The sequence below is a fragment of the Hemiscyllium ocellatum genome, chromosome 5 (assembly GCF_020745735.1).
Source record: "Hemiscyllium ocellatum isolate sHemOce1 chromosome 5, sHemOce1.pat.X.cur, whole genome shotgun sequence".
NCBI classification, from domain to species: Eukaryota; Metazoa; Chordata; class Chondrichthyes; order Orectolobiformes; family Hemiscylliidae; genus Hemiscyllium; species Hemiscyllium ocellatum.
In genome coordinates, this window is record NC_083405.1 from 118,798,685 (window position 1) to 118,870,773 (window position 72,089).

The window sequence follows — 72,089 nt, forward strand, 5'->3', positions numbered from 1 at the left end:
TTTGCAATATATGTAAATGATTTGTAGGAGAACGTGTGAGGTCTGATTACTAAGTTTGTGCACAACAGCAAGATTGGGAGAGCTGCGAATAATAAGAAGGATTGCCAAAAGATACAGCAGAATAAAGGTAGGCTGGAGACATGAGTGATGAAATAGCAAATGGAAGTTAATCAAGACAAATCTCAGGTGATGCATTTTGAAAGGTCTAATGCAGGAGGCAAGTATACATTAAATGGCAGAACCCTTAATGGCATCAACATATAGAGGAATTCAGGTGTACAAATCCACAGTTCCCTGAAAATGACAACACCACTGGTTAAGGTGGTCGAGAAGTCACATGGCATGCTTACCTTCATCGGTCAATACATAGAGTGTAAAAATTGGCAAGCCATGTTGCAGCTATATCAAACTTTATTATGGCAACATTTTGGAATGTTTACAGTTCTGGTTACCACACTACCAGAAGGCTGTAAAGGTTTTGGAGAGAGTACAGAAATGTTTTTTCAGGATGCTGCCTGGTTTGGAGGGTATTAGCTCTGAGGAGAGATTGGATAAACTTGGCTTGAGGCTGAGGGGTTGACCTGATCGAATTGTACAAAGTTATGAGATCCATGTCAATTACTATGGTACATAGGTTTAAGGTAAAAGGGGGTAAATTTTAAGGAGATGTAAGAGGTAGGTTTTTTTACATAGAAGCTGGGAAGTGCTTGGAACATGCTGCCAGAGAGGGGAGGTGGAGCCAGATATTATAGCAATGTTTATGAGGCATCTTGATAATTATATAAAAAGACAGGAAATAAAGAGATACGAACTGCGTAGAGGCAAAAAGCTTTTAGTTTAAAAAGAGATCGTGTGCCAGTGCAGACTTGGTGGGCCGAAGGGCCTATTCCTGTGTGGTGCTGTTCTTTATTCTATTCTGATCTCATTCTCTAGCACTTGGACCAAAGCCTTGCATGCCTTGGCATCATAAGTATACATTTAAATACTTCTTAAATATTATGAAGATTTCTGCTTCTACTACCCCTTCAGGCAGTGATTCCAAATTTCCACCACCCTCTGAATGAAAATGTTTATCCTCTAAACATCCTGCCCCTTTCCTTACATCTACACCATCGATCATCAATCCCTGCACCAAAGGGAAAGATTTCTTCCTGTTTATCCTGTCTATGCTCCTCCTAATTTTATATATTGCAATCACGTATCACCCTCAGTCTCCTCTGCTTCAAGGAAACCAATCCCAGTCTGTCAAGTCACCCACATAAATAAAACTTTCCAGTCAGGCAACATCCTGGTAAATCTCCTCTGTACCTTCTCTGATGCAATCACATCCCTTCTATTGTGTGGATTCCAGAACTGCACACAATACTCTAGCTGTGGTTTAACTTTTTATACAGTGCCCTGCTCTATGTCTCGAGAGGTGCCTTCGGAACCCTTTAACTCTCTATCCTGATACCTTAAGTACCTGGTTTACATGCACACCAAGGTCTCTCTGGTCCTTGCAGCTCCCCAGGACTTGACCATTCATCATGTCTTCCCTTACTTCGTTTGTCCTGCTTAAGTGCAACTCCTCACATTAATCCGGATCGAATTCCATTTGCCACTGATCAGTCAATCTGACCAGACAATCTATATCGATCTGTAACCTAAGGCTATCTTCCTTATTATTTACCACCCCTCCAATTTTTGCATCAATCCTGAACAAACTGCAGGGGGCCCATGCAGTCATTTGGGCTCTGCTGACACCTTAGCTCAATATGTGAGTGAGAGATGCACAGATCTGTATGTAATAATGATAATTCGGAGCTGTGTATGTAAATGTGGAAATATGAATGGCATTACCTAATGTACAGTGTATCAAATTATTCTATGCATATTTTATGAATAAAGTATATTTTTGAAATAAAAAAAATAAATCCTTTTACATTCAAGGCTAAACGATTTATATACGAGAACGAAGAACAGTACAGCACAGGAACAGGCCCTTCAGCCCTCCAAGCCTGCACTGACACATTTTGCCCTTCCACACTAAAACAGTCTTTGCTCACAGGATCCATATCCCTCTATTCCCTTCCTGTTCATGTATTCGTCCAGGTGCTTCTTGAATGCTGCTATTGTGTCTGCTTCCACCACCTCCTCTCGGAACACTTTCTCGGTACTCACCACCCTTTGTGTGAACCACAACCAGGAAAGACCCTGACACTGATCCCTGTGGGACCCCACTAGATACAGACTTCCACTTACAAAAAGAACACCCTTCAACCATCACTTTCTGCTTCCTGCCACTCAGACAATGCTGGATCCGTTAAGCCAATTTTCTTTGGATCTGAAGAGCTCTTATCTTGACTCTCAGTCTCCTATGCAGGACCTTATCAAAATTCTTGTTGAGGTCTAAGCTATCACATGCACTACTCTCATCTACACACCTATCACTTATTGAGTCACAGTGTTATACAGCACAGAAAGAAATCCTTCAGTCCAACTCGTTCACGCTGACCAGACATCCCTATCTGACCTAGTCCCATTTGCCAGCATTTAGCCCAAATCCTTCTAAACCCTTCCTATTCATGTACCCATCCAGATGCCTTTTAAATGCCGTAATTGTACCCGTATCCACCATTTCCTCTGGTAACTCATTCCATGCACCAACGTCTGCTTGAAGCACTTACCCCTCAGGTCCCTTTTAAATCTTTCCCTTCTCACCTATGCCCTCCAGTTTTGGATTCCTCTACCCTAGAAAAAAAGACCTTGGCTCTTCTCCTTATCAATGCCCCACATGATTTTATAAACTTCTATAAGGTCACCCCTCAGTCTCTGACACTCCAGAGAAAACAGCCACTGCCTATTCAGCCTTTCCCTATAAACTCAAACCCTCCCTCCCAGCAGCAGCTTTGCAAATCATTCAGGACCTTGCAAGCTTAACAACATCCTTCCTTCTTCAAAAAATTCAATCAAGTTGATGAGACATGATCTCTCCTCAACAAAATCATGCTAACTATTCTTGATTAGTCCCTGCCTCTCCAAATACTTTTCCAAATCAAAGCAGTCGAGGTTACGTGCTTGGAAGGAGTTTGATCAGGACGAGTCAAGAAGGCATAAGGCATGCTTTCCTTCAGCCGATGGGGCATTGAGTACAAGACTTGGCAGGTCATGTTACATTGTACAAGACTTTGGTTCAGCCACATTTGGAATACTGCATAGAGTCTGGTTGCCACATTACCAAAAGGATGTGGATGCTTTGGAGAGGGTGCAGAGGAGGTTCTTCAGGAAGTTGCCTGGTATGGAAGGTGCTAGCTATGAAGAGAGGTTGAGTAGATTAGGATTATTTTCATTAGAAAGACGGAGGTTGAGGGGGGACCTGATTGAGGTCTACAAAATCATGAGAAGTATAGACAGGGTGGATAGCAAGAAACTTTTTCCCAGAGTGGTGAACTCAATTGCTAGGGGTCATGAGTTCAAGGTGAGAGGGGAAATGTTTAGGGGAGATATGTGGGGAAAGGTCTTTATGCCTTGAATGCGTTGCCAGCTGAGATGGTAGAGGCTAGCATGATAGAGTCATTTAAGATGTATCTAGACAGATACATGAATGGGCAGGGAGCAGGGGTATACCGACCCTTGGAAAATAGACGACAGATTTAGATAAAGGATCTGGATTGGCACAGACCTGGAGGGCTGAAAGGCCTGTTCCTATGCTAATATTTTTCTTTGCTCTTTGTTCTTTGATGCATTCACTTTGCACATTGCAATGCATCATCAACAGCAATAGGATGAATAAGCAGATAGTTTCCGTTACTTCTGGGTGACAGATGTGTGTTTGCCTGAATACCACCAGAACTAGATCTCTCTCACGTCATGGCAAAGTGTTTTACATAATGAGTTGTGCAACTACCATTGTTATGCAGATAAACACACAGATACTTTGCATACTGCAATGCACTGAGATGAATAAAGTTAAAAACCACACAACACTAGGTTGTAGTTCAACAGGTTTATTTAGAAGTACAGAGGAACCTTGATTATCCGGACGAGATGGGCGGGCACTAATTCATTCGGAAATCGATTATTCTGTTAATCGATTCTATGCCTTTCCTCTGGGGCTTGGAGTTTTTTGTAAAGTCTGCTTCCCCGTTCAGGAAAAAAGGCAGCAGCACAGCATGTGCAAGCCCCTGCCCAGCCCCCCAAACCCACCCAACACCCTATCCCCACCTGACCATCCCCCCAAACCTGTCCAATACCATCCCCCTGCCTGACCACCTCCCAAACGCGTCCAACACTGTCTCCCGCCCGCCCCCAACACTGCACCCCCGTCCAACCCTGTCCACACACACACACACACACACACACACACACACACAATTTTGCTGCAAAATCCTTTGCCCTGTACAGGACAATGTTGGAGAGATTATCTGGGGAAGGGTGATTTCGGGTACATGCCTATGTAGAACTCCCGGGATAAGTGTGGGAAGAGAGAGAAGGTGGGAGGTCAGTCATTTAGAAACACTGCCTACGCTTCCATTAGTCCAGGACTATTCTCGGCAGCATTGAGTTCACTTTTAATCACTGTAAACAAAAGATAGGATCATTGTTAGAAACATGTCTTTGATGTAATGTTTCTGTTGGGATCTCGAGATCTCCTTCGGATAATCTGATATTCGGATTACAGGTATTCGGATAATCGAGGTTTCTCTGTACCAGCTTTTGGAGTGCTGTTCCTTCAACAGGCAGCTGTGGAGTAGGATCATAAGACACAGAATTTATAACAAAAGATCTTAGTGTCATGCCTATATATTGAACAAGGGCGGCACAGTGGTTAGCACTGCTGCCTCACAGCACCAGGGTCCTGGGTTTGATTCCCGCCTGTCTGTGTGGAGTTTGCACATTCTCCGTGTGTCTGACCTCCCACAATCCAAAGATGTGCAGGTCAGGTGAATTGGCCATGCTTAAATTGCCCACAGTGTTAGATGCGTTGCTCAGGGTAGAGGTGTGGGTTTCTCTTCGGAGGGGTGGTGTGGACTTGTTGGGCTGAAGGGCCTGTTTCCACACTATAGATAGCCTAGATTGCTGTTAAGTCTTTCATCTTTGAGAATGGGTTGCAGGTTTTGGTTTGTTAATTTGTAAAACCCAGAACTTCTTTTAAGTCACATTCTCAAGAAAACTAAAGGTTTTATTTATAAAAGAGGTGACATCTCAACCAATGCATTAAAAGTGTGAGGTTAGAGTCTGTCTGTATCCCAGTCTTGAGCCAGACTGGTTCTATTTCCAAAGTAGGAATTTATAAAATGTTACATGGATTGACTTCCTGCAGATTGTATGCTTTTTGAACAAAATAGAATACATCTGTAATTAAAATTCTGCAGATGAAAATTCACCCCATATGTGTGTGTGTGTGTGTGTGCGCGCGTGCATGTGAGGGAGAGAACGAGTGTGCGTGTGTGTGTGTGTGAGACAGTGTGTGCATGTGCGTGTGAGTGCATGTGAGATTGTGTGTTTGTGTGTGTGTGTGTTTGGTAGAGTGTGAGTGAGTGTGATGGAGTATAAGCTCATGAGAGAATATGTGCATGGGTCTGAGTGTATGGGATGTCTGAGTGTGTCTGAGAGTGGGTCTGCGTGTGTGTGAGTATGCAAGAGTGTGTGTGTGTGTGTGTGTGTGTGTGTATGTCTGTGGCTGTGTACTGTAGTGGAGTCACCTGTAGTGTGACATGAACCCAAGGTCCTGGTTGAGGCCATCCTCATGGGTACCGAACTTGGCTACTCTGTTTTGCATATCACAAAGTCTGCCTTGGAGGATGGTCACCCAAAGATCTGAGGCCGAAGGTCCCTGACCGCTGAAGTGTTCCCTGATTGGGAGGGAACACCCCATCTTGGTGATTGTTGTGTGGTGTCCATTCATCTGTTGTCGTATCCTCTGCTTGGTCTTACCAATGTACCATGCCTCTGGGCATCCTTGCCTGCAGCGTATGAGATCGATGAATTGAGCATTGCACCATGTTCTTACGATGGCATTCTTCAGCATCTTCAAGTGTTTACGCATTCCTCCCCATCTGAACAGATCTGTGTATGTGTAGGGGACGGCTGCTTTAATATGTTTCGTGTATCACCTTTTTAATAAAACCTTAAGTTATCTTGAGAATGTGACTTAAAAGTAATTGTGGGTTTTACATATTTATGAACCGAAACCTGTAACCCATTCTAAAAGATGAGACTTAAAAGCAATTTAAGTTGGTTTGATTTATCGTATCAGTTGTATGACACTGAGATATTTTTCTATAAATTCTGTGTCTTATGACCCTGCTCCGCAGCTACCTGATGAAGGAGCAGTGCTCCGATAGCTACTACTTCCAAATAATCCTGTTGGACTATAACCTGGTGTTGTGTGATTTTTAACTTTGCCCACCCCAGCCCAACGCCGGCACCTCCACATCACTGAGATGAATAAGCAGTTCATTTGTTTTCAGTACTTCTCAGGGAGAGAATCTTGTTAGCCCAGATATCAAGAGAACCAACTTCCTTTCAGATCACCTCAAGGGATCTAGATCACCTCAAGGGATCTATACTTAAACCATGGGCCAGGTTGGTCCTCACGAAAGGACAGGATTTCTCACATTCCAGTATTCACACCCACCCATGCAGTATTAAACTAAATGAGAAATGAAAACTTATGTTTTTATACACTGCTCAACTCAGGTCACCACCGAGCATTTTATAACTAATGAAGTGTATTAGAAATGCAATCATTATTCTGACGTACAAACCACAGCAGCCAATTTGCACACAGTAAACCCCTACAAAGAACAACAACATGCTGATAGCCAAATGAAGGAAGATTGACCCGATGTTAGATGAAGGATAGTCATTGGCTCTGTTGAAATGCAATATGTCCTTCTCCTTTATCTCAGTCATGGTTCAGGACTCAAAGAGCAATGTTAAATTATTAGAAATGCTGTCCTTTCTAACATTTCAACCATTCCTCATGGTTAATGTAACAGAACCCAGGGCATGACTGCAGGAGAAGCTGCTCTGTGGGTTAGCTCGGGGGTCAGAAAGAAAACGAGAGACTTGAGAATAAAAATCAGACTGACACAGTATTGAGGGAATGCAGCTCTCTCAGAAATGCTATCATTATGAGACACTCAGGTGAGACTCTGTCTACCCTCTCAGGCAGGTAGACAATATTTTGTTGCAGCATGGCGTCTTTAACACAGGCCTTGGTGCTCTCAGGCGGGATATTGGTGCTAGCAGGAGAGCTTTTCCAGCACTACACTCTAAACCCTTGGTGCGATCAGTCTGGAAACAGCACCCCTGCAATGCTGCACCTAACCTCTAGTGCTAGTCTCTCACAGCCCTTGACACTTTAACTCAGAGAAGCCTCAAGGAGAGCTGATGTGGGAAATGGAAATGATACTTTAGTACAATAGAGGGAGCTATGTCACCATTAAAGCCAAGAGCATAGCCAGCACTCTCCTTAGAAATAGGTTGGAACCAATTGATTTTTTGGTTTGATTTAAATTATTATTGTTACATGTACCTCGGCACAGTGAAAAGTTTTGTTTTGCTGACATTAAAGGCAGATCATACCATACAAAAGTGCATCAAGGTAATAGAACAGAGCGAGGAATACAAAATACAGCTGCTGAAAAGATGCACAAAGAGCAAGATCAGTATTAAATTTGAAATTTGAGAGCTCCATTTAGAAATCTAATAACAGCAGGGAAGAAGCTGTCCTTGAATCTGTTGGTTTAAGCTTTGTATCTTCTGGCTCTCAGAAGAGGTTGGAAGAGATTATAACTGAGGTAGGCAGGGTCTTTGATGATGTTAGCTGACTGTAACTGAGGGGCAGACAAGGTCAAGATGCCAACAGTCTGCACTACCACTGCTGACCTCCTCAAGCTATCCATGAAGTATGGACAGTACATTTGTGAGGGTGTGACCATCTTCAACGGAAGCTAAAACACATTTATCTGTTCTTTTTGAAATTTCAAGAAGGGTATAGCAGAGGCATTATAGTGTGTTTTAGAATGTTATTTGATATAAAAGTGTTTGTGGTGGCGGGGAACTGGAGTGGGGCAAAGCAGGATGGACAGCAAGGACTGATTAGGGATAGTCCGCTTGGCTTTGTGCATGGGAAATTATGTCTCATGAATCTGATTGAGTTTTTTGAAGAAGTAACAAAGAGGATTGATGAGGGCAGAGCGGTAGACGTGATCTATATGGACTTCAGTAAGCGGTCGACAAAGTTCCTCATAGGAGACTGGTTAGCAAGGTTAGATCTCATGGAATACAGGGAGAACTAGCCATTTGGATACAGAACTGGCTCAAAGGTAGAAGACAGTGGTTGGTGGTGGAGGGTTGCTTTTCAGACTGGAGGCCTGTGACCAGTGAAGTGCCACAAGGATCGATGCTGGGTCCATTGCTTTTCGTCATTTATATAAATGATTTGGATGTGAACATAGGCAGTATAGTTTTGTAATTTTGCAGATGACACCAAAATTGGAGTGTAGTGGACAGTGAAGAAGGTTACCTCAGATTACAACAGGATCTTGATCAAATGGACAAATGGGCTGAGAAGTGACAGATGGTGTTTAACTTAGATAAATGTGAGGTGCTGCATTTTGGAAAAAGCAAATCTTAGCAGGACTTATACACTGAATGGTAAAATCCGAGAGAGTGTTGCTGAACAAAGAGATCTAGGAGTGCAGATTCATAGTTCCTTGAAAATAGAGTCACAGGTAGATAGGATAGCGAAGAAGGCACTTGGTATGCTTTCCTTTATTGAGCAGAGTATTGAGTCGGAAGGATGTTGTGAAACCTGAAAGAGTTCAGAAAAGATTTGCAAGGATGTTGGCAGGGTTGGAGGATTTGACTATCGGGAGAGGTTGAATAGGCTGGGGCTGTTTTGCCAGCGGTATCAGAGGCGGAGGTGTGACCTTATAGAAGTTTATGAAATCATGAGGGGCATGGATAGGATAAATAGATATGGTCTTTTCCCTGGGGTGGAGTTGTCCAGAACTAGAGGGCATAGGTTTAGGTGAGAGGGACCTATAAAATGGACCTACGGGGCAACTTTTTCACGCAGAGAGAGGTAAGTATATGGAATGAGCTGCCAGAGGAAGTGGTGGAGGCTGGTACAATAACAGCATCTAAAAGACATCTGGATGGGTATATGGATAGGAAGGGTTTAGAGGGATGTGGGCCAAATGCTGGCAAATGGGGCTACATTGGGTTGGGATATCTGGTCGGCATGGACGAGTTGGACGGAAGGTTCTGTTTCTCTGCGGCATATCTCTATGACTCGGCAAAACATTTAAAATTTTCTTCAGGATTGTGTAGTTGCTGCCAGTATGTGGACTTAAGACAGCAATGGAGTCCTGCTGGATCTGAATTGAGCAAAAGAAATCAAAGCCATTATCTAGGAGAGCGCACACTTTGGAAAGTCCACCTTTCCACTGTTTGGAACAGTTAAATTGCTTAGCAACATCCAAATTAGAATCAATCAAAATAAACACCTGGTTAAATTGTCACCTGGTTCGAATAGCAGTCGACGCCAGTGTGGCTGTTTCAGTGATTGCAGAACTGGCCTTTATCAAATTCGCTCTGGACTCCAACCCTTAAATTTGCGTAAGACCTTGGCTAGTTTGAGAACATATACTTGGAAACCTTTCAGACTAAAGGTACAACTTTGGTTCCTGTCTCTTACGAGAAGCAATTGATTCAGTAGCCACTGCTTGTCGGAGAAGGCTTGGGCCTAAACTTGATGGGGTGAAATTGGTTGAGAAAGATTCACCATGATTGGCTCAACATTTTTCAATCAGAAAATGGCTGTCTGAGTGAAGTCTTAATTAAATATTCCAAAGTCTTTCAGGAGTGTCTAGGGGCTATCAAACGAGCGAAGACCATCTTGCATGTCAATCAGGAAGCAATTCCACAATTCTACAAAGCCCGCCCAGTGCCATTTACTTTACAGACAAAAGCACTATCATACCCACGTTGAAGTCTGGCGGTCAGTTCGCCCTTGTAAGGATTTCAAACAAATAAATTTCAAATAAATAGATTTAAAATAAACAGTTCAAATTTCACAGCTGGATAAATACCTAATTCCTCACATAGAGGATTTATACGTTGAGCTGGCAGGGGGACTGTCCTTCACAAAGCAGGACATGAGCCAAGTGTTCTTGCAACTGCAGTTAGATGAGAGTTCCTAGAAGTATGCTACAATTAATACCCATAAGAATTTGTCCCGATGTATGAGGTTGCCATTTGGGGTATTGTCAGCCTGTGTAATCTTTCAGTGGATGATGGAGAACAAGGTCTACCCCACCTCGCCATTTATTTAGATGACGTGGGAGTAACAGGAAAGACGAATTTGGAGATAGTCTTTCGACATTTCTCCCAGGTGTACATATTCCTGAAGGGTGTGCAGGAGTAGAGAGACCTGGATGCATATTTACACAGATCATTCAATGTTGGAGAGCAGGCAAACCTGGTGAAAAAGCAAAAAAAGCATTCTAGGGTTTCATAATTATGGCCATTGGGTACAAAACCAGGGAACTTATGATGAATTTATATGGAAGACTAGTTTGACCTCAGCTGGAGTATTGTGTACAGTTCTGGGTACTACACTTCAGGAAGGACGTGAATGCACTGGGGAGAGTTTTTTTTTATTCTCAGGATGCAGGCATTGCTGGCTAGGCCAACATTTATTACGGAATGAATTATTCAGATGGCAATGAAGAATTAATCACAGTGCTGTGGGTCTGGACTCACATTCAGGCCAGACCAGGTAAGGATGGCAGATTTCCTTTCCTAGAGGACATTAGTGAATCTGATGGGGTTTTCCCAACAATCGACTGTGGTTTCACAGTCATCATTAGATTCTTAATTCCAGATTTTAAAAAAAAACTATATTCAATTTCCACCATCCTCCATGACAAGATTCAAACCTAGGTCCCTAGAGTATTACCTCAGTGTCTGGATTAACAGTCGAGCAATAATACTACTAGGCTATCACCTCCCCTCAATGCAAACTTGGTTTATGAGAAATATCAGTTATGAGGAAAGATTGGAGAAGTTGGGACTATTGGAGAGGTAAAGGCTGACGGATGATTTGATAGAAGTTTTCAAAATCATGAGGGGTCTGAACAGAAGAGATAGGGAGAAACTGTTCATGTTTGTAATATGAACCAGTTTGAAGGAATAGTTTTAATGTACATGAGGAAAGATTGTGTTGAGTTTTTTTTTACAAAAAGTTAAGAATGTTGTTTTTTCAATGGGACTTTAAAACAAGGCCATGTCTGCCATTTTGAGTTAATGCAAAAGATCCATTGATAGAAGAGCAGAAGAGTTATCATGAAGTTATACAACATGGAAACATAGCTGAAAATGTGTTGCTGAAAATGTGTTGCTGGAAAAGCGCAGCAGGTCAGGCAGCATCCAAGGAGCAGGAGAATCAACGTTTTGGGCATGAGCCCTTCTTCAGGAATTTGGAAACATACCCTATGGTCCAACTAGTCCATGTTGATTATGTTCCCAAACCAAACTAGTCCTACATCTCTGGTATCCTTTCTTAATACTTCCCACAACATCCCAAAAACAGGTTACTTAGTCATTATCAATTGCTGTTTTATAACTTGCTGTGCTCAATTTAGCCTCTACTTTTAAAAAGTGCAACAGTAACAGTGCTTCAAAAGTACCAAACATTGGGATATCTTGTAGGCATGGAAGGAGAGATGTAAGACTTTTTTCATGTAATCAAAAATAAGCAAATATAGAGTAGTAAATTATAAAGGTATTGGTTATAATCAAAATAAACTCAAATGTAATGTATCAATGGGACTCCTCATTTTTCCTACTTTTTTGCCTTTCAAGCTTCCAACATTGCTGACTTGGAAACAGTTAAAAATCACACACCAAATAAACCTGTTGGACTATAACCTGGTGTTGTGTGATTTTTAACTTTGTCCACCCTAGTCCAACACCTGCTCCTCCACATCATGACTTGGAAACAGTACAAGACCTACAGTGCACTCGTGTTAGATTCCCGACTTTGTGCTATGGTGCTGAGTGCACCATCTAGTGGTTGCAAAGAACCTTGCACATTTGTGGTAGCAACAAAGAGATTGACTTAATTTGGCATGACGGCAAATACTCTTGCTACTTTTTATAGGTGCGCCATTGAGAGCATTCTGTCTGGATGTACAGACAACCGTACCATTCAAGATTGGAGACGGTTACAATAGAATCCATCTCTCAGGCCCGATGTCAAGGAAAGGCTGCCAGCATTCTCAAAGATCCATCCCAACCTGGCAATGTTTTTCTACAGCCTCTACCATCGGGGAGAAGGTAGAGAAGCCTGAACACACGCACCAGGGTTTTGTAACAGTTTCTACTCTACTGTTGTCAGAATACTAAATGGACTCACAAACTCTTAACATTCACCTGTACCTGTGTTTTTGTTTTTGCCACTATTTACCTATTATTTACTTATCTATGCTACTTAACCCTGTGATCTGCCTGTATTGCTCGCAAGACAAAACTTTTCACTGTGCCTCGGTACACGTGACAATAAATTCAGTTTAATTCAATTGATGAACCACATGCATTTTTCAACAATCAGGAGGTGATCTTAGTTTTTCTCATTGGTATTAATGACTGTTAGATAAATGTGCCATTTGGTTGGACGTCAGAATCGCCCAATCAGCACTGGGACAAATGAATGATCTGTTTTTGGAAATGGAAAGAACTGCAGATGCTGTAAATCAGAAAACAAAACAGAAATTGCTGGAAAGACCCAGCAGGTCTGGCAGCATCTGTGAAGAGAAATCAGAGTTAACTTTTCATGTCTAGTGACCCTCCTTCAGTACTGGGGAAGTTCTGAGGATGGGTCACTGGATCAGACTGGACCTGCTGAGCTTTTCCAGCAATTTCTGTTTTTGAAACCAATTTTTGGATATCTCTTGGACGAAGGAATGATGGCCAACATCACATAGAATGCCCTGCATTCAATATCTATCAACTCTAGGCATGAGAACAACTGAAAATTTAACAATGCCATGCTAAACACCCATTTTACCTGAGCCAAGTTAGTGGAGGTATTCAGTGATAATACTCAGAAAATCTCCAAGTCAGAAGGGGTCAGTTCAAGTCCCATTTCAACAGCTTACAACAGTTGAAGGTGATATTTCAGTGTAGTAATGAAGGAGTGCTTCACTTTCAGTGGTGCATTATTCCCATTAGGTTACAGCCATTTTCATTAACTACTGGGAGCATCAGTGAGAAATTGGCAGAATCTGTCTGGATAGTATTTGGTAATTAATGTGGGGAGATTGATCATAGCACATCCATTGACTCTAGTTCAAAATAAGTTGTACATGCTTTGTAGATTGTATCATTGTTCCTAAAAAAATCGTTAAACATTGTTCAAAACTGTGGAACCTTGTGGCTTTAACCTACAGAAAGACTCCTGGAGTTTAGTTTTTGTCCACTTCAAAATTAATGTTGTTGATCCTTAACAATACTGGAATGTAATTTGATTCTAGATTAGAGTGGTGCTGGAAAAGTACAGCAGTTCAGGCAGCATCCGAGGAGCAGGAAAATCAACGTTTTGGGCAAAAGCCCTTCATCAGGAATAGGATTGTAATAGAATTGGAATGTAATTTGGTGATCTCACCCGGGATTGTAACAATAAATTTAGCAACCTGCTCCAGGATCATTGAAAAAAAATCATTATGTAGTGTACATGCTCAAACCTCTTTAATAATCAGCACAGCAAATCCAGAATGAGAAATGTTAATCTTAGTGATTGATAGTTTCCTGCTTTCTGTCTCCCTCCTTATTTGAATAAAGGTGTTACATTTGCTATATTCCAATCAGTTGGGCCACTTCGACAATCTAAGGAATTTTGGAAGATTATTACCAATGTGTCCATGAACTCTCAGCCACTTATTTTACAGACTCAAGTTTTCTAGTCTGGGTATTTGTCAACCTATCAGTCTAACAGGTTTCCCAGCACATTTTCTCTGGTGACGGTGACTCTTTTAAATTCCTCCCTCCGATTTTCAAATATTTCAGAAAGTTTTAAATGTAAAATAACTTACTCGATGCCTCTGCCATTTCCATCTCTCTATTGATTCTCCAGATCTATTCTCTTGAAGGGTTGGAGAGGATTCTGGGAGATTTATATGCATTTGGAAAGGCAAGGACAGATTAAGGATAGGCAACATGGCTTTGAGCTTGAGAAATTGTGTCTTACAAACTTGATTTGAGTTTTTTAGAGGATGTTCCCAATAAAATAAATGGGGGTAGAGTGGTAGACGTTGTTTACATGAACTTTATTAAGGCTATTGACAAGGTTCGGCATGGTAGACTGGTTAGTAAGATTAGATCTTAAAGGATTCAGAGACAGCTAGCCAATTGGATACAAAATTGGCTTAATGGTAGGACAAGAAGGTGATGATGAAGAGTTGTTTTTCAGACTGGAGGCCTGTAACTAGCTGTGTTCCACAGGGATTGGTGCTAGATCCACTGTTGTTTGTCATTTATATAATTGATTTGGATGAGTATATAGGAAGCATGGTTGGTAGGTTTGTGGATGACACCAAAAGTTGTTGGTATAGTGGCTAGTGTAGAAGGTTATCTAAGGTTACAAAGGGATCTCGATCTATTATGCCAATGGACCAGAGTGGCAGATATAGTTTAATTTGGATAAATGTGAAGTGGTGCATTTTGGTAAGACAAACATGAACAAGGGCAGGACTTACACATTAAATGGTAGGGCTTCGATAGAACATAGATCTAGGGGTTCAGATGCATAGTTCATTTGAAGTAGCGTCACAGGTGGACAGAGTGGTAAAGAAAGCAATGGAAGTGCTTGAATTCATTGCTCAGACCATTGAGTTTAGGTGTTGGGACTTCAATTCGTGGACGCACAGGACGTTGGCGTGGTCATTTTTGGAGTACTGTGTACAGTTCTGGTTGCCCTGCTCAGGAAAGATATTATTAAAGTAGGGAAAGTGCAGAAAAGATTACCAAGGATGTTACCTTGACTGGAAGGTTTGGAGAATTATAAGGAAAGGCTGGATAGACTGGGAGTTTTGTCCCGAGAGTGTAGGATACAGAGAGATGACCTTCTAGAGATTACAAAATCATGAGATAAGGTGAACAGCACAGGTCTTTTCCCTCGGCTGAGAGAGTTCAGACTAGGGGGCATAATTTTAAAGTGAGAGGAGAAAGATTTAAAAGGGACCTGAGAGGCAATTTTTTCACACGAAGAATGGTTCTCATGTGGAATGAACTGTTATGGGGAGTGATAGATGCATATATAGTTACAACATTTAAGAGATGTTCGGACAGGTACATGAATAGGAAAGGTTTAGAAGGATATAGGTCAAGTGTAGGCAAACGGAATTAATTTGGTTTGGGAAATTTGGTTGGGGTGGACGGGTTGGACTGAAGGGTCTGTTTTTGTGCTGTATGACTCCATGACCAATGCTAGCTTTACTGGTAATGTCCCTATCTTTGAGGAGGTGACCTAAGTTCCACCTGCTTCAGAGCTAGGTAGTAACATCTCTGAATAAGTCTGAGCCGTTACTCTAAGACACACACTGCTCTCCCCCATACTGAATTCTTGCCATATTATGATCACTTTCACCTGGAGTCTCCTTTATCATATGGTTATTGATTAATAGGGCTTCCCAATGTTGGTATTTTGAAGGATTGTCTGTTGTAACTCCCATGTTTTTAAAATTGCACATACACCTCTAAAACTCAAGTATCTGTTCTCTCCAGTAACAATTAAAGGTAAAGTTTTATTACTTTTGTTCGATTTAATGTATGGGAAACTTGTTGCTGGTGATAAGGTTTCAGATTGTGCCTTGCCTGAGGGACGTAGAAAGGTGTTACAATGTGATTAATGGCAGAACGCCGTAATTGGGCACTGGCTGAATTGAAGGGGTTATGTGACATTTAGAGCAATTAAAACAATTCTTTACTGTGAGATGGAGTAGGTGGTTTGTGTATTACCCGCATTCTACACATTTGCCTGTTATCTCTAGTGGACCCTTCAAAAGCACCTTGCTGACCTCTGGGTCTATGGACCTCTTTGAGAACCACCTTGTTATGATTAAATATTCCAATTGTGAAGTGCAGCTTGCACCCACAGCCTTCTCGCTCAGAAACCTGAGTGTGTCAATTTTGGAAAGCACGCCTACCACGTTTAATTTACAAGACTTCCAGAACTTATGGTGCTGGTTAAAAATCTTTGCTTTCATGTCAACCGTGCTCGAAAGTTTTCAGATGACTGGCAATTTCAGTTGCTGCTTTTCATTTTAGAAAATGTAGCCATTTGACAATTACTGTACATTTTTTATTGGGAACAGTGAAAGGAGAAAAAAAAACTCAAACACATTTAAACTGAATGTGTACATTTCGTTTACAAAAATCAGGTAAATTATCTTATCGACATGTGAGAAAGTGAGCTGATTGGTTCATATCGGAAACACTAACACTGCAAAAACCAAACAAAATAAAATCACTTCACTCTCGCAGCAGAGACAGATCCAGACTGACGAAGCCCAAAGCAATGGAAGTATTCTGTCACTGACATATTGCACTGCATTGGTCAAGTGGAAAAGCGCAGCTTCACTGTGTGACTATTTCAATATAGGTTCAAGTGGAGATTTCGAGCTCGAGGGAGAGAGAGAGTTCACTTCTTTCTGTTCAGCACTATGTACATCCCTTACGATTATATATCTCCACTGTACAAATACACACTGTGACACAGCAGCTAAATTCTGATGAACATTATCATCACTCGCAGGGACTGAATAACAGGCTGGAGGGGGAAAAAAAAGACAGAACATCTCTTTGTTTCCATTCTATCACCATGCTACACAAAGAGATTGGCCCCCTCCATCCCTTCCCCAACACACACACACACACCTGTATGTTGTACAAATGAATCAAAGATAGGAAATTAAATAGGGTACAATTAGACAACGAGACTCAGGTACGGTGAACATTGCACTTTCATCAAGCAGATCTAATACTTGCTACTTAGGTCTGCTGTAGCAACAGAGTAATGGCATTGCAGTTCATACACAGACTAAATGATTACACTTAGAAGACCTGGTATGTACAGGTTGCAACAGAAATATCTTCAATGTTGAGAAACAAATGAATTGTACAAAGGCAATCACAGATTGCAAAATTTTCCCTTTTATGAATATCATGCAGTAATCACATCTTCCACCATATATAGCACCTACTCATCTCCCTGGTGTATATATGTGCACTCCCACACGAAGTTATCTACATTGGCACCGTTATCACTCCTCATGGCTAACACTCAATCCTTGTGCATCTTCTCAAGGCAATCCTTGTGTGCAATTTCAGAAACTCCCTATGAAAACAGAAAAGGGGCAAATCAGGATAAAAACACCACACACAGATTTCCACATGAGGTTAGAGAGGCATTTAGCATTTCAAAACAAATATTAGGGAAAAAATGTACAGTGGGTGTGAAACTGAGAAACAGATTAGATGATTCAGGTGTGGCTCTCTTCTTCACATCTGGCCATTCTTGTATTTGACGGCCTATTCTTATCAATTTTCTTATTTTGCAATTTATAATTTGACACTAATAATGACATAGAATTTACATTGACAAATAAGTCATTCAACCTAACTAGTGTTTATATCCCAAACAAGCCTCTTCCACTTTATTGACTTCATCTCATTCCCTCAAAAGAATTCTTCAATCATTTTCTCTCTTGCAACATTCTGCTGAAATGTGGAAAAGAAAATAAAAGACTTGCATTTACATAGCACCTTTCATGATCACTGGCCATCACACCACCAGATTTGCCAGGGTAATTAAGAATGGATGACAATTGCTGGCCTACTTAGCCAATGACTCTACAACTGAGACAAGGCAGACTCAGGAAGGCACATGGTGTTAGATTTGTTAAAAATAATTATTTTTATATTCAGAAATTTGAAAATTGGAAATATGAATCATTAAATGTAAGATGAAGAGTGGGAGTTGCAAATCTGAAATATAAACATTTTGCCTTCAGACTGAAGATTTATCTTTTTAGATAAGAGTCATACAGCACTGGAACAGACCCTTCAGCCCAACTTGTCCATACTGACCAGATTTCCTTCACTGAACTGGTCAGGTTTGCCTGCATTTGGCCCATATCCCTCTCAACCTTTCTTATCCATGTATCTGTCCAAATGCCTTTTAAATGTTGTAATTGTACTCAACTTCATCACTTCCTCTGGCAGCTCGTTCCATACACTCATCACTCTCTGTGAGAAAACGTTGCCCCTCCGGTCCCTTTTAAATCTTACCCCTCTCATCTTAAATATATGCTCTCTAGTCTCGGACTCCCCTACTCTGGGGAAAAGACCTTAGCAATTCACCTTATTTATGCCCCTCATGATTTTACAAACCTCTATAAGGTCACCCTGATTATTTCTTCTGAGCAGTACTTAAAAAAAACACGGGAAAATATCTGTCCTACATCTTTAGGGAGACAGCTTGCATGGTGTGATTCATTCATTCAGTTGTCGCGACTAGGAACCCTGGAATACAATCGTCAAAACTCCCCCTCTGTCTTTCTCCCTTATAAAACCCTTAACTTTGACTTATCTGCCTGACTGTCACCTTGTATGCCTTAGCGTCAACCACTGATGAATACTGCTGCTGTAAATCGCCATGGGACATTTTAGTTGTTATATAAATAAAAGTCTGAATCCATTATAGGATCCTGTGATTAAAATTGTTACAGAATGCGAAAGCAGAAATACAGAAGACTATTTCCTTCTATGACAATGACTAAAAACAGGGGACACTTTTTCATCTGTGGCTCAGTTGGTTAGGTCTTTCACTCCAAAGACCTGAGCTCAGAAATCGAAGGTGACACTCCATTGTGTACTGAGGGAGAGCTGCACTGTTAAGATGTGCCAGCTTTTGGATAGGAGGTTAAATTGACATCCCCAGCTGTCTCTCAAAAGGACATAAAAACATCCTCGGGGATGCTCCCCCGTGTCTTCAACCAACATCAGAAAGAACAGATTGCCAGGTCATCATTTCATTGTTGTGCATGGAAGCTGGCTTTGTGTAAACTGGGACAAGGGGCAGGGTCATTAGAGGAGATTGCATTTTCTATTATGACAGCAAGTATTTTATTGGTTGGAAGGTGATGAAATGAGATCATGATAAGCTGCTGTATAAATGTAGGTCTTTAAACTAGAAGCGAGATGGTTCAAGAGGGAAATCAGTCAGCCCTTTTGCAATGAAAGAAAAACTGCAATTTGGAATTCTCTGACTGTGCATGCTGGGATTATAAGTTTTCAAGGCTCCAGTATGTTCACTTGCTTTGCTAACCCTGAGGGCCTGACAAAGGCAGCTCAATGACATTCCAGTAGATTGTGCAGGTCTGGTGGGAGCAGTGGGGTTTGGGTAACTGGCCTTTTGCTGTACAACTGCATAAACTCGCTGACCAAATCAGCTGATCACTTGGCAGCCATCTCATCGTCCCTCTGAGTCCATTTTTAAAAGTCTGTCATATTTATATCCCTGTATAGGCAAGACAAGATTTATTCCTGGAAGTTAAATATTATATACAGATTGTGAAAGTTACAAATAAAGTTTGAAAAAATAATAACAACAACAGAGCAATATTAGAGCTGTCTATCCACCCACTCCTCTCCATTCTACCTTTTGTGGCTCTAACCATTACTGTATCAATGGTCTTTGGCTGCATTATTGAATGTACTTCATAACTACGAAAGGTGATCAATTAGATCCCGCTCTGTATCCATGATCATATGATTAAAATGCCACTGACTATGAAATCTTTTCATTATAAAACCTGCCTGCTACGATACACTTCATAAAAACATTAACAAGATGCTGAAACAAGCCTGCAACACCTTCTTACTTTTCTAGAAATGCAAGAGCTAAAGACCTCTAACAGCCTTCTTGAACGAGTTTCCAAAATCTCTTGAGTTTGCTTGTACAGAAATTGGACCTTCAGTTACAACCTCTATCAGTGGTTGCCTACAAGAACAAAGTGGTTCCTTAGAGTCTGACCTTAGCCGTGTGAACTTGACTGGAGTTCAGGATGGAAGAGCTCCTTCCTCAATTCAACTCTTAACAGAAATGTAAACTGATAACTATTGTGTGATCTTAGGTCCTTTTTTTATTCTCTCTTAGGTGTTCAATGCAGTTATAAACTATTCCATTTTACACGGAATGGGGATGATGAATAAATAAAACTAATATAGTTATGTGGTGAGAATAAACAAGCTGGGGTTACATTTTCTGGAATTACGATCGTCAAGGAGTGATTTGACTGAAATTTAAAAGATATTGAGGAACAGATAGTTTCTCCCAATCCACCCTGTTTCCATTAATCCATGAATCTAGGCTGAGTGGTGGGGTAGAGTACAAATTCAGGAGTAAAATGAGGCAACACATCTTTGAGTAAACAATCTTGGAGGTTTGACACTTTTCAGTAAATGACAATTGGTATTTGATCAAATGTTAATTTCAAAACAGAGATGGACAAGTTTAGGTTAGACCTAGGTATTGAGGGATCTGGGGCAAAAGTTATGGAATACAGTCACAGACTGGCCATGAAAATGGTTTCATCAAGGGGAGGTCACGCCTGACAAATCTGCTAGAATTATCTGAGGAAATAACGAGCAGATTAGACAAAGAATAGCTAATGGATGTTAGCGACATGAACTTCTAGAAGACATTTGGCTAGGTGCCACACAGGAGGCTACTGAGTAAGATAAGGGCCCATGGTGTCAGAGGCAAGGTGCCAGCATGGATAGAAGCTTGGCTTCTATAAGAATGAGGATCAAAGGGTCCTTCTCAGGATGGCAGCCAGTGGCAAGTGGTGTTCCGCAAGTCTCAATGTTGGGAGCACAACTTTTCACTTTATACATTAATGATCTAGATGAAGGAACTGAGACTGTTCTGGCTATGTTTGCAGGCAATGCAAAGGTAAGTAGAGGGACAGATAGCATTGTAGAGGTGGGGAGGCTGCAGAAGGATTTGGACAGGTTAGGAGATTGGGCAAAGAAGTGGCAGAGGGAGTACAACGTGGGAAAGTGTGAGGTCATGCACTTTGGTACAAAGAATAGAGGCATGAACTATTTTCTAAATGGGGATAAAATTTATAAGTCTGAAGCGTAAAGAGACTTGGGAGTTCTAGTCCAGGGTTCTCTCAAGGTAGGAGAAAGTGAGGACTGCAGATGCTGGGGTTCAGAGCTTAAAAACGTGTTGCTGGAAAAGTGCAGCAGGTCAGGCAGCATCAAAGGAGCAGGAGAATCGACTTTTCGGGCATAAGCCATTCCTGAAGAAGGGCTTATGCCCGAAACATCGATTCTCCTTCTCCTTTGATGCTGCCTGACCTGCTGCACTTTTCCAGCAACACATTTTTACGCTTCTCTCAAGGTCAACTTGCAGGTTGAGTCAGTAGTTGGGAAGGCAAATGCAATGATGGCATTTATTTTGATAGGACTTGAACATAAAAGCAGGGATGTACTTCTGAGGATCTACAAGGCTCCAGTCAGACCACATTTGGAGCATTGTGTACAATTTGGATCCCATATCACAGAAAGAATGTACTGGCCCTGGAGTGTGTTCAGAAGAGGTTCATGAGAATGGTCCCAGGAATGAAAACCTGGAGATATGAGGAATGTTGAGGATTCTGGGTTTATACTCAATGAAGTTTAGAAAGATGACGGGGATCTAATTGTAACCTACAGAATACTGAATGGCTTGGACAGAGTAGATGTTGGGAAGATGTTTCCATTGGTAGGACAGGCTACGACCTGAGAGCACAGCCTCAGAGTAAAAGGAAGACCTTTTAGAATGGAGATAAGGAGAAACTTCTTCACCCAGAGAGTGGTGGATCTCTGGAATTCATTGCCACAGAAAGCTGTGGAGGCCAGGTCATTGAGTATATTTAAGACTGAAATAGATAGGTTCCTGAGAATCAAGGGTTATGAGGAGAAAGTGGAAGAATAGGGATGAGAAACTTATCAGCCATGATTGAATGATGGAGAGACTTGATGTGCTGAATAGCCTAATTTCTGCTCCTATGTCTTATGGAGAATGGGAGAAAAGGTCAAAGGACTACATGCTCTCCCAAGCAGCATGATGGCTCAGTGATTAGGACTGCTCTTCACAGTGTCAGAGTCCTGAGTTTAATTCCACCCTCGGGTAACTGTCTGTGTGGAGTTGGCATATTCTCCCTCTGAATGTGTGGGTTTCTGCCCACAGTCCAAAGATGAGCAGGTTAGGTGGATAGACTGCAGGAAATGCAGGGTTACAGGAATAGGGTAGGGGGTAGGTCTGGGAGGGGGGATTCCTGCTTTTCGGAGGATTGGTGGATACTTGATGGGCCGAATGGCCTGCTTCCATACTGTAGTGATTCTATTCTATGATTCTTTGCGCAGTGTAATCTCCTGTCGCAGTGAATTATTGAATCATTGTACAAGGCCAAAGAAATCCATGAAGCTCATGAATTTGACAAGCAGTCATGCTCCATTTCAAGACTAGGGGGCGTATTTTTTAAGGTGAGAGGAGAGAGATTTAAAAAAGTCATGAAAGGCAATTTTGTTTTACACAGAGGGTAGTTTGTGTGTGGGATGAACTTCCTGAAGATGTGGTGGATGTAGCTACAATTACAACATTTACAAGACATTTGGATAGTTACACGAACAGGAGAGGTTTGGAGAGATATTGTCCAGGAGCAGGCAGTTGGGACTAGTTTTAGTTTGGTATTATGGTTGGCATGGACTGGTTGGATCGAAGGGTCAGTTTTTGTGCTATACGACTCAACATCTGTGTTTGAAATTTTATTTCTGAGGCTTGCTTTTGTGATTGAAAGTAAAATGGAAAAGTATTTGCTTTGGATGATTTAACAATTGCTGCACTTGGCAAGTTTCACAAGGGCAGGCAGGAACTCCGATACAGTGCCTTTGACAAACGTTATCTAAAAATATATTGTGCAGTTGTCAGCAGTTTTATTTCAAACCTTCATTTGGTTGGTTGCAGTGAAATGTGTGTGCTGTAAATTAAGGATTTGACTTAAACAAATCAAACATCTATTTAAACAAGACTGAGAATCAGCTTAACATGACTTAATGTTAGGGCCTTCAGTCGTGATGTAGAGCAGAGGGACCTAGGGGTTCAGGTACACTGTTCTTTGAAGTTTACTTCACATATAGACAGGTTGGTTAAAAAGGCTTTTGGCATCCTTACCTTCATTGCTCAGACCTTTGAGTAAAGGAGTTGGGAAATCATGTTGAGGTTGTACAGGACAATGATGAGGCTTCTTCTGGAATATTGCATCCAGTCCAGTTCACCCAGTTATAGGAAGGATGTTATTAAGCTGGAGAGGCGTCAGAAGAGATTTACCAAGATGTTGTCGGGAATGGAAAGTCTGAGTTATAAAGAAAGGCTGGGACTTTTTAACTCTAGCGGAAGAGGTTGAGAGACAACCTGATAGAAGTTTAGAAAATAATGAGAGGTATAGATAGAGTTAATGGTGGTTGTCTTGTCCTAGGATGGGAGATTTAAAGACTGGGGCACATTTTTAAGGGGAAATGGAGAGAGATTTATAAAGACATGAGAGAAACTGTTTTGCACAGAGGGTGGTTTGCATGTAGAATGAACCTCCTGAGGAGGTGGTGAATGTGGGTACAATTAAAACATTTAGATAAATACATGGGAAAGAAAGGTCTGGAGGGATATAGTCCAGGAGCAGGCAGGTGGGACTAGTTTAGTTTGGGATTTTGTTCAGCATGGACTGGTTGAACCGAAGAGTCTGTTTTCCTGGTGTATGACTCAGTCAGCTGATAACCCGAGGTGGTCTTTGGAATAAAGTCACAGGAGACCTTTTCCCTGAATAAGAGTTGGGAGTGGGTCAGTTGGGAGCACTCTTGCTTCTGAGTCATGAGGTTCTAGGTTCCAGTCCCACTCTAAGAGTTAAGCTCAAAATAATGCTTCACCTACTTTATGGTAACGGGCTTTGAACCAAAGCTTTGTTTACGTTCCTTAGGTGAGTATACAAGATTTATGACATGATTTTTGTAGAAGAGCAAAGTTATTTTCTCCTCAAACAATCTCAACAAATGAAAAAGCTATCCATTATACATCTCATTGATTTCTTAGAGACTGTGTTTTCCACTTATTGGCTGTCACATTCTTTGCATTACAATAATCACCATTTTAGCATTGCTGCCTCACAGTGCCAAGGACCCGCGTTTGATTCCAGCCTCGAACGACTGTCTGTGTGGAGTTTGCACATTCTCCCCATGTCTACATGGGTTTCCTCTGGATGCTCCGGTTTCCTCCCACAGTCCAAAGTTGTGCAGGTCAGGTAAATTGGCCAAAGCTAAATTGCCCAGTGTTAGATGCATAAGTCAGGGGCAGGGGAATGGGTCTGGATTGGTTACCTTTTGGAGGGTTGGTGTGGACTTGTTGGGTAGAAAGGGCCTGTTTCCATTTTGTAGGGAATCTAATCTAAAACTACTAACCTCAACTGTACAGCAATTTGAGACATCCTGAAATTACAAGGAGTGCTGTGTAATGCAAGTGGTTCTCAAAAAACACCTAAAGACATTCCCTAGCATGACAAAAGCACAATGCTTATGGAATGATTCCACAGATTTTGGTTGCTTTGCTCTGTTCAAACATTTGTAAGAATGTAACCATAGTAAGGAATCATGCCAGACATTCCGCAGCAGATTCCCTGCAACTTTCTGATCTGATACTGATAAGCATCGCTTGTCAGTACATCAATGCGATAATCAGTCTTTGTGGGGAAACTTTATTCCTCTTGTCCCACAAGGCACATTTTACCAATTCTATACAATTACCATCTTGTCTTTTAAGTCCTCTCTTAGTTGCTTCATTTCATGTCCAGCTGGATATATACTTGAAAAAATAACTTTGCAAGACTATGAAAAGAAGGCAGGTAAGTGGAGACTAATTGGACAATTCTTTCAAAGGACAAGTACAGACAAGATGGGCTGAATAGCCTAGTTTTATAGAACCATAGAACACCAAGAGTGTGGAAACAGGCCATTTGTCCCAACAAGTCCAGATCGACTGTCCAAAGAGTATTCTCCCATCCAGTTAAGCTATAACCCTACATTTCCCATGACTAGTGCATCTACTCAACACTTCCCTGAACACAATGGGCAATTTAGCACGGCCAATTCACCTAACCTACACATCTTTGGACTGTGGGAGGAAACCCACGCAGAAATAGGGAGAATGTGCAATCCCCACACAGACAGTCACCTGAGGCTGGAATCGAACCTGGAACCCTGGCGCTGTGAGGCATCAGTGCTAACCACTGTGCCACCCTACACTGGAAGGCTTGATGAAGTTGGAGCTCAGCCCTTGTTGGCTCATTTCCACCTTGTCACTAGCGATTAAAGGTCCCAGACATCCAACACTCGGCAACATGGTGGTTTTAGAAAGCCAATTTTGAAAAGGATTTGTGATACTTTTCAAGGAAGATTAACACAGAGCAGCAAGGCAGATATTACAGGTAGGCTGCCCCCTCTGCCTGAGTAAATAGGGAAACCAAAAATATACAGAATAGCCAGGACTGGCACGGTTGCTGGTTGTTTACATTCCTTGCTGGGCACACTGTACTTTTGACATAGCCTCTTCCAAGCTGCTCCTTATATCGTAGCGCTGCCTTGTTTATATGACATCACTGTCAGCCAAGTCACGGCAGGTAATGGTGACAATAATGCAACATAAAGACAGCGTCACATTGAAGAGGAACTCTGCGGCAGTACACAACATTCAAAATGTACATAGGATCATGGGGACTTAGCTTCACAGAGAAATACAGCGCGGAAACAAACTCTTTGGCCCAACTTGTCTATGCCGCCAAGATATCCTAAAATTAAGGTCATCCCATTTGCCAGCATTTGGCCTATAACCCTCTAAACCCTTCCTATTCACATACCCATCCGGATGCCTTTTAGATGCTGTAATTTGTACCAGCCTCCACTACTTCCTCTGGCAGCTCATTCCATACACGTACCACCCTCTGCGTGAAAATGTTACCCTTTAGGTCCCTTTTAAACCTTTCCTCTCTCACCCTAAAAGCCACCCTGCTGTGAGGTCCCTGTACAGGTTTCTTCAAGGGCAGCTGCGAATCTCACTGTTTGTTTATTTCTCTTAGAACTAACTCCAATGTCCAGAGATACTTGAAACTAACAGCAGATGCAGTCAGCTATGAAGGTTCATGGCCTGGTCAGACAGCTGTGCAGGTTCACAGCTTCCACGTGTTAACCGCTTGCTCCCTCTTCCTCATTTTTTAAAGTGGCGTTGTTTTAATCTCTTTTTTTGTCCTCAGTTCCAAACAATGCAACAGCTTGTAAAACAAAGTTAAAAATCATACAACACCAGGTTATAGTCCAACAGGTTTAATTGAAAGCACTAGCTTTCAGAGTGCTGCTCCTTCTGATGAAGGGGCGGAGCTCCGAAAGCTAGTGCTTCCAATTAAACCTGTTGGACTATAACCTGGTGTTGTGCGATTTTTAACTTTGTACACCCCAGTCCAACACCGGCATCTCCAAATTATAGCTTGTAAAACAGTAAATTACAGTTCCAAAAAATTTGAGGAAATCCACTCCAACACCGAAATTACCTCAAAAAAGCAGCTCTTACAAACACAATTTTTTTCCCATCCTACATCTTGGAATGGGAGGCCATTCAGCCCATTGTGCCCTACAATTAGATCATGGCTAACCTTTTGTACTAACCCTATTACTTCTCACGGTTCTGGAAGCCTTAGTACTTCTGCCAAACAGGAACAATCAATAACAACTTGTACTTCGAGAGGGTGTGGTGTTTCAGCCATGGCTCAGTGGAGACTCACAATCTGACTCAAGTCTCACACCAGAGCTTGAACACAAATTTCAATACTGATGCTACAATGCAGCACCAAGTGTTGCACCATAGGGGGTGCTGTCTTGCAGGTGAGAGAGCCCTATCTACCTTCTCGGGTGAGTGTGAATGATCTATCAGGAGATGCCAGAGGGACTTGGATTGTTTTCTTTGGAACACAGAAGGCTGAGGGGGGAGGACATGATTGAGGCATTTAAGATTATGAGGGGCATGGACTGGGTGAATAAACAGCAGCTCTTCCCCTTGGTTGGGGGGATCAATCATAGTTTTAGAGAGCATAGATTTAGGGTAAGGGGCAGGAGATTCAGAGAATATTTGGGAAAAAACACTTTCACTTCGCGGGAGGTGGGCGTCTGAAATGCCTGGCAAGGTAGTGGAGGCTGGAAACCCTACAACCTTTAAAACAATCTGGATAATTACTTTAAATATCATAACATTCAAGGATATGGGACGACAAATGCAGGAAATTGGGAATGGCACACTTTTAGTGGCAATTATGGCAGTGCAGACCCGATAGGCCAAAGGGTCTTTTCTACGCTGTAGCAATCTATGAAAATGAAGTCCCGGGGAGTTATCCCTAAATGTTGTAGTGTTAATTATCCCTCAACCAAATCACCAAAACCAGATTATCTGGTCAATACTTTGTTGCTGGTCATGGGATTCTGCTGTGTGAAAATATTTTCCATTACAACAGAGACAGCACTTTGTAGATGGAGATAGAGAGATTATTAATGAAGATGGGAATTAAACCTTGAGAAGGCAGGAGACTAGGGATAAGAAACATCAGCCACGATTAAACGTTGTAACACATTCGATGGGCTGAATGGCCTAATTTGACACCAATGTCTTATGGTCTAAAAGCACTCAGCTAGTTGCAAAGCACTTGGAGATTTGGTAATTGTGAAGGGTGCTAGATAAACACAACAGGTCTTTCTTTTCCCGGCTCTGTTAATGTAGTAAAACATTCTAAAATGCTTAACAAGAGTAAACCCGGAAAATTGGCAACTTTAGACACTTGCACAGATGAGAATGATCAGATTCAGTTTCAAAGAGACAACTTACCATGGCCAGCTGTCTTCCGATATTTCCAACAGTCACTCCTCCGGAGAAAAATATACATGGCAGCCAAGAGCGAATGTACAGGAAATCTGGTGAGGTGTACCTAGATCAACAATGAAACATACGTCCCTTATTTCCAGGCTTGATGCATGAATATTCACCGTACTATTGATCCAGCTGATGTTTTTATCCTTCAGAGGTGAGTGATTCTGGGACCAGGTCTTCATCAATCATAAAATGCACACCCACAGTCCCTGTCTCTGCACTGCACAATGGCTGATCATAGGTCACCTCTACTTGCCAAAATTACAACAGTGCTCAGCAGCATTCTATAAATTCCACTTTTCTCCCATGGGCTCTGGCAACAAATATCTTTAATAATCACATAATACCAGGTTATAGTTCAACAGGTTTATGTGAAAGTACAAGCTGGCGTTGTGTGATTTTTAACTTTTTCCACCCCAGTCCAACACCTGTAGCTCCACATCATAACAAACATCCAGGCATCTCAACCGCCAACGTCAGGGTCAACATTCTCCACGATGTAGATCTATGAATGTGCAAGACATCACAGCTCTCTGTACTCAATCATAGAATCCCTACAGAGTGGAACCAGGCCATTCGGCCCATTGAGTCCACACCAACCCTCTGAAGAGCATCCCATCCAAATCCACCCCCTACCTTCCCTATCCCTGTAACCCCGCATTTCCCACGGGTAATTTAACTAGACTGCACATCCCTGGACATTTTGGGCTATTTAGCAAGGCCAATCTACCTGACCTGCACATCTTTGGACTGTGAGAAGAAACCCATGCAGACACAGGGAGAATAAGCAGACTCCATCCAGACGGTCAGCCAAGGGGGAAATCGAAACTGTGTCCCTGATGCTATGAGGCAGCAATGCTTACCACTGAACTATGCCCTTCCTAAAGAGTGGGGTGGGGATATCAGGCTCACAGATAGCGACCCATACAGGAGAGAGACACTGAGAATCACAGGTTCATTGCAATGCCCCCATCACCACTCTTGCTGACACAGGTAGCTCACCAGAATAAGGTGTTTTAGCACCTTATTCCACTGCTACGAGCTCCGTGACATATTGTCTATTGTCTACTTAGCAATTGGCTATGCCTCGCTTCTTGCGCCTCTCCATGGTTTAGCAGTCAGCATCTTCACTCTCCACAAAAGAGTGGCAACCCTGTCCATGTGGTAATGTGAAACGAGGAGTAAAGAGAAATATCCACCTAATTAATTGTGAAATGGTTAGACAGACTTCATGAGGTACTAATATCCAACTGCTCAAGCACTTGACAGGATTGGGCATGACATATACCAACGAATGGATGAGGAGCGGGAGGAGTGGGAGGAGGGGGGAGTAGTAAGTGGATGAATTTCATAATAGATATGGGAGGAAAACATTATGTGGATGTTGCAACTTAACATGACCTTAATGAAGTATTCCAAAAACAAGGTTATTTTTACAAGTAGTGATAAAAGAAACTCAAAGAAAACTGAATTACTATTGTACAAAACCTCACGGACCTTTGTGATATCATAACTTCCAACAAATAAGCCCCAGGATGGTTGAAAGTGTATCGTTGCAGTATTGATCAGGTTCAACACAGCACCAGAACTGAATCCAAATGCCAACCTTGGCTGATTTTCACATTTGGGATCCCCAGTGCTTTTCCTCCACTTTGAACACCACGTTTAAAGGGGAAGAAATTTAAATATTTTCTTACGGAGAGTGCTTTTCGTACTTTCCAAGACCATTCTCCTAGGTCGATAATAATCAGGGAGATATCTGTAAATTCCATGTTGACACTTATTAAATTTATAAATATTCCTATCATCCAATTCTGGTCGGGGTAGAGGGTGTGACTGGAAGTAGGATCATACAACTTAAAATTGTAAATCAAACGTTTTGCACTTACTGGTAAACGCCATTATACACCAACAGTTGAGTGACCAAGGTTGCTACAAAGGCTATTGTAAGGCCAAGTCCAAATCCACTTCTAGAGCGATCAAATGTCCACCACAGACCCAGTGAGAGGGCTGCCAGGGTCAAAGACAATTGCATGTTATTGGCAAAGTCCAATTTCTGGTTAAACAAGTGTTAAGGAAAGAACCCAAGTGACCTTCAATTATAAAATACAACAGATTCATAAGGCACCTAATAATGCATAACACCTGCACCAAAATGCAGTTGAATTCTTCAGCCTTATGTGCATGAATCTGACAATAAGTTAAAAGTCCTGAATTCAATCAAATGATTCCTCTGATGACATAAAGTGCATATTCTGAGACATGCAGTGGAACTACAAATGTTGAAGAAATGGAGCTATACTTGGTGAGAATAAGAGGCAGTTTTTGTCTTATTACAATGAGTAAGTTCTCAGAGATTGCAATTTTTACTTTAGCTTCCAGTATAAATCTATGGCTGTTTTGGCATTCTTCTACCACAATGTTTTTTTGTTACCTTGCCGACAATTCAGTACAGTAGTGAATGGGTTGGATGTGCCTTCTTCCAGATGTGAGATTAAACCTGTCTGACCTCGCTGGTGAATTTTAAAAAATCCCATCACACTATTTAACAAAGAATGGGCTGCTAGGTCCTGGTGTCATTTATTATGTTTATCTCTCAATAAACATTGCCAAAAAAAGACTATTTGGTTTTTGTCATATTATTGAATGTGTGGGAGCTTGGTCAATATAATTTGCTGTGTTTCTCAAATTTCAACAATGACTACACTTCAAAGGTACTTCAAAGACTATTTGCGTAGGCGCTATGAAAATGCAATTCACTCTTTCACTCATTTTCTGTGTTTTTGTGTTATACATAAAAACTTTTTGTGGATTGATTTCTGATCCACTCCTTTATCATTGTCCCTGACAGTATTAAGCTACAATACTTTGCCCCGATGTAGGCATCAGAGAGTTGGTTGGACAGATTTGTATGTAAGGCTGACCAATACAATACTAGGACCATGAGAGTGAAGTAAGAGGGACAATTTCAAATCAGTGCCTTAGTTTTACAAAGCTAATGGGATTTAAAACCAGACATTGAACATTAAATGATGAAAAAGAGCTTAATCAATTAAACAAAAATCAAACTTAGGTCCTGAAGGGCAAATGATAGGTCAAATCATGACTTAAATTAAAATGAAATAAATGATGGAATTTGGAGAGTCCAACATGAAGACCAGGTTACGACTAGCAAACTGTTGAGTTCCAAACACAAATGAGAGAAGATGGAGGTGGAACTGGTGAGTCACTAGGAGATCAGGATTAGCTGAACTGTCTTCCCTTCCAGATGGTGACTCTTCACATTTTGTTTGTCAGGGGAAAAAAAGAATTTGTGCTCATTTAAAAGACAAAGCTTTTTTTTAAACATTGAAGATTGGTAATTACGACTGAATTTGGAATCACCTCTCCTGTGTTTAAAGAGAGTGGGCACTATTAATGACATAACAAGAACCTGACTGATGGTAGTGGATGCCACTATCATTTGATGATGTAACTAAATTAACAGCAATTCATAGTGCACAACACTGTATTATTATTTTAGCATTTTCTGAAAATCAAAGGAACAAAGCAGTTTTACAACTGCATTAAAATAAAACAAAGAACAGCAATGCTGGGCATCTGAAACAAACAAAAGCAGGGGGAGCTGGAGATATTCAGCAGCTGCTGTGGAGAGGAAACAGAACTCATGTTTTGAGTCCTGCGACCCATTTGTTCTGATGATGCCACCTGCTTGCAAAGGGTCTCAGAAAGGCCAACTTTTTTCCTCAGCCAAGGTTCTCTGCTACAGTGGTCGACAGGGTTCTTAGCTGTGTCTGACACTTTTCCCTCACTTCTGCTCTCACCTCTTCTCTTCCCTCCCACAACAACAGAGGCCCCTGGTCCTCAATTTCCACCCAATAGTCTCTGCGTTCAAAGGATAATTTGCCATTATTTCTGCCACCTCCAGCAGGATGTCACCATCAGACACATATTCCCATCCCTTCCCTTGTTAGCATTATACAAAGTTCTCTCCCTCTGGGACACTCCACCTCCATTCTCAACACTTCCACTCACCCCCATGGGCAGCTTCCCCTGCAACTGCAGAAAGTGCAATACTTGCTTGTTTACCTCCTCCCTATCCAAGGCTCCAGACACACTTTCCAGATGAAGCAGCAAATTACCTGCTCCTAACTCAACCTAGTCAACTCCATTCAGCAGTCGAAATGTGATTTCCTCCACAATAGGCAGACAAAACGCTGACTGGCTCACCACTTTGCAGAATACATGAGTCTGTCCACAAAGTGAGCCTGGGCCTCCAGTTGCCTGACAAGTTATCATACCACTGCGTTCCCATGCCATGTCTATCACCTCCCTCCATGTCTATCAACTACTTCCATACCTCTGGTCCTATATTGATACAAGTTTCTTTCAGCACAATCAACTCCTATAACAACTGCACATAAGCCTTGGTATTACCTATCCAGTTTCTCTTCTTTCCAGGCCTACTATCAACAATCCCTTTGTCTGCCTATCTCTTCTGTCCCTCCAGGCACCCTTGCCACCCATCCAATCACTCCTTCTCCCTGCCACCTTCTCCCGTCATCAGCGTAAATACCATCTTTCCCTCGCTGTTATCAGTTCTGGAGATGGGTTGCTGGACTCAAAACCGATAACTGATTTCTCTCCACAGATATGGATAGGCATGGTGAGTTTCTCCAACAATTTCTGTTTTTTTTGTTTGTCACAACAATAATCTGAAGTTATTGTGCCTTTACCATAGGTGCAAGGGTGCAGTAAAGAACTTGCATTTATACAGAGTCTTTCATGCTGCCTCAAAGCATTTTTCAGCCAAAACCTAAATATATCAGATAAGGGCAATAACTAGTTAGTCTGTTTAATATTTTTTGAGTTAAATTAAATTTCTTAGTTAATCTTTCACCAAGCTCTGGGTCATCCAACTGAATATTGCCTTACATGGCTCAGTGCCAAGTTCTGATTGAGAAAAAGGTTTTGAAGTGCCTTTTGATGTTAGTAAAGACATTGCATAACGATAAGTTATTGTTGGTGTAGAGATCAATGCTGGTCCAAATACTAACTGCTTCCCTCTCTGAGAACAGTTCCAATGGATTCTTTGCCTCCTAAATAAATAAGACCCTCAAAATGGCGGCACAGTGGTTAGCACGACTGCTTCACAGCACCTGAGACCCGGGTTCAATTCCCACCTCAGGTGACTGACTGCACATTGCTCCCCATGTCTGCGTGGGTTTCCTATGGGTACTCCGGTTTCCTCCCATAGTCCACAGGTGAATTGGCCATGCTAAATTGCTCGTAGTGTTAAGTGAAGGGTTAAACGTAGGGGTATGGCCGAAGGGCTTGTTTCCACACTGTAAGTAATCTAAAAAAAACAAGGGACTGTGGATGCTGGGGATCTGAAACAAACAAAAACAGATATTGCTGGAGAAACTCAGGAGCTCTGGCAGTACCCACAGAAAGAAAGCAGAGTGACCCTTCTTCAGAGCATCAAGTTCTGAAGTCACGGCACCCCGAAACATTAACTGTCTTCTCTCCATAGATGCTGCCAGATCTGCTGAGTTAAAACTTTGGGTTTTGTTCGAATCAGGACTAAGACACAAGAAAAACTCAGAAATAAAAAGGACACCAATTTGTACAGCATTTATATAGTATCCTGTTTTGAAGTCAGTTTCTTACAGCCAGTCCTAGTAAGTACAGGATGATAAAGTATAATTTTTTATCTTTTTTAGCAATGTTTCAGTCTGGTACCAACAAGCAATTTTTGATGTTTCGGATAGTGATTGCTGCCACATATTCTCCACATTTTAAATAATGATCATTGACAAATTATAAAGTTCATTTTTTGCACTGTGTTTCTTGACATGTAGGGCTGATGGTTCTTTCACAGGTAAGCACACATTACCCTCAACCACTTTGACCTCCCTGTTAGCAAGTTGTAATGATTAGATTAGATTAGATTCCATTCCCTCCAGTGTGGAAACAGGCCATTCGGCCCAACAAGTCCACACCAACCCTCCGAAGAGCAATCCACCCAGACCCATTCCCCTACATTTACCCCTGACTAATGTAGCTAACATTATGGGCAATTTACAATGGCCAATTCACCTGACCTGCACATGTTTGGGCTATGGGAGGAAACCGGGGAACCCGGAGGAAACCCACACAGACACAGGGAGAATGTGCAAACTCCACACAGACAGTTGCCCGAGGCTGGAATTGAACCTGGGACCCTGGTGCTGAGGCAGCAGTGCTAACCACTGAGCCACCTTGCCACCCCCCTGTTCTGTTAGGGGCAAAAGAGAGGTAGAACTTCCTTCTCAATTGACTTTCTGTCCTTTTAAAAATTAAGACACTGCCTTACACTAAAAAAGTAGCAATAGATGTTCATTTGGCAGTTCCACAAAATTATTAACATTAGTTTGGGGGGGAAGCAAATAAACTGCTGGAATTTGTTCCATTAACGATTGGAAGGATACAGCACTCGCGTGGTTGATGCCAACGAAGACTGCTACACATCTCATAACACTTGCCCACTCTCTTTTGAACTTGTGAGGTTCTCCAAGGTGGCTGTCAATGCAGGGATACAGCAGACCTACCACAGCTGAGAGAAGATTACATGTTAAAACAGTTGCAAATGTAAACTTTATGCAGAAGGACATTTTTAAAGCTTGCTGTCATGAATTTCTTAAAATACTTACAGATTTCTGGAAGGTAAAATATTTACCTTTCACTACATGAATAGGATAAAAATTTCAGTTTGTTAAAACGTTACTAACAGGGAAATAAAAAACAAAAAGTAAATGCAGGAGATGGGCAACTTAATAATCATTATCAGACAGAAAAGGCTACTGTTTAGGGATAAGCTTTTCCCTCCAAATGTTAATTGATTTGCATGCTAATTATGTAACTCAACCATTTTCCATTCCTCTCTAGAAAATAGAAGAATTATAACGTCAACTTCAATATGCTATGTCACTGCTGAGCTCAACTAATGACATTGAGCAACAAGTTACATCTGTAAGGCCAACAGAACGCTGAATCAGAGATTTGCCATTCAGCCATTGAATGAGATATGACTGTGGGTAGTGTTTGACGAACAGTGTTCACCCTCATAAAAACACAGCCCATTGTTCCAAACATTGTTTCCAAATGACAGGACTGAGAACAGTCACCAAGATGCATGCAGTTCACTGAAATAAAATAAAGAACTGGGACGGTGAAGATCTAAAACAGAAGCTGCTGTAGAACCCCAACACCTCTGGCAGCTTCTGTGGAGAGAAACCAAGGCTAACATTTCCAGTCCAGTGACCCTTCTTCAGCAGTTGACTCTACTTTCTCTCCACAGATGCTGCCAAACCTGCAGAGCTTCTCCAGCAAGTTTCTGTTCCTTGTTGCACGAAGTTTCCCAGGTAAAAACAATGACTGCAGATGCTGGAAACCAGATTCTGGATTAGTGGTGCTGGAAGAGCACAGCAGTTCAGGCAGCATCCGAGGAGCAGTAAAATCGACGTTTCGGGCAAATGCCCTTCATCAGGAATAAAGCCAGAGAGCCTGAAGCGTGGAGAGAGAAGCTACAGAAAGGTGGGGATGGGGAGAAAGTAGCATAGAGTACAATAGGTGAGTGGGGGAGGGGATGAAGGTGATAGGTCAGGGAGGAGGGTGGAGTGGATAGGTGGAAAAGAAGATAGGCAGGTAGGACAAGTCGGACCTGGAGGAAGTACACCTCATCTTCTGCCTCGGAACACTTCAACCCCAGGGCATCAATGTGGACTTCAACAGTTTCCTCATTTCCCCTCCCCCCATCTCACCGCAGTTCCAAACTTCCAGCTCAGCACTGTCCCCATGACTTGTCCTACCTGCCTAGCTTCTTTTCCACCTATCCACTCCACCCTCCTCCCCCACTGTACTCTATGCTACTTTCTCCCCACCCCCATCCTCCTCTAGCTTATCTCTCCACGCTTCAGGCTCTCTGCCTTTATTCCTGATGAAGGGCTTTTGCCCGAAATGTTGATTTTACTGCTCCTCGGATGCTGCCTGAACTGCTGTGCTCTTCCAGCACCAGTAATCCAGAATCTGGTTTCCAGCATCTGCAGTCATTGTTTTTACCCTGTCCTCAGTCTCTCTCTGACTGCCTGAACTGCTGTGCTCTTCCAGCACCACTAATGCAGCACGAAGTTTCCCATCGACCAGAAGTAGTCACACCAGAAACTCCAAAGGTCGATCACGTGAGCTGTACAGGCCTGAGGTAGTGAAAGGTATTATATGAAATGCAAATGTTTTCAGGCCACCTTTCAGAAGTACTCTCCTTGTCACTGCGCCGAGAGATTGGGCTGAACCTTTTTAAAAGCAGCTTGAATGCTAACATCAGTGAAATAGAAGGAAAAACACACTATGTCAATCAGTTGAGCACTCAGCAGTATTGCAACAACTTGTGACAGCCTCAATTTCCTGCCACCTCATTTCCTTGTTTTCATTCTGCTTTTTTATTTTAAAAAGCCAAGTGGCATGTTGCACATAGCAACCAATCAGAAACAAGCGATCAAGCTCACCCGTTGCTAGCTGAGCCAATCAGAAAGCGATTCTACACAGCAGGGCCCCACCCCCTTCAGCTCTGTTGCAGTTTTATGCAAATCCAGCGACACGTGGCGCGAAAAACCTCCCTCAAGAATGGGACACAAATATCACATTTGAAAATAAATTAACCAAGTTAAAAGCTCTGGCATTCTCCCTCCTCCCACCGTTTTTTAAAACTTCAACGTCAACTTGTCTCATTTCGTTGCCATTTCAAGGCATGGAAATTGGCAATACTTTATCATTTCTGAAAGAAGAACTGACTTCCTCTTTTAAAAATGCCCTTATTTTGGGCGGGGGGAGATTTCTGTGTTGCAGAGGAGCTTGGGGATTGATCGAATTAAACCACATTTTAAATGCTAGGAGTTGCTTCTACTTCACTGCAAGTTTCACCCCAAAGTTGAGATCCATTTCTGAAAGTATCGAGGATTTAAAGTGTCACAGCACAAAAACATTGATACATTGCTGCGTTTGGAGAGAGAAAAGAATTGAACTACGAGCAATGAGAAACACACATCCTTGCAGTTGAACAAAGATGTGTACCTGTTCAAGATATAATAAGTTATTGATGTATGGGTTTAACTGCTGTAGCTTAAAAATGTGTTGCTGGAAAAGCGCTGCTGGTCAGGCATCATCCAAGGGGCAGGAGAATCAACGATTCAGGCATAAGCCCTTCTTCAGGAATGAGAAGGGTGTGCCAAGCAGACTAAGATAAAAGGTAGGGAGGAGGGACTTGGGGGAGGGGCATTGGGAATGCATAGGTGGAAGGAGGTTAAGGTGAGGGTGATAGGCCAGAGAGGGGGTGGGGGCGGAGAGGCCGGGAAGAAGATTGCAGGTCAAGAAGGTGGTGCTGAGTCTGAGGGTTGGGACTGAGAAAAGGTGGGGGGAGGAGAAATGAGAAAGCTGGAGAAATCTGCATTCATCCCTTGTGGTTGGAGGGTTCCTAGGCAGAAGATGAGGCGCTCTTCCTCCAGGTGTCGTGTTGCCATGGTCTGACGATGGAGGAGGCCAAGGACTTGCATGTCCTTGGCGGAGAGGGAGGGGGAGTTAAAGTGCTCCGCCATGGGGCGGTTGGGTTGGTTGGTGCGGGTGTCCCAGAAGTGTTCTCTGAAACGTTCCGCTAGTAGGTGGCCTATCTCCCCAATGCATAGGAGGCCGCAGGTGAATTTCTGACGGATATGGAAGGATCCCTTGGGGTCTTGGAGGGAAGTGAGGGGGAGGTGTGGGTGCAAGTTTTGCATTTCTTGTGGTTGCAGGGGAAGGTGCCGGGAGTGGAGGTTGGGTTGGTGGGGGGTGTAGATTTGACAAGGGAGTCGCGGAGGTAGTGATCTTTCCGGAACGCTGATATGGGTGGGGAGGGAAATGGGGTGCGGTCTGTTTGGAGGTGGCGGAAATGACGAAGGATGATACGATGTATCTGGAGGTTGGTGGGGTGGTAGGTGAGGACCAGTGGGGTTCTGTCCCCACTGTGGGGATTGGAGGGGCGGGGTTCAAGGGAGGAGGAGCGGAAAGTGGAGGAGATGCGGTGGAGAGCATTATCAACCACGTCTGAGGGGAAATTGCAGTCTTTGAAGAAGGAGGCCATCTGGGTTGTTCGGTATTGGAATTGGTCCTCCTGGGAGCAGATGTGGCGAAGGAATTGGGAATATAGGATGGCGTTTTTACAGGGGGCAGGGTGGGAGAAGGTGTAGTCTAGGTAGCTGTGAGGGTCAGTCGGTTTATAATAAATGTTCGTGTTGAGTCGGTCTCCAGAGATTGAAATGGAGAGGCCTAGGAAGGGGAGAGAGGAGTCTGAGACGGTCCAGGTAAGTTTGAGGTCGGGGTGGAAGGTGTTAGTAAAGTGGATGAACTGTTCAACCTCCTTGTGTAACTGCTGTAGTATTTACAACTCATTAGATTATCAGGTTTGGTGACAGATGTCCAATGCAAGAACACAGTAGGATTGGCATGTTTTTTTTTAAAAAGACTGAAAACATCTATCGGGGCTTCCAAAACATTTGTATTCCAAATTCAAGCCTCGTTGATGTTTCAATAATACAAGAGGTAATATTCTTTTTAAAATAAAATTATAATTTAAGATAGGTCTTGTTGATAGTTATAAAGTGTGCCCTTTGATTGAATGGAAGTCAAAATCTGTCACACGTCATTCTCTTGAACAACTTTGTAGTGTCAAACTGTAATGGGCCTAAACTGCACGGCCCTCCCAGTACCCCTGCGCTTACCTGCTGCTGTGCCACAACAAGGTGGCACCCACCAGGCCGAAGAGAAGATTGTGGCGATGACCTCTTCAGGGAACAGGGTGACGTGCCTCTGGATCTGCAGCAGGTTCAACACCAGGGCCAGAAAGACTCCGACAGTGAAAAGCACCAAGCCCCGCCGCAGTAAGTTCATGGTGTGCCCGCTGACCAGGGAGCAGTAGGCACTGCCCAGGATCGAGCTGACGATGGTCATCATTTCGTGGACCTTTGTCACCAGCAGCGTGCCGTTGCTCTCAGACTGATGTACCCGGGTGCAACTGCACGACCAACAAGTTTCTTCAATCCTTGACATTTGGTACTGGGGGCCAAGTAGCAGGAATTACATTAAATTGACGGCGCCTCTATGGCCCTGCTGGGGAGAAGAGCAAACGGAAAGTATATAGTGAAATGACTTCATTCGAGTGACACTAAAACTCATCTTGTCCAAGTCCCAAACTTTTGTGAAATTATGGACATAGCAACACCAATAAATATTAACACTACGATATCCCAAGTGCCAAGCCAATGTGAATGGCATCGGAATTGTAGGTGAAGATGATCTCAAGAGTTAACAGCAAAGAAACAGGCTTGATATGTTAGTTTCGCTTTCCATACTAACGATTATCTCTGCCAGGATTCTGGCCTTAAACATAAGGAGAGCTGGCCGTACAATTAGTAACCTGAACAGAGAAAGGAATATTTACAGGCAAAAACATCCTGTCGTCCCAGACACAAAATAAATACCCATTATACTTCTCAAAGCCACACCGGGTTACAGTATAACCAACTCACTCTGAAAATAAAACAAAAAATCTCGTTGCAGTGAAATCTCGCCCGATAAACAAATGCAAGACCTTACCGTCCAGTTTTGTGTAGCCCCAAATATGAAAGCACCATGAAATGCCAGCCTTCTGTAAAAAAAAATGAAGGGGAACTTTGTGCAAGCGACGCTTTGCAGGTTGCCAGTTGCTTTACAATGTATGTGTGGAATCATTAGCTCACATCCTGCAATGGGACTATTCATACGGCGCAGGCAGGCAAGCGGTCAAAACAATCTGTCTGGTGAGACGACTGGAGCCAATCGCAGTCTGAACGGGCCATATGACGTTCAGGACACACCATTCAGTGCACAGTCCCTTTCTAGAGAAGGAGGAAGAGGAGGACAAAGCACACCCTCCCGTCACAGCATCATGAGATGCACGCACCATCTACTCTTTACTCGTCCGCCCCCTCCCCCTCCCCCCGCATGAAGGCTGATAATAAAATCGAGGTGCAAAGTGGTGACACAGAGATTATTTGACAGGGTGAGGTGACCTTGTGTGAATTACAGACAGGAGAAAGTGAGGACTGCAGATGCTGGAGATCGGAGCTGAAAAATGTGTTGCTGGAAAAGCGCAGCAGGCCAGGCAGCATCCAAGGAGCAGGGGAATCGACGTTTCGGGAATGAGTCCTTCCTCAGGAATTACAGACAGTCTGGGAATGTGGGAGGCAGGCAGAACGTGTAGAAAGTCAGTAGCAGAGCATGAGAGCAGCAAAGCAGGTAAATAAAGTGGTTAAGAAAGCAGAAATAAGATCAGAAATTGCTGGAGTAGCTCAGCAAGTCTGTCAGCATCTGTGCAGAGAAATCAGAGTTAACTTTCAAGTCCAATGATACATCTGTGGAACCTTCTTTAGACCCTCCCCTGTGTTCTGAGGAAGGGTCACTGGACCTGAAATGTTAGCTCTGATTTCTCTCTGCAGATGCTGCCACATTTAGATTAGATTTAGATTACAGTGTGGAAACAGGCCCTTCGGCCCAATAAGTCCACACCGACCCGCCGAAGCGCAACCCACCCATACCCCTACATTTACCCCTTACCTAACACTACGGGCAATTTAGCATGGCCAATTCACCTGGCCCGCTCATCTTTGGACTGTGGGAGGAAACCGGAGCACCCGGAGGAAACCCACGCTGACACGGGGAGAACGTGCAAACTCCACACAGTCAGTCGCCTGAGTTGGGAATTGAACCCGGGTCTCAGGCACTGTGAGGCAGCAGTGCTAACCACTGTGCCACCCATTGTTGACCTTTTGCAGGTATTTCTGTTTTTGTTTCTGATTTCCTGCATCCGCAGTTACTGATAGTTCTATAACGCTACGGTTGCAATCTTGTACACCCCCATGGTATAGAAAAATCACGCTTTAGAAATAATGCTTCAAGTGTTGCCGATGTAATCTTGTTACAGCCATCACACGTTTAAAAGTTGGCGGTTTACAAGCGATGTCCCCAATTTGTCAATTGCGTTACAGCCAATTCACATTAACAAAACACACATCATAGCAGAACAAACTGTAGAGTCATAGAGATGTACAGCAAGGAAACAGACCCTTCGATCCAATTCGTCCATGCCGACCAGATATTCAACCTAATCTAGTCCAGCACCTGGCCCATATACCCATCCAGATGTCTCTTAAATGTTGCAGTTGTACCAGCCTCCGCAACTTCCTCTGGCAGCTCATTCCATACACACACCACCCTCTGCATGAAAAAGTTGCCCCTTAGGTCCCTTTTTTATCTTTCCCCTGTCACCCTAAACCTATGCCCTCTAGTTCTAGATTCCCCCACCCCAGGAAAAAGACTTTGTCTATTTACCCTATCTATGCCCCTTGTGATTTTATAAACCTCTTTAATGTCACCCTTCAGCCTCCAACACTCCAGGGAAAATTGCCCCAGCCTATTCAGCCTCCCCTATAGCTCAAACCCTCCAACCCTGGCAACATCCTTGGAAATCCTTTCTGAACCCTCTCAAATTTCACAACATCCTTCCAATAGGAAGGAGACCAGAATTGGACGTAAAATTCCAATAGTGGCCTAATCACATCTGCTTTCTGCAAAGACCATTCCCTCCGTGACTACCTGGTCAGGTCCATGCCCCCCAGCAACCCACCCTCTCTTCCTGACACCCTCCCCTGCCACCGCAAGAATTGCAAAACCTGTGCCCACATCTCCTCCCTCACCTCCATCCAAGGCCCAGAGGAGCCTTCCACATCCATCAAAGTTTTACCTGCACATCCACCAATATCATTTGTTGTATCTGTTGCTCCCGATTCAGTCTCCTCTACATTGGGGAGACTGGATGCTTCCTCGCAGAATACTTTAGGGAACATCTCCGAGATACCCAACACCAATCAACTACACCGCCCTGTGGCCCAACATTTCACCTCCTCCTCCCACACTGCCGAGGACATGGAGGTCCTGAGCCTCCTCCACCGCTGCTCCCTCACCACCCAACGCCTGGAGGAAGAACGTCTCATCTTTTCCCTCGGAACACTTCAACCCCATGGCATCAATTTGGATTTCACCAGTTTCCTCATTTCCCCTTCCCCCACCTCACCCCAGCTCCAACCTTCCAGTTCAGCATCGCCCTCATGATCTGTCCTACCTGCCTATCTTCCTTTTCACCTATCCACTCCACCCTCGTCTCTGACCTATCACCTTCATCGCCACCCCCATTCACCCATTGTACTCTTTGCTACCTTCCAGATGAAGGGCTTTACCCGAAACGTCGATTTCCTGCTCCTCGGATGCTGCCTGACCTGCTGTGCTTTTCCAGCACCACTCTAATCTAGAGTCTGGTTTCCAGCATCTGCAGTCCTTGTTTTTAACCTCTTTGCTACCATCCCCCAGCCTCTATCTGACCTATCACCTCCATCCCCACCCCCCACTCACATATTGTACTCTATGCTACTTTTGCTCCACGCCCACCCTCCTCTTATTTATCTCTCCACTCTGCAGGCACCTTGCCTCTATTCCTGATGAAGGGCTTTTGCCTAAAACATCGATTTTCCTGCTCCTCGGATGCTGCCTGACCTGCTGTGCTTTTCCAGCACCACTCTAATCTCAACATCCTGTACAGCCGCAACATGATCTCCCAACTCCCAAACTCAATACTCTGACCAAGAAAGAAAAGCATCCCAAACGCCTGTTTCATTATCCTACTTTCAACGAACTATGAACCTGCGCTCCAAGGCCTCTTTGTTCAGCAACATTCCCTAGGACCTTGTCATTAAGTGTATAAGTCCTGCTAAGATTTGTTTTCCCAAAGCGCAACACTTTGCATTTAGCTAAATTAAATTCCATCTGCCACTCCTCAACCCATTGGCCCATTTGATCAAGGTCCAGTTGTAATCTGAGGTAACCTTCTTCGTTCTCCACTACAATTCTAATTTTAGTGTCATCTGCAAACTTACTAACTATGCCTACTGTGTTCACATCCAAATAATTTATGTAAATGATGAAAAGTAGTGGAACCAGCACCGATCCTTGTGGCACTCCACTGGTCACAGGCCTCCAGTCTGAGAAACAACCCTCCACCGCCACCTACTTTCTTCCAACTTTGAACCAGTTCTGTATCCAAATGGCTAGTTCTCCCTGTATTCCATGAGATCTAACCTTGCTAATCAGTCTCCCATGGGGAACCTTGTTGAACACCTTACTGAAGTCCATATAGATCATGTCTACTGCTCTGCCCTCATCAATCCTCTTTGTTACTTCTTCAAAAAACTCAATCAAGTTTGTGAGACATAATTTCCCACGCACAAAGCCATTTTGACTATCCCTAATCAGTCCTTGTCATTCCAAATACATGTACATCTTGCCAGTCAGGATTCCCTCCAACAACCTGCTCACCACTGACGTCAGGCTCACTGGTCTATGGTTCCCTGGCTTGTCCTTACCACCTTTCTTAAATAGTGGTACCACATCTGCCAATCTTCAGTCTTCTGTGACTATCAATGATACAAATTTTTCAGCTAGGGGCCCAGCAATTATTTCCCTAGCTTCCCACAGAGTTCGAGGGTACACCTGATCAGGTCCTGGGGATTTATCCACTTCTGCACATTTCAAGACATCGAGCACTTTCTCCTCTGTAATATGGGTATTTTATGTCTTCCCTACATTCTATATCTTTCATGTCCTTTTCCACAGTAAATGCTGATGCAAAATACTCATTTAATATCTCCCACATCTCCTGTGGCTCCACACAAAGGCTGCCTTGCTGATCTTTGAGGGGCCGTATTCTCTTCCTAGTTACCCTTTTGTCCTTAATGTATTTGTAAAAACCCTTTGATTCTCCTTAACTCTATTTGCCAAAGCTATCTGATGTTCCTTTTGTTGCCCTCCTGATTTCCTACTTAAGAATACTCCTACTGCCTTTATACTCTTCTGACGATTCGCTCGATCTAGCCTCTCTATACCTTACATATGCTTCCTTTTTTTTCTTAACCAAACCCTCAATTTCTTTAGTCATCTAGCATTCCTTATACCTACCAGCCTTTCCTTTCACCTTAACAGGAATATACTTTCTCTGGATTCTTGTTATCTCATTTCTGAAGGCTTCCCATTTTTCAATGTTCCCTTTATCTGCAAACATCTGCCCCCAATCAGCTTTTGAAAGTTCTTGCATAAAACAGTCAAAATTAGCCTTTCTCCAATTTAGAACTTTGACTTTTAGATCTCATCTACCTTTTTCCATCACAATTTTAAAACTAATAGAATTATGGTCACTGGTCACAAAGTGCTCTCCCACTGACACCTCAGTCACCTGTCTTGCCTTATTTCCCAAGAGCAGGTCAAGTTTTGCACCTTCTGTAGTAGGTGCACCCACATACTGAATCAGAAAACTTTCTTGTACGCTTAACAAATTCATCTCCATCTAAACCCTTAACACTATTGCAATCCCAGTCTATGTTTGGTAAGTTAAAATCCCCTGCCATAACCACCCTATTATTCTTACAGATAATGAAATCTCCTGACAAATTTGTTTCTCAATTTCCCTCTGGCTATTAGTAAGTCTATAATACAATCCCAATTAGGTGATCATCCCTTTCTTATTTCTCAGTTCCACCCAAATAACCTCCCTGTTTGTATTTCCAGGAATATTCTCCCTCAGTACAGCTGTAATGCTATCCCTTATCAAAAACACCACTCCCCCCTCCTCTCTTGCCTCCCTTTCTATCTTTCCTGTAGCATTTGTATCCTGGAACATTAAGCTGCCAGTCCTGTTCATCCCTGAGCCATGTTTCTGTAATTGCTATGATATCCCAGTCCCATGTTCCTAACCATGCCCTGAGTTCATCTGCCTTCCCTGTTAGGCCTCTTGCATTTGTCCCTCCTCCCTACCTTTTATCTTAGTCTGCTGGACACACTTTCCTCATTCCTGATGAAGGGCTTTTGCCCGAAACGTCGAATTTCCTGTTCCTTGGATGCTGCCTGACCTGCTGCGCTTTAACCAGCAACACATTTTCAGCTCTAATCTCCAGCATCTGCAGATCTCACTTTTTACTTGAAATAAACGTAGTTTAATTTATCAGTCCTACATTGTTCTCCTTGCTTCTTTTCTCAAGTGTACCAGTTTCAGATTGATCTCTTTCCTCACTATCTCCCTGGATCCCACCCCCCACCTTATTAGTTTAAATCCCCCCGAGCTGCGGTAGCAAATCTCCCTACCAGTATATTAGTCCCCTTCCAATTCAGGTGCGAACTGTCCTTCTTGTACAGGTCACTTCTATCCCAGAAGAGATTCCAACGATCCAAAAATGTGAATCCTTCTCCCATATATCAGCTCCTCAGCCACACATTCATCTGCTCTATCCTACTATCCCTACCCTTATAGCACATAGCACTGGGAGTAATCCAGATAATACTACCTTGAGGACCTACTGTTTAAATTTCTGCCTAACTTTCTATATTCTCCCTTCCGAATCTCATCCTTTTCCCTTCCCATGTCATTGGTTCCAATGAGTACAATGACCTCATGCTGGGCCCTCTCCCCTTTGAGAGCATTCTGCACCCTCTCTGAAACATCCTTGATCCTGGCACTAGGGAGGCAACACACCATTCTGATTTTTTCGCTGCTGGCCACTGAAATGTCTACCTGTGCTTCTGACTAGAGTGTCCCCTAATACAATTCAATGTCACCTCATTACATTAGAGCCAGTCTTGATACAGACACAATGGACAGACACAATAGGCCGAATGGTTTCTTTCCATGCTGTAAAAATTCTATCAATCTATTTGAGCAGCAAACACATATACTCAAACACACAGGTGGCAGTGATGTAGTGGTAATGTTACTGATGAAGGGCTTTTGCTCGAAATGTCAATTTTCCTGATCCTCGGATGCTGCCTGACCTGCTGTGCTTTTCCAGCATCACTCTAATCTTGACTCTGATCTCCAGTTTCTGCAGTCCTCACTTTCGCCTGGTAATGTTACTGGACTAATAATCCAGAACAAACACTGAAATTGATGGAGAAACTCAGCAGGTCTGGTGACATCTTTGTCTGAAGAAAGGCCACTGGACTTGAAACATTAGCTTTGCTTTCTCTCCACAGATGCTGTCAGACCTGATAAATTTCTCCAGCAATTTCTGTTTTTCATTTCAGATCTTCAGCATCTGTAGTTCTTTGCTTTGTGATACTCCAGAGCCCCAGGCTAATGGTCTGGGGACATCGGTTTGAATTCCTCCATGGCATATGGTGTCATTTGAATTAAAGATGGCTGCTATGTGGCAGGACTGAGCCCAGGGCACGTTCACTGCCATCTGATTTCTTTCTTTCCTTAACTTTTCTTTTCACTTTTGCTCTTTTATCTTTTGTTTTCTTTTCTTTAAAGCCTTTTATGGTGATTGAATTCAGTGGCGTCAATGACATGGCTTCTTCCAGCATTCAGGGGGTGATGGCAGCAGCGGCAGTAATGATCCTCCAGTGATTGAAGGTTGTGACAACATTATCAATGGCAACAAGAACGTGGCTCCTCCCAGTGATCAATACGAGACTGTCAGGCTGAACCATACTCCAGGCCATAGCTCGCCCAGGTGGCTGCTTCGATGACTGTGCATTCTAAACACCTTCATGGTGATAAAACATTAGACTTTAAAATCTAAATGTTTTCTTACCTTTTGGCTTTTTAAAAATGTTTTCTTTTTAAAAATTCTGGTTTTACAATCAAGTTGGCGGCAGAGAATGGCGACATTGTACATTTTGCACTGTACTCCTGCATTTCTATAGTTGAGTACAAGTGGCAATAAATTCTAATTCTGATTCTAATCAAAAATTCAAAGCTTAGTTATTCTCCACATAATCATTGTCATAAGAAAAAAAAAATCTGATTCAGTAATGTTCCTTTTGAGAAGGAACTCTTCCAAACCTGCTGAGTTTCTCCAGCATTCTCTGCGTTTGGTTCAGATTTCCAGCATTCGCTGTATTTTATTTTTATTCAAATTTATCCAGCTGGCAGTCCAGGAGAGTATAATACGCATTGGGTAAGACTGAACCACACTGATGCTGAATTTTCATCCATGGCAAGTCTGCCCACTTTTATGCCTGTAATATTACTGTTGCTCAACTCTGCCCTGTCTCACTGCTACTGACGCACTCATTCATGTCTCATATCAGCAGAGACCTGTTGGACAGAATGCCCTGTTTCTGCACAGCAAATTCTAGATAATGTTGTTTTTAAGTGGAAATGTTTGTTTTAGAAGGAGTAATTTTACACGGAGTCACTCTCCCCATACTCCCCTGGGTTTCAAGAAAATCTCTATTAGCTCTTCCAGTACCACAGTGTATGGAGCAGTTGAAAATATGTCAGGATGACCCAGTGAGAATGCTTGGCTGACCCTAAATAATGGGATTGAATAAGAGGAATATAAACATAAGTACAGATTATCAGAGCCAAATGGCCTATTTATGTAACTTTTTAATGCAAAAACGTGACTGCGATACCAGTTGTATTTGCTCCCACAGTAACTTACCTGACATAGGATACTCTCTGAGTGAAGGATCTTGCCCTACTAATAGTGCAAGAAAATAGTGGTGACATAGAGATCAGTCATCATCTTATTCAGTCATTCAAAAGGCTGAATGGCCTGCTGCTACTTTTACTCCTTACATTCCTATGATAGTTGACACTTCCCATGTTCACCATCTTATGTGCTCAAATCTGAATTCACCCCGTTTTGTATCAAAACAAAATTCTCTGGATGCTGGAATTTTTTTTAAAAAATCATTCACGGGTTGGGGATGCTGGTGACCTGGCCAGCATTTATTGTTCATCACTAATTGCCCAGAGGGCAGTTGAGAGTCAACCACATTACTGTGGGTCTGGGGTTACATGTAGGCCAAGTGAGGATGGCAGTTTCCTCCCCTAAAGGACATTAGTGAACCAGATGGGTTTTCCCAACAATCAACAAAAATTTCACGATCAACATAGAATTACTATTGTGTGGAAATGGTCTATTCGGCCAAACAAGTTCACACTGACCCTCCGAACAGCATCCCATCCAGACCCATCCCTGTAACCTCACATTTCCAATGGCTAATGCACCTAAACTGCACATCCCTTAACACTATGGGCAATTTAGGGTGGCCAATTTACCTAACCTGCACATCATTGGACTGTGGGAGGAAACCAAAGCACCCAGAGGAAACCCACACAGACAACGTGCAAACACAGACAGTTAACCAAGAGGGGAATTGAACCCAGGTCCTGGGTGCTGTGAGGCACCAGTGCTAATCACTGTGCCACCGTGCTGTCCCAATCAACTCTTAATTCCAGATTTTTATGAATTCATATTCCACAATCTGCCATGGCAGGATTTGGACTCGGTCCCCACACATTACCTGGCTGTCTGGATTAATAGTCTAGTATCAGACCACCAGGCCATTGCTCCCCCCTGCAATGCAGTCAGAAACTGCTGGAGAAACTCAGCAGGCCTGGCAGCATCTGTGGCAAGAGAGACAGAGTTAACTTTTAAAATCCTGTATCACTCTTCATGGAAAACCGGAAATGTTATTTTATTTATATGTCTTCACAGATGCTGCTAGGCGTGATGAGTTCCTCCAGCGATTTTTCTCCAGTACTTTATGTTTTTAACGCAGGTTTGGATACACCAGTCCGACCACACAATAATTTGACTTGAGATCTTTCAGAAGGGAAGAGGAACTGAAATACCAGTTTGAGAAACAGAGCATTGAAATATGAGTTGAACGTGATCGCATTTCATTCTAACTTGCCGCTCAACACCAAAAGAAAACTGTAATTTCCTCCCGAGAGATAAGCAATTGAAGTTTTGCTGCTTTTGTTAATCACTGCACGATTTCTTTCGCTAACTTTCTGCCTGGAATACAATCATAATTGTAAAATAAAGTTGAAAATCTCACAACGCTAGGTTGCAGTCCAACAGGTTTATTTGGAAGCACTAGTTTTCGGAGCGCTGCTCCTTCATCAGGAAGTTGTGAAGCAGGACTCCAAAAGCTAGTGCCTCCAAATAAACCTGTTGGCCTATAATCTGGTGTTGTGTGATTTTTAACTTTTTCCACCCCAGTCCAACACTGACTCTCCAAATCAAACTTAAGTTGGCAACTTATATACGTGACGTTTAATGTAGGTGAAAGTGCTTCATAACTACATGTTAGTTTCACAAACACCCATGCATTTGTGACAACATAGAATTACAGATATTATTTAGCACAGAAACAGACCATTAAGCTTAACCTTGCTGACTAATAAGCTCCTCATTAGCCTGCGGTTGTCCATTCTCAACTGCCTCTCTCAGCATATCTTTCCCCTCATACACTTATCTAGTTTTCCCTTAACCATTCACTTCAATTACTTCTAGTGGTAGCAAGATCCATCCACAATCTTTACCAATGCACATATTTAGTTATTTGTTAAATGCATTCCATAACATGTAGGTTCTGTCTGCAAACCTTAGCTCCAGTTATTAATTAACTTTTTTTTAATCAACATCTACAATCCAAATACCTGCCTGTTTGTTTGACTCAACCTCTCTCTCTCTCTCTCTCTCTCTACTTACCAAGATAGAAAAGAAAGAAAGATGCTAGTTTTTCAACATTTTAAAGGCTTTTCAACTGATTAAATATTTTGAAGAGTGGTCATTATATATGGTGCAGTTCCATCAACAACAATTTGCATTTACACAGCACCTTTCACATAAGCAAATACCTCAAGGGGAGAAGTCAGATAAAAATAATAACCAAAGAAGAATTTGTTAGGATGAACTACTAAACACTTGGCAGAAGTAGATTTTAAGCAATGTCTTAAAGAGGGAGGAGCAAGGAAGAGCCAGAGAGGTGTCAGAAAGAACTTCCCAAGCTTACAGCTGAGATGACTGAAAGCAGAGTTGCCAACAATGGTGCAGAGGGAAGGAAGTGAGGAATGTTTGTGAAATCTTGAGACCTGGGAGGGGCATCTACTCTACTAGAGCCTGAAGGGCTCAGGTCTCACACCCCCACACTCCTGCAGAATGGTTCTGGATACAAACACTGAGTTATCCAGACTCGTGTAAGCAAGCAAAAAGGACAACAGGAATGCAGGACAAAACACGTTCCAGAAAGGCTACCCTGTCACACAGGACAAAAGACCAAATTCCAAACCATCCTAGAAAATTGTCCACTATGGCACAGAATATGAATGCATCAGTTGCAGTTTTGCAAATTTTATTATTATCTAGATTGGCCCAGGGGATTAGAAATTCACAAATGTCAAACAAAACAACTATTCAAGAAAGAAGGGAAAGAAAAGACAGGAAACTACAGGCCAGTTAGCCTGACAGTCTTTGTGAAAGTGCAGTAATTTATTTTAGCAGTGCTCTTAGAAAATCGTAGTGTGTTTAGACAAAGTCAATATGGTTTTACGAAAAGGAAATACTGTTTGACAAATCTGTTAATTTTTTATCAGGATGTAACTGGTCAATCAGGGAACTGGTCAATGTCCAAAAGACCATAAGAAACAGCAATCGGCCATTCGGCCCTCTCAAGCCTGTTCCACCATTCAATAGGATCATGGCTGATCTGACATTCCTCATGTCCATTTTCCTGTCCTTTTCTCATAACCCTTGATTTTCCACTGATTAAGAATCTATCTATCTCAGTCTTACATATCCACAAGGACTCTGCCTCACAGCTTTCTGTGGCAAGGAGTTCCAAAGACTCACATGCCTCTGAGAGAAGAAATTCCTCCTTTTCTCATTCTTTTAATAAACACCCTTTTATTCTGAGACTGTGCCCTCTGGCTCTAGATTCTCCTATGAAGGGCAACATCCTCCCAGCATTTATCCTGCCAACCCCCTTAAGAATCCTCCCTTTCTTAGAAATTCCAATGAATACAGTCCAAACCTGTTTAATCTTTGATTAGAAGACAATCCCTTCACACCAGGGATTGCCCTTCTCTGAACTGCCTCCAGTGAAGTAATGTCATACATCTCAGCACAGTGGCTCAGTGGTTAGCACTGCTGCCTCACAGCATCAGGAATCCGGGTTTGATTCCTGCCTCGGGCGACTGTGTGGAGATTGCACATTCTCCCCGTGTCTGCGTGGGTTTCCTCTGTGTGCTCTGGTTTCCTCCCACAGTCCAAAGATGTGCAGGTCAGGTGAATTGGCCATGCTGAATTGCCCATGGTGTTAGGTGCATTAATCAATGGTAAATATAGGATAGGGGAATGAATCTGGGTGGGTTACTCTTCGGAGGGTTGGTGCGGACTTGTTGGGCCGAAGGGCCTGTTTCCATACTGTAGGGAATCTAATCATATCTGTATTTCCAAAAGGCACTCATTCACGAAGGTACCACAGAGGCACGATAAGGCCTCTTGTAATTGGGGGTCATGTATTAACACAGAGAGAGGATTGATCAATAGACAGTAGTAAGGAGTAGGAATATACAGGTCATACCAAACATCCAAATTAGAACTTGGAGTAGGACCCCTTTACTCCTCGAGCTTACTTTGTCATTCAATAGTAAAATGGCTGATCTGATTACTCCCCATTTCCACCTACCTTCAATAACCTTTCACCTCCTTGTTTATTAAGAATCTATCTACCTTAGCCTCGAAAGTATTTGAAGACATTGCATGCATTGTCTTTTGAGGAACAGAGTTCCAAAGGTTCACGATCCTCTGTGAGTAAAGAATTCTCCTCATCCTTTTTTAAATGGGAGACCCCTTATTTTGAAACAGTAGCCTTTAGTCCTAGATTCTCCCACGAGAGGAAATATCTCTTCCACACCCATCCTGTCAAAACTATTCAGATCCTGATTTGGAGATGCCAGTGTTGGACTGGGGTGTACAAAGTTAAAAATCACGTAGTCCAACAGGTTTAATTGGAAGCACACTAGCTTTTGGAGCGCTGCTCCTTCATCAGGTGGTTGTCCACAATCACCTGATGAAGGAGCGACGCTCCGAAAGCTAGTGTGCTTCCAATTAAATCTGTTGGACTATAACCTGGTGTTGTGTGATTTTTAACTATTCAGATCCGATATAGTTCAGTCAAGGCACTACTTACTGTTCTACATTACAGTAGATATAAGCCTAACCTGTCCAATCTTTCCACATAAGACAGTTTGCACATTTCAGTACTGGTATTAATCCAGTAAACGTTCTCTGAACTGTTTGTAATGTGTGTGCATCCTTCCTTAAATCAGGAGATCAATGCTGTACACAGCACAGGACATTTTTAAGTTGTCAGTAAGTAACTGGTGGTGTACCACAAGGATCAGTGCTGGTCTCTCAACCACATCGAATCTGTATTTAAAACTTAGACTAAGAGGCAGTGAATAATGTATCTATGAGAATGCAAAATGGCTGCAAAATCAAAGATAGGTTAAATGACTGGGCAATAAGTGGCATAACTTGGGGAAGTGTGAGTTCATTCACTTTGGCTGTAAGAAAAAAGAAGATTATTTTTATGATGTGCAAAATGTGTAAGTTTTATATTTAAAGGGACCTTGGTGCATTTGTACAAGTACACAATCCTTTATCCGAAATCCTTGGTGCCAGTTGTTTTTCGGAATTCAGAATTTTTCAGATTTTGGAATAAATGACTTTCTCACAATGAAATAAAAACAAATTACCCAACAGCTGACGCACATATGACTAGTACAAGCGCTGAGACACAGTTGATGCCTGCCAGTGCTGGGCCACACTGCCACGTCACATCTGGGTGACGTGGGTCAAGTGGGTGTGGAGTTGGGTCACCTGTTCACACGCTAAAATGACGCTCCAAAGTTCACAAAAAAAAATTTTGTATTTCAGAGCTTTTCTGATTTCAAAATTTCGGATAAAGGATTGTGTACCTGTACAAGCAATATAGAAAGCTAGTATCTTTAAAAGTTCTTCAACTTCTGAGAAGGTTGCTGGCTAGGCCAACATTAATTGTTCATCCTCAAGGCCCATGAGAAAGTTATAGTGAACCCTCTTCTAGAACAAGTGCAGTTTCATGTAGTTTCGGTGCACTCGAGTGTTGTTAGCAAGAGATTTTTAATTCATTTGCTGTATGTGAGCAGTGCTGGATAGACCAACACTTATGGTCCCTCCCTAATTGCCATTGAAAGCATGACAATGAGCTATCTTCTTGTACTGCTGCAGTCCATGTGGTGAAGACAGACCCAGAACTCTGTTAGGAAGGGGTTGCAGGATTTTGATGCAGCTACATAGAAGGAATTGCTAGGTGCAGGTACATCCAAGTCAGGGTAGATTCGGTCTTGAAGAAAGGTCGTTGCACTGGAAATGTTGACTCTGCTTTCTCTTAACAGATGCTGCCAGACCAGCTGTGTTTCTCCGGGAATTTCTGTTTCTGTTTCAGGTCAGGATAGTTTGTGGTTTGGAGGAGGCAGATTACAGGTGGCAATGATCCCATGTGTCTGCTGCCCTTGTTCTTCCAGGTGGGTAGAGGTTGTGGGTCTGCAAGGTGCTATTGCAATGCATCTTGCAGACAGGCACACACTGTTGACACCGTATGTCAGTGGTGGAGAGAATGAATATTGAAGATGGTGGGTGGGATGTCTATCAAGTTGGATAGTGTGGGCTTTTTGAGCATTGTTGGAGATGTGCACGTCCAGGCAAGTGGAGGGCATTCCATCACATTCCTGAATTGTTGCTAGTGCGGGTGTTGATATTCAGCTTTGTTAATACCACTGATTATCAAGTAGTGATGGATTCTCTTTTGTGGGAGAATGTCATTGCCTGGCATTTATTCCTTTTCATTTACCAGCTCAAGCCTTGTTGCTTTTCAGGTTTTGCTGAATTTGGACATGGACTGGTTCAATATCTCAGGAATAGTGAATGGTATTGAGCATGGTGCATTTTGTGTCCTCCTCATACATTCCCTCCCAGCTTTACCTCAGCAAACATCCCCATTCCTGACCTTCCGATTGAGGGAAGGTTTCAGACAGAGCAGCTGAAAATGTTTGAGCCTAGGATACTTCCTTGAGGGACTTTCATAGGAATGTCCTAAAGCTGTGATTATTGACCTCTAAAAACTATAGCCATAATCGTTTCGGCTTGGTGCAACTTCAAACAGTTGGAGCTTAATCTCTGATTCCCAATTCCTCCAGTTCTCCCTGATGCCACACTCAGCCAAATGCTGGCTTGATGTCGAAGGCAATAATCCTCACTTCGCCGCTTGAGCTCAGCTTGTCTTGTCTGTTTCTGGAACTAGGCTGTAATGAGGTCAGGAGCTGAGCTGTCTGACAAACTAAACTGAGAAGAAAGTGAGGACTGCAGATGCTGGAGATCAGAGTCGGAAGTGTGGTGCTGGAAAAGCACAGCAGGTCAGGCAACATCCGAGGAGCAGGAGAATCGATGTTTTGGGTATAAGCCCTTCATCAGGAGTGAGACTAACTGACTAACCTAAACTGGGCGTGAGTGAACAGGTTATTGCTGAGTAAGTGTCATTTGATACCAATGTGGATGACTAGCTCCCTTTACTGATGATAAAGAATTAACTAATGGAGCAGTAATTGGGGTTGAGTCAGATTTTTCCTCTTATTTGTTGGCAGGACGTGCCAAAGCAATTCTGCACGTAATTAGGTAGATGTCAAATGTTGCAACTGCACAGGAAGCGTTGGCATGGCTAGTTTAGCAGAACAACTGAATCATACTAATGTTAGAATGCTGTCAGGGTCTGTAACCTTTGGATTATCCAATACCTTCAACATCTTGTTGCTTGACAACATCTGCACTGTTGGTTGTTACCCTGTGTTGCAAACCAACCTCTAAGCAACTGAGTGAACCAACCCCCATAAAGGGACTTAAGTACATGACATGCTGTTATAACACCGTAAGCTTTTGGTGAGACCACACCTGTAATACATTAGATTACCTACAATGTGGAAACAGGCCCTTCAGCCCAAGTCCACACCGACCTGTCGAAGCGCAACCCACCCAGATCCATTCCCCTACATTTACCCCTTAACCTAACACTACAGGCAATTTAGCCTGGCCAATTCACCTAACCTGCACATTTTTGGACTGTGGGAGGAAACCCACGCAGACACAGGGAGAATGCACAAACTCCACACAGTCAGTTGCCTGAGGCGGGAATTGAACCTGGGTCTTGGGCACTGTGAGGCAGCAGTGCTAACCACTGTGCCACTGTACCGCCCACCTTGTGTAGTTTCTGTCTCCATATTTAGGAAGGGATGTTTTATTTGTTCATGGGAATGTGGGTATCACTGGCTACACCTGAACTTATTGTCCAGCCCTAATTACCCCAGGGAGATAGTGGTCAGCTGCACTCTTTTGAATCACTACAGGACTTGGAGTGTAAGGGTATCCATAATTTAATTAGGAAGAGAGTTCCAAGATTTTTACGCAGGATAAACTTGTATTGGAGCTGTTACACTAAAGGTTGGTCCCTGGAATCAAAATCTGAGTAAATTGTGCCTGCATTCCCTGGAGTTTGCAAGAATGAGAGATGACCTGACTAAAACTTACAGGAAATTGAAGAAGATTGATACATTGACGACCCAACTCAAGAAAAGGCAATGGTAATTAAAAATTGAAATGAGAAGTCTTTTTTTAAATTGCTCTAACAGTTGCAAATCTTAACAGTTCTCTACCCAACAGGGTTATCATCATCGAATATGACTGAGGCTGAGATAAACCCGCTTTTGATCTGTCAGGGAATTAAGGGAGATGAGGAGTAGGAAAATGGAAAACCAAGGTCAGCAACGATGGTACTGAACAGCAGAATAGACACAAGGAGAGGGTCATATTGCATATGCTGGCTCCTGGTCCTTATGTCCTTCTGTTTTTATTGGGGAATCTAATAACGATAATGTTCAGTATTATTAGAACCATGTTATTACTTGCTCAGGCAACTTTGTTCCCGATAAACAATGGAAAGCCTGTATTTGCACATTGAAGTTTGGGAACAAGACCAATGATTTTCATGCACTGTTTCTCCCTGCCCAGTACTTAAGCACTTAACTTTTGATAGATGCAACTTATCCACAGTGCACAATGGCTAAATAAGTTTATTCTGAACAGAAATTCCAAAGCAAGATAGGTTGAGCTGACTGAAGCGTACAACTTACAGCGATTGGAAGTAATAGCAAAGTAATGTATCTCCCTGGTGGTCTAGTGGTTAGGATTCGGTGTTCTTACTGCCGCGGGTTCAATTCCTGGTCAGGGAAGCAGTTTTCATTAGAGCTACCAACACACGTTTGTCTACAAGTTATTGGGTGGCATGATGGTTCAATGGTTAGCACTGTTCTTCACAGCATCAGGGTCCCATGTTCAATCCCAGCCTCGGGTGGCTGTCTGTGTGGAGATTGCACATTCTCCCTGTGTCTGTGTGGGTTTTCTCCAGGTACTCTGGTTTCCTCTCATATTCCAAAGATGTGCAGGTTAGGTGAATTGGCTATGCTAAATTGTCCATAGTTGTTAGGTATATTAGTCGGGGTAGGTTACTCGTTGGTTGGGCCGAAGGGCCTGTTTCCACATTTAGGGAATCTAAACTGAGGTTAAAGATTAGATTACTTACAGTGTGGAAACAGGCCCTTTGGCCCAACAAGTCCACACCGACCCGCCGAAGCGCAACCCACCCATACCCCTACATTTACCTCTTACCTAACACTACGGGCAATTTAGCATGGCCAATTCACCTAACCCGCACATCTTTGGACTGTGGGAGGAAACCGGAGCACCCGGAGGAACATAGGGAGAACATGCAAACTCCACACAGTCTGTCGCCTGAGTTGGGAATTGAACCTGGGTCTCAGGCGCTGTGAGGCAGCAGTGCTAACCACTGTGCCACTGTGCCGCCCAAGAGCAGAAAAAGAGCAGAAAAGGCTAAATGCACCAAGGAGAGAGAGCTTATACTTGTATTTTGAACTCTGTTATAGCAGTCTCCCATGACATGATTAGTATCTTGATCCACGCTTTTCAGAAATATGGAATATTATTCAGGAATAATTTAGATGTACAGTAGTGAAGAAAGAGGAGGGAATGTAATACCTTCTAACATAAATCAGTTGTGATCATCTCAGACAGTCCGAGGTAAACTTCCTCATTCTTTCTCTCATAATTACTTGAGGTTTTCTGCTTGTTTGCCTCTCTCATGCAATTACATGATCCTAGGTGGAGCAGGAAGTGTACGCATAATGATGCATCATGATAGTACTGGACAAACGGGATGCACTGACATATTCTTCCTTTCAGTCATTTTCCATATGATTGCTGGGATGGAATCAGGGAAACATCAGCGAAGAATTGTAAAATGAGGAATACGCCATGGTCCATTCTCTACAGAATTATCTCCCCTTTTAATTCTTCTTATCTTCAGTATTTGCTTTGTCAGAATGTGTGAGCACGTGCGATACATGCAGAAAAGTGTTGCTACACATTTAATGAAGTGTGGGAATGGAGGGGCGGGAATTTGGGGATTTGGGATTCGCTGTCATCTCAAAAATCAAAAACTTTTAGGTCAAAGTTCACATCAGATGTTACCACAGAAATGAGGCTGACACAGTGCATCCTTAAGGGAGTGTCTCACTTACAGAGATATTGTCATTTGCATGGAATTTTAGGTGCGAGTTTTAACCAAGATTTGGTGAGTGCCTTTGGTGAAGGAGGGTGTAATGTAAGAGCAAAGAGTGAAGAACTGAAGATAACAGGAGCCAGAGAGGGCTGGAAAGTTTAATATGTACCCAGTGTAGGCCACCAGATATACAACAGTTCTCTAGGCCTTGGGTTTGCTGTGAATGGAAAAATGGAGAGGATGTGATTCAGGACAAAGAGAAAGTCATGAACAGTATCTGTTCAAACAGGGGAGTCTGAGACGGCAGGACGATGCTGATGGTTGGGAGTGTGGGCAGCGCCGAGCAGCAGGGAGATGGCCACGGCCATGCTGGCTGACCACTTCACGCTGTTGGACCATGGAGTGCAGTTAGGCCATTACGGTCACCTCCCAGGAAATAGAAGAAGGACAGTCCTTTCCATGGCGAGTCAGCTGGGGCCAGGCCTCATGCAGCCTCAGGGATGGTTGCAGAGGTTGTAGCATCAGCAGTAGAGGGCCTGGAACCAGGACCCCAGTGACCGATGACAGGCAGACAGCATCTAGAGGTGTGCCCCTATACATAGACTCCAGCTAAAGTCAAGCAGCAACTGGAGGAGCAACAGAAGGGGAGCAGTAGGTAGAGAGAATGATGAACTCTATTGCCATAATACCTTGCAGTGCATTCAGTATTTAAAGATGGCTCCAGAGTGTGGTGGCACCTCGCGTGTAGCACACTTTTCACTGGATTTATATACATGTGACAATAATCTAAACCTGACAAAATAGGTTCAACACCTACCCTTCTTATGACTTAAATTCCTGAAACAAATAATTATCTTTGTTGCCTAACAAAAACTAATGTCCCTTTATGTCTCGGACACCAGTAATGAGCAGAGGGGTTCTTGGGCAAGAATTCATTCCCTGGCCCTTGAGGAAAGTAGAGGTAGCTATTGCTATTCAATGGGAAACAGAAAAAAGCAAAGAGACAAGAAATTACATGCTTTTAGCTTCCCATCTTGTAAGTTAACAACAACATCTCCAAACATAATATTGAAATGTATGTGGGAAAACCCAAATGTCCTCAATTTTCCAAAATGCAAATGATCTCCAGATGAGGCATGTGTTGACCGTGTAGCATTATTAGATTACTTACAGTGTGGAAACAGGCCCTTTGGCCAAACAAGTCCCCACTGACGCGCATCCACCCAGACCCATTCCCCTATGTTTATCCCTGCACCTAACACTACGGGCAATTTAGCATGGCCAATTCACCTAACCTGCACATTTTTGGACTGTGGGAGAAAACGGGAGCACCTGAAGAAAATCCACGGACATGGGGAGAATGTGCAAACTCCACACAGAGAGTCGCCTGAGGCGAGAATTGAACCCGGGTCTTGGGTGCTGTGAGGCGGCAGTGCTGACCACTGTGCCACCGTGCCGCCCCCTCATTCTTTTACCTCATTCTGATGCAGCAAAGGTGGGTGGGAAGAATATCATCTCTCTGCCAGCTGGAGTAGTCTGAATGAAATGAGTTGGGGAAGTCTGAGTCCAGTTCCAAGTTGGCTTACGTTCACAACACAAATTCACTTGGCACAAACCATGGTCCCTAAGGAAACGAGCAATGCTGACTAGTGCGGGAAATTTGAATCTCACATTTGTACAGAGTGGGAGAGTCTTCTTGAAGGACTAGAGTGGAGCAGGAGGAGGTGAGCCAACATGTGAGGTGGGAATGCCTGACATTCACAATGCTAAGAAATTCTCAAAATCTTCAGCGCTTAAAGCCCTGAGCTTGATAAATAGAGCTTTCCCCATAACATCAGCATGTCACAATGCACTTTGGAAACAATCCAATGCTTTCCATTAGAAAATTGGTTCTGTTTCTTTTTGGTTCCAGCTCATTTGGCTTCTAAACGGTCTCATTTCCCCAGAACCAGTCCAACTGTCCCAGGAATCTAAAGCCCTCCCATCAACCGGACCAATTTTGCAACCAGGCATCATCTGTCTTATCCTTCCAATTTTATCTTCATTTGGTTTCAGATATGAGCTGGAGTGTTTTTTATTTATTCTCTAGAACTGGCTGGCTAATGTTTGTTGCCTGCCCTTAGTTACCATGGAGAAAGTGGTTGTGAACCTTCTTGAATCGTTGCAGTCCCTTGTTTCCTATATTGTCCACATCTCAGGCCCTGCTTACTCATTTCTCACCTAACTCTCTAAACTCCGACCGCAGGACCACATCCCTCTTGCTAAATTTGGTACTGATGTGGACTGTGAGTGCTGGCTGTTCATTGATAGGAATACTCTCACACTCCCCAATCCCAATACACCCCACCTTCAGAATGCTGTGTAGCCATTCAGTGATATCCTTAGCCTTAGTGACAGGGAGGAAACATGTCGCCCTGGGTTTAGACCAGATGTTGCCAGGGCTGGAGGGTTTGAGTTATAAGGAGAAGCTGGGACTTTTTTCACTGGAGCGTATCAGGTCGAGGAGTGACCTTATAGAGGTTTATAAAATAGTGAGGGGCATAGATAAGGTGAATAGCAAAGGTCTTTTCTATATGATGGGGGAGTTGAAAACTAGGGGCATATTTAAAAGGGACCTAACTTTTTCACATAGACGGTAGTTTGTATGTGGGGGTTGTAAGTGTGGTGTTGGAAAAGCAGGTCAGACAGCATCCGAGGAGCAGGAGAATCGATGTTTTGGGCATAAGCCCTTCATCAGGAATGCCTGAAACATCGATTCTCCTGCTCAGTGGATGCTGGCTGACCTGCTGTGCGTTTCCAACACCACACTCTCAACTCTGAGCTCCAGTATCCACAGTCCTCACTTTCTTCTGGTTTGGATGTGGAATGAAGTGCCAGAGAAAGTGGTAGATGCAGGTCTAGTTGTAACATTTAGAAGACATTTGGCCAGTTATATGAATAAGAAAGGTTTGGCAGATATGGGCTAAATGCAGGCAAATGGTGGAGCAACTTACTGCAGATGTGAGAATTTATACTGAAAACAATAAATACTGGAGATCACAACTGGTCAGGCAGCATCTATAGAGAGACAGCAAGCTAATGTTTCAAGTCTAGATGACTCTTCAATCAGAGCTGACATGATGTTATAGACAGAACAGCATTTCCCAAACAGTCTGTTTCTGTGCTGTATGACTATACGACTCTATGACGCTATAAACGCCTGGCTATTTTTCTAAATAATGAAAGAGCTATTGCTCTTTCAGCCTTCCCTGTAACTCCTGTGCTGCCAAGTTTCCATGATGCCATTAACTTAGCTCTGGTTACAAACCCCATTTCTCTCACCACTGTTGAGAACTGAATCCTGGTTGAAGAGTGAAAAGGGGACTTTTTTAGTACCTGCATGTTCCTTTATGACAACCTGGTGGTCACACATTCCCTGTCTCCCTGCATTGTGTCGAAAGCTGAATGACCACATATATAAATATCAACATCTCAAAGTGATGGATGCATTACACTGAGGCCAGCTGCTGCTCAGGTTCTGAACTCCTGAGCTCAAGCTGCTGCAGCTGATGTGAATGCCTTCTCGTTAGATTATTCAGGGCGATGGAAGTGTCCTGACTTCCTCACACAGTGGAGAACGTACACTCTCTAGAGTTTAGAACTGCCATTCCTTTATCTAATGGATACCACTATTGCTGAGGTTCCATTGTGTGTGAGTGTCTTTGGCTCTCTGGTTAACAAACCTGCTGCCATCCTCTTACATGTTGACAGGATTCACGCATTCACAACTGCTACTCTGCCAGGGCCTCTGCTGCTGTCTGTCAGTCAGCCGGTGGAGACCCCTATTAATTATATAATGCAGACCCTCAGGCTGTTAGAATGTGTCCTGTGCAGCCTCTATAGACTCCCCCATTGAAAGTCAACAACATCAATCAAGTTGCAATCACTGGCTCGCACTAAATTGAGCAAAAAGGCAGACAAAGGCTGGACCAGGCAACAGTAAAGGAACACACAAGATTGATTAGTTGAATACCTTACTAAGTATTATTAAGATGTTTTGCGCACTAAGCCATGTGCATAGAATTGCAGGCTCCCTGTATTATGGTAAAGCTATGTTCATACCCTCCGTGTTTCACTTTCTTAAACTATAGTCTGAAATTCCCTCTGCCTGCATCGAGGATCCCAGTTAGTTCCCTGAAGTGGGGAAGAGAGAGATGGTGGAGATGTCACCACATCTAGCCTGAAAGATGTGAGATGTTGACTGCAGTAGCGAGCATCAAAGACAGTGGCCATCCTCACCCTGTATTGCCGCTGTAGATCATGGTGGAGGGCTTGGTGCAGTTCAGTGATTTGTAGCCACTGCTCTTCACTGAGGTAGAGATGGGTGAGTAGCTTTCTGAATACCCTGGGGTTGTATGGCTTTTTTGTTGAGTGCATTCCGCTGTCCTCCATGCACAATCTCCCTCATTGCTGTCTCTTAATTTCTATGTCATGCTGCAGCCCAAGATGACTTGTACCTATAACCCACCTTAGTAAATAGATGATTAATGCATGGAGGCGTTCAAAATGTACAAGACATATGTCTGGAGTGTGATAGAATACTCTCCACTTGCCTGCAGCTTCAACAGCACTCAAAAAACTTGATACCACGCAGGATAAAACAGCCCACTTGATTGGCACTACATCCACAAATATTCACTCCCTCAATGACCAACACTCAGTAGCAGCAATGTGCACCTCTACAAGAAGCAGAAATTCAGCAAGGCTCCTTACACAGCACCATCCAAATGCACCATTGCTTCCAGCTAGAAGGACAAGGGCAATAGATACATGGGAACACCACCACTTTCAGGTTCCCCTCCAAGACATTCACCATCCAGATTTGGAAATATGTTGCTGTTCATTAAATGTTGCTGGGTCAAAATCCTGGTAATCCTTTCCTAATGGAATTGTGAGTCTACCTGGACTGCAGAGATTCAAGAAGGCAGCCCTTCACCGCCTTCTCAAGGGCAGCTAAGGACAGGTAATGGAAGTTGGCCCGGCTGCTGATACCTATCTCCTGTCAGTGAATGAAAAAGAACTCCCCCCCCCCTCCTCCTGTTGCAAAGAACTGGTTTGAGCTTCTCAAAAACACAATGCTCAGTGTTCCCAAAAGTTCTGACACAGCAAAAGAAAACCGAGAGGTACTCCCTTTGCAACTTCAATTGTGACCCCTTCAAATAGTGGTAGTGACTCTCAGAGCCTGTTTTTGCATTCAGCTGTGTGTGCATCAGGAAGGAGACTGAGAAGACACTGAAGTCCAAAAGAACAGGCCTGCTACCAAACCAGGGCACTGCAGAGCTTCATTATGTGGCCCTGATATTATGTCCCAATGGTTTAACTGATCTGCTTGGCAATTTAATAATGACAGAGTCCAACAACTGCTCTGTACTCACTGTGCTTGATTGATTGAACCTGGATGGTGACTCAGAGCTGGCATAAACAAAATCCCTGAAGTTAGAGTTGGGGCACAGGCGCTGGGATTGCCGTGATATTGTAAGGTGCTGTAATGAAACCTGTTGCACACTTCAAAGCTCATTTCATCTCTGCATTGCTCTGAGGTAAAACAATTGCATAAAGCACAGCACTGGAAAGGGTGCAGGATGGTGGATGCTGTCTACATGAACTTTGGCAAGGCCTTTGACAAGGTCCCTCATGATAGGCTAACACAAAAGATGAAATCACATAGGATCTGAACTAGGCTGTTGAGATGGATACAGAACTGATTTACTCATAGAAGACAGACAGTAGCAGTGGAAATGTGTTTTTCTGACTGGAGATCTGTGCCAACTGGTGTTCTGCAGGGATCAGTGCTGGGACTCCTATTGTTTGTAACGTATATAAATGATTTGGAGGAGACTGTAGGTGTCTGATTAGCACATTTGTGGATGATACAAAGGTTGGGGGAGCTGCAGATGTGAGGAATATTGCCAGAGGATACAGCAGAATACAGTTAGGTTGGAGAGTCAGGTGGAGAAATAGCAGATGAAGTTTGATCCAGATAACTGTAAGGTGATACATTTTGGAAGATCTAATACAGGAGGGAAGTATACAGTAAATGGCAAAGCCCTTAGGAGCATTAACATACAGAGGATCTGGGCTACAGGTATACAGCATTCTGAAAATGGCAACACAAATGGATAAGGTGATCAAAAAGGCTTTTGATATGCACGTCTTTATTGGTCGGAGCAAGGAGTATAAAAATTGGCAAGCTATGTTGCAGCTGTGTAGAACTTTAGTGAGGCTACATTGTGGACAGTTCAGGTCACCACAATATCAGAAGGTTGTGGACGTTTTGGAGAGGGTACAGAAACAGTTTATCGGGATGTTGCCTAGTTGGGAAGGTATTAGCTATGAGGGGAGATTGGGCAAACTTGAACATTGGAGGCTGAGGGGCTAACTCACAGAAGTTTGCAAAATTATGAGAGTCATGAATAGAATAGATAATCAGTGTCTTGATCCCAGGGTAGAAATGTCAATTACCAGGGATTTCGGTTTAAGGCTAAGGGGGTAAGTTTAAAGGAGATGTGAGACACAGGGCTTTTACACAGAGGGTGGTAAGTGCCTGGAGCGTGTTGCTAGAGGAGATGGTGGAGATGATGCAACAGCAACATTTAAAAGGCATCTCGACAGATATATGTATAGGCAGGGAATCGAGCGATCCGGACTGAGTAGAAAGAAAATGGCTTCAGACTAGAAAGCTGTCATGTGTCAGCACATGTGGGAACATCATCATTTTCAAATTCTCTCTAATACATTCACCATCCTGACTTGGAAAGATATCGCTATTCCTTCACTTCCTTCATCCTTCCTTTGGAAAGTAACCAAAACTGACACAATACTCCAAGTACGGCCTCACCAACATCCCGTAACACTGCAACATAACTTCCCAACTTCAATACTCAATGCTCTGACTGATGAAGGCCAGTGTACCAAAAGCCTTCCTCACTGCCCTGTCTACCTGTGACTCCACTTTCTGAGAACCATACACCTGAACTGATAGGTCCCTGCATTCCACTACACTCCTTAAGGCCCTACCATTCACCATGAAATTCCTACCTTGAGTTGACTTTCCAAAATGCAAGACCTCATACTTATCTATATTAAACTCCATTTGCCATCTCTTGGCCCACTTCCCCAGCTGATTAAGGTCCTGCTACAATTTCTGAAAACCTTCCTCACTATCCACGACACGTCCTATTTTATGTATCATCTGCAAACTTACTAATCATGCCTTGTACATTCTCATCCAAATCATTGATATGGATAACAAACAGTAATGGGCCCAGCACTGACCCCTGAGGCTCTCCACTAGTCACAACCCTCCAGTCTGACAAGCATCCTTCCACTATTACCCTCTGTTTCCTATCATCAAGTCAATTTTGTATCCAATTTGCCAGTTCCTCCTGGATTCCATGCGGTTCAACCTTCCAGAGCAGCCTACCATGTAGAACCCTATCAAAAACCTTACTGGAATCCAAATTGTGTACGTCTACTGCCCTGCCCTCATCAATCTTCCTGGTCACTTCATCAAAAAACTGCAACACACTTGTGAGGCATGGTCTCCCACACAAAAAGCCATGCTGACGACTCCTATTCAAACCCTGTCTTTCCAAATGGTGGTGAAGGCGGAATCCCTCATAACAATTACAAATTATTTGGTGTTTGTTAGATAGGGGGCTTGGTGTTATAAGTTAGCCAGAAAAGATCTAAAGAGAGGGCTAAAAGAGCCAGAAGGGGACATGAGAAGTTGTTGGTGGATCGAATCAAGGAAAACCCTAACGCCTTCCAGAGGTATAGCAAGAATAAAAGAATGACTAGAGTAAGATTAGGGCCAATCAACAATAGCAGTGGAAAGTTGTATGTGGAATCTGAGGACATAGGGGAAGCGCTTAATGAGTACTTTTCATCAGCATTCACATTGGAAAAGGGCAATGTTAGTGAGAATACGGAGATACAGGCTACAAGTTTGGATGGGATTGAAGTTGACAAAGAGGAGGGTTTAGCAATTTTGAAAGATCTGAAAATAGATAAGACCCGTGGGCTGGACAGAATTTATCCTTGGATTCTCTGGGAAGCCAAGGAGGAGATTGCAGGTGTATGGTTCTTTAATGTCGACAGGAGTAGTACCAGAAGACTGGAGGATAGCAAATGTTGTTCCCTTGTTTAAGAAGGGGAGTCAGGACAGCCCAGGTATTTATAGACCAGTGAGCCTTACTTCAGTTATGGGTAAGATGTTGGAAAAGGTTAGAAGAGATAGGATTTATAATAATCTGGAAAGGAATAATTTGACTAGGGATAGTCAACACAGTTTTGTGAAGGGTAGGTCATATCTCACGAACCTTATTGGGTTCTTTGAGAAGGTGACAAAAAAGGTGGATGAAGATATTGTTGATGTGGTGAATATGGACTTCAGTAAGGCGTCTGATAAGGTTCCACACAGTATTTGTACAAAATACGGAGTTTTGGGATTGAAGGTGATTTAGCGATTTGGATGAGAAATTGGCTAGCTGAAAGAAGTCAGGGTGGTGGTTGGTGGGAAATGTTCATCCTAGAGCTCAGTTACCAGTGGTGTGCAGCACTGCTGTTTTGGGCCACTGCTGATTGTCATTTTTATAAATGATCTGGATGTGGGCGTATAAGGATGGTTAATAAATTTGCAAATGACACGAAGGTAGACAGAGTTGTGGATAGTGCCGAAGGATGCTGTGGGTAACAGAGAGACATAATAAGATGCAGAGCTGGGCTGAGAAGTGGCGAATGGGGTTTAATGCAGGAAAGTGTGAGATAATTCACTACGGAAGAAATAACAGGAATGCCATGTACTGGGCTAATGGTAAAATTCTTGGCAGTGTAGATGAAAAGAAAGATCTCGGTGTCCAAGCACATGAATCCCTGAAAGTTGCCACCCAGGTTCATAGGGTTGTTAAGAAGGCAAATGGTGTATTGGTGTTTATTGATAAGGGGACTGAGTTTTGGAGCCATGAGGTCATGCTTCAGCTGTACAAGACACTGGTGAGGCCGCATCTGGAGTATTCCATACAGTTCTGGGCACCGCATTGTAGGAAGGATGTGGAAGCTTTGGAAAGGGTTCAAAGGAGATTTACTAGGATATTGCCTGATTATGGAAGGAAGGTCTTATGAGGAAAGGCTGAGGGAACTGAGGCTGTTTTCATTGGTGAGAAGAAGGTTGGTAGGTGACTTAATCAAGATGTATAAGATAATCAGAGGTTTCGATAGAGTGGACAGTGAGAGCCTTTTTCCTTGGACGGTGAAGGCTAACACGAAGGGACATAGCTTTAAATTGAGGGGTGATAGATTTAGGACAAAAATTAGGGGTAGTTTCTTCACTCAGAGAGTGGTAGGGGCATGGAACGGTCTGCCTGCAACAGTAGTAGACTCGGTGATGTTAAGGGCATTTAAATGGGCATTGGACATACATATGGATAATAATGGAATGGGCATCAGATAATTTTCACAGGTCAGCGCAACATCCAAAGCCGAAGGACATGCACTGCCCTGTAACGTTCTATGTTCTGTGTTCACTTGTGGCGCCAAGGCACCCAAGGCTATCGGCCAGATGCTGGAAAAAGGGATGAAAATAGTCAGGTGACTTTGACCAGATACAATGTGCTGAAGGGTCATTTTCTGTGCTGTGGATGTCTATGACTGTATTACACCAAATCAGCAAAACATTACATCTGGTATTGCATTTTCTCCAAACTTGGGTTAGGGTATGTGCTGGTTAGATGCAAAGTGGGTCCTTCTTCAGAAATCTGTGAGAAACCCTGCATGAATGTGTGCCTTTGTGGCAATTCTACACCCAAGGAACACCAGGGATTAGCTGTAATTACTAGACCCTGGGTTTACAAGCAGCCTGCTGCCACCCATTAGCTTTCTACATATGTTCAGGATCCTCAGAGGAAAGCAATTAGTCCACTGAAGGAGCAGATGCTCAGGTCAGTGGCCAGAGACTGACAGCTCAGCCTGGCACTTATAGACCAACAGGGCACAGTTTTCCACTGCTGGAGTGTAGAAATCCCTCCCTACATTTACAGGTGTTGAGAGAATGCTAACGCTGGTACGATAAGCTGCGAATCACTCATTTGAAAAGGAATGCATAGCATGGATTTTCCCATTTGCGGTTAAAGTGTTGTAGCAAGGCATCTTGTTCACCAAGGGCTGGGAGAGAATGTTCTCCTGCAATCTGCTGCTCATTAATTTGGTAGCTGGGCCCTCAAGGACATTTCTCAGGGAACTGCGTGGCTGAAATGGTGCAAACCTGCAGTCCAGCTGCACTGCACTTTGAATGGTACAAACCTGGAACCAGCCCTCATAGTGTGGGGGCTTGACCCTGACAATGTCTCAGAGGAAAGGCAAACACGCTCTGTGCTACCAGGACAGAAATCCAGAGTTGCTGCTGGATGGGATGGTGGGCAGGCAGGCAGTCCCTTCTCCTGTGGACTGCCTGAAGGGTTTTTGCCAACAGACCCCGTCAGAATGCAGCTAAACTGCAGTACTGGTCAGTGGACAAAGGACACCTAACAGTCCCAGAATAAAGATAATAATCTTCTACACTCCATAAGAGTAAGTGTCATCATTTTCCCCCTGCTACCTCAAACTCATGATGCCAGGACCCAACATAACTCTGCCAGTGCACAACCACATTACGGCTTGGTATGACAACTGCTGTGCTCAGGATCATAAGAAACTACAGAGAGCTGTGAACACTGCCCAGTCCATCACATAAGCCAACCTTCTATCCATTGACTCCATCTACACTTCTCACTGCCTCGGGAGGGCAGCCAACATTATCAAAGACCCCTCCCACCCCGTTACAAGCTCTTCCAACCTCTTCTGTCGGGAAGAAGGTATACAAGCTTAAACACATGTTCCAAAAAATTCAAGAACAGCTTCTTCCCTGCTGTTATTAGACTTCTGAATGGGGCTCTCAAATTGTAAATTTAATGTTGATTTCGCTCTTTGTATACCTGCAATGCAGCTGTAACATTGTATTCTTCGCTCTGTTTATTATCTTAATTCTCTGTATGGTATGATCTGCCTGTACTGCACGTGAAACAAAACTTTTCACTGTACCTAGGTATATGTGACATTAATAAATCAAATCAGAAATATCTTATCAAGATGCATGCGTTACAATGAGTGGATGATCCATCTTGGCCTCCTCTAGAGGTTTCCAGTATCACAGAAGCCAGTTTTCAAGTCAATTTGATTCACTCAATCTGACACTGAATACTGCAAAAACTATGGGCTCTGATAAAATTCTGGCAATAGTACCGAAGGCTTGTGCTCCAGAAGTTGCAGTCCCTTTAGCCAAATTATTTTCGTGCAGCTGCAACCCTGACATTGACCAATGTGGAAAATTGCTCAGATATGTGATGAACACTAAAAACAGGACAAATCCATCCCTGGCAAACACCACTGTCTCGATGTATTGTTGATCATCAGTAAATTGACAGAAGGTGTCAACAACCATGCCATTAAGCAGCACCTGCTCAGCAACAACCTGCTCAGTGATATTCAGTTTGGGTTCTGCCAGGTCCATTCAGCTTCTGACCTCACTGAAACCTTGATTCAAATATGGACATAAGAGCTGGACACCAGAAGTGAAGTGTGAGATGTTAACCGAATGTGTGAAGAAACCCTAACACAACTGGGGCCAATAGAAATCAAGGGGAAGCTCTCATATGGCTAAGCCATACTGCCTGGCACAAAGGCCAGTCATCTCAGCTCCAGGCCATCTCTGCAGAAGTTCCTTTGGGTAATATCCTAGACCCAATATCGCTAGCTCCTTTACTAGTGACCCTTCATTTATCATAAGGCCAGAAGTGGGAATATAAGACTATAAGACCATAAGACATAAGAGCAGAAATTAGGCCATTTAGCCCATTGAGTCTGCTTCACCATTCAATCATGGCTGATAATTTTCTCAACCCCATTCTCGTGCTTTCTCCCTGTAATCCTTGATCCCCTTTACAATCAAGAACCTATCTATCTCCGTCTTAACAATAATGAATGACCTGGCCTCCACAGCCTTCTGTGGCAGTGACTTCCATAGATTCACCACTCTCTGGCTGAAGAATTTCTCCTTATCTCCATTCTAAAAGGGTCTTCCCTTTACTGTAAGACTATGCTCTTGGGTTCTAGTCTCTCCTACCAGTGGAAACATTTTCCCAACATCCACTCTGTCCAGGCTATTCAGTACTCTGTAAGTTTCAATTAGATACCCCCTCATCCTTCTAAACTCCATCAAGTATTGATCCAGAATTCTCAAATGTGTATGCGGATGATTGCAGAATGGCCAGCACCATCTGCCTCTGATTCTGAAGCAGTCCATGTTCAAATGCAGCAAAACCTGGACAACATCCAGGTTTGGGCTGACAACCATCAAGTAACATTTGTGCCACACAAGTGCCAGGCAATGACCACCAATGGCACTACCATGACTGAATACCCCACAATTAACATCCTGGTGGGTTTCCATTCACCAGAAACTTGGCTGGACTCATCATATAACCTGCTGTGCTTTAACCAGCAACACATTTTCAACTCATCATATAACTACTTGACTTAAAAAGGAAGTCAGAAGCTGTGAATCCTGCAGCAAGTAACTCATCCCCTGACTCCTCACAACCTGTCCACCATCTACAATGCATAAGTCAGGGGTGTGATGGAATACTTCCTACTTGCCTGGATGAGTGCAGCTTCTGCAACACTCAAGATGCTTGACACTATCTAGGACAAAGCAGGTTAATTGGGACCTCATTCACCATCTTAAATATCCACCCACTTCATGCACTGTAACATCTGTGTGTACTCTCTATGAGATACACTGCAGCAATTTATCCAGGTTCCTTTGACAGCACCTTCCAAACCTGCAATTTCTATCATTGAGAAGGGCATGGGAGATACATGGGAACACCAGCAACTGCAAGGCATTCCTAATGAAGGGCTTATGCCTGAAACATGACTCTCTTGCTCCTCCGATGCTGCCTGACCTATTGTGCTTTTCTAGTGCCACACTTTTTGACATTTGTGAAGCATTGTTGAGCACATTTCGGTGAAAACCTTTGGCTTCAGAGAAATAGTAATTATCCTTCAGAAAGTAACCAATTACTTATGAAGCATTTTGGCAAGTCCCACCCAGAAAATCATGTGCTATGTATACTGAAAGAAAATAAGTAATCTACTGAGCACTTTTCATAACCTCAGAATGTTCAACAATGTTTTTGAAGTATCGTCATTGTTGTAATGTATGAAAGATAGCAGTCAATTTAGGGATCGTAAGGTCCTGTTAATGCAATGAGTGCTTTAGTTCAGGATCTACTACTCTTAAAAACAATAGTCTGAGAGATTTTGTATCTACCCAAGGAGGAAACAGGGCCTCACTTTAATGTCCTACCTGAAAAAGGGACTATCCAACAATTCAGCACTCTCTCTGTTCCTTACCGAAGCATCAGCCTCTTTTTTGTGATCAAACATCTCAGGGTATGTTCAAAAGTGGATGAACTTCTGAACAAGTTTTTCCATTTGTGGAGAGGGGTACAAGATGGAGTTGCATTGTACTCGGGAGGTCTCAACTTTTCAACTTCTGCTTGCCAGCTGGGAGGAGGAACACAGCGTTGTGATCCAGTTTAGCAAAGTGCGGAAGGACTATGGAACAGTAGGCATCTTTGAGGGTAGTGTAACAATGGTCGAGGAGGTTTGACCCCCCCCGGTGGGATAGAAGACGTGTTGGTGGTATTTTGGTAGCAGTCTCTTGAGGTTGGCCTGATTGAAGTCGCTGAATAAAGCTATGGAGAATTTTGTCTCCAGAGCATTGGCAGCCCCAGAACATTTTCACATCTGCATGGGTGGGACATAGACTGCTGCCAGAATGGTGGAGGTGAAGATGCATGGCAGATAGTGGGGATGGCATTTCACTGTAAGATATTCTAGGCCCAGGGAATACGTCTGAGCACCAGGAGGTGTTGATTAGGAGGCAGACCCCACCTCCCCTTATCTTACCCTCAGACACCATGCAATCCATGCAACGTATAGTGAAACCATCAGGTTGTAAGGCACAGTCAGGTGTAGCAGGAGTGAGCCATGTCTCTGTAAATCAAAGCACACTGCAGTCTCTCAGTTTCTGCTGGAAGGTAAGTCTGCCTTTAAGTTCATCCATTTTGTTTTCAATGGCTTGGTTGTTTGCCAGGAGTGTGCTGGGGAGGGGGGACTTGAAAATACATTGTTTCAGTCTCACTTGCAGGCCAGCGGGTCCTCCACGTTTCCAGGGTAGGTTTCCTGCTTCTGGGAAGCCCTGGGTGTTGGTGGTGCGAGTCTGCTGCTTTGGAGGGTAAGTGAGTCAGGTCAGGTCCTGTCCGGCCTCCCCAGGGTC

General features: G+C 43.1%; 1 protein-coding gene across 2 annotated transcripts; it reads right to left on the reverse strand.

The window, feature by feature from the left end:
• Window positions 1-16,332: 16,332 nt before the first annotated feature.
• Window positions 16,333-39,924, reverse strand: insig1 (insulin induced gene 1). Of its 2 annotated transcripts, none has more exons than XM_060825618.1 (6): window positions 39,719-39,924; window positions 38,845-39,232; window positions 34,528-34,652; window positions 29,947-30,113; window positions 28,016-28,115; window positions 16,333-17,389 (listed from the first exon to the last, which is right to left on the reverse strand). In XM_060825618.1, the coding sequence occupies exons 2-6, from the start codon at window positions 39,170-39,172 to the stop codon at window positions 17,336-17,338; spliced, it is 774 nt and encodes a 257-aa protein (XP_060681601.1). In that variant the 5' UTR covers window positions 39,173-39,232; window positions 39,719-39,924; the 3' UTR covers window positions 16,333-17,335. The 2 variants fall into 2 exon arrangements, with proteins under 2 accessions (XP_060681601.1, XP_060681600.1); XM_060825617.1 differs by having other exon boundaries at window positions 38,845-39,229; window positions 39,719-39,923.
• Window positions 39,925-72,089: the final 32,165 nt, after the last annotated feature.

Bases quoted from the DNA above. Each gene is read 5' to 3' on its own strand.
- insig1 (XM_060825618.1), bottom strand. From the start codon at position 39,172: ATGTCAAGGATTGAAGAAACTTGTTGGTCGTGCAGTTGCACCCGGGTA. The intron at 30,114-34,527 runs GTATCCTTCCAA...TTGTTTAACCAG, and splicing joins GCATCAACCACGCGAGTGCT to AAATTGGACTTTGCCAATAA. The intron at 28,116-29,946 runs GTAAGTGCAAAA...TTGTTGATCTAG, and splicing joins GTGTATAATGGCGTTTACCA to GTACACCTCACCAGATTTCC.